At 25.4% G+C, this 72,089-nt stretch overlaps 1 protein-coding gene and 4 non-coding genes across 5 annotated transcripts; 3 read left to right on the forward strand and 2 right to left on the reverse strand.

Annotated features, from left to right (window-relative positions):
- The first annotated feature begins 9,538 nt into the window (after positions 1-9,538).
- LOC145829846 (uncharacterized) lies at positions 9,539-18,758 on the forward strand. The gene is made up of 10 exons (XM_082937717.1): positions 9,539-9,773; positions 10,222-10,411; positions 10,726-10,928; positions 11,200-11,476; positions 11,777-11,945; positions 12,867-12,981; positions 13,683-13,818; positions 14,095-14,219; positions 14,712-14,935; positions 18,304-18,758. The coding sequence occupies exons 1-10, from the start codon at positions 9,593-9,595 to the stop codon at positions 18,514-18,516; spliced, it is 1,833 nt and encodes a 610-aa protein (XP_082793843.1). The 5' UTR covers positions 9,539-9,592; the 3' UTR covers positions 18,517-18,758.
- Positions 18,759-29,976: 11,218 nt separating this feature from the next.
- Trnan-guu (transfer RNA asparagine (anticodon GUU)) lies at positions 29,977-30,050 on the forward strand. Its single transcript has one exon. It is a non-coding gene; the product is annotated as a tRNA-Asn (tRNA).
- Positions 30,051-32,099: 2,049 nt separating this feature from the next.
- Trnad-guc (transfer RNA aspartic acid (anticodon GUC)) lies at positions 32,100-32,171 on the reverse strand. The gene has a single exon. It is a non-coding gene; the product is annotated as a tRNA-Asp (tRNA).
- An 8-nt stretch (positions 32,172-32,179) lies between these two features.
- On the reverse strand, positions 32,180-32,253 carry Trnai-aau (transfer RNA isoleucine (anticodon AAU)). The gene has a single exon. It is a non-coding gene; the product is annotated as a tRNA-Ile (tRNA).
- Positions 32,254-46,854: 14,601 nt separating this feature from the next.
- Positions 46,855-46,926, forward strand: Trnae-cuc (transfer RNA glutamic acid (anticodon CUC)). The gene has a single exon. It is a non-coding gene; the product is annotated as a tRNA-Glu (tRNA).
- The last annotated feature ends 25,163 nt before the right edge of the window (positions 46,927-72,089 follow it).

Here is a 72,089-nt window from a genome sequence, read left to right on the forward strand (position 1 = left end):
TTTTCATTACTTCAAGTCTACTGTGTTTGAAAAATTAATGCCAACATAAAATATTCAAAGTGTATATAAAATATACAATATTCTAATGTAAAAAAGGTTTCAGTGGAGAATAACTTTAGAACTTTAGTGTTAAAATTACTAAATTTTTTATTTTTTGCTGTTTTATTTTATTGCGTCTAATTAGTTGATAAAAGTATATATTTCTAAAATAAAAATCCAACTAATTTTTTCAAGATAAAACTTTTTTCGAAAAATAAAAAGTTCAGCAGAATAAGTTTACTTCTACTTCCTAGTATATTATTTTTTCATATTTTGTATATTTAATCTTCAATTTTGCATTTAATGACAAGTTTTAATTTTTTGCTGTAAGTATAAAATAACATGTGAATTTTTTTTATTATTTTTTATTGAAATTGTTAATAATTAGTTTAATGTTTTGCAAATATAATTTGTTTAATGTATACTTTTGGATTCAAAACATTGTCATTCCTATTTTTATTTGCAATTAAACCAGGGGTCGGCTAAATGCTGGCAGCAGGCCAAATAAGCTCAAAGCTAAAATGTGCGGCCTATAAGTTAGTTTTTAGCTTTAAACTTATTGCTTAAAAAATAGTAATGAGATAACTTCTTGTGAAAATATTTTACAATTAGGCTCTTAATTTGACAGTTACTCATCATTAGTGCTCTACTATTGCTTACTCATTATATTTTTGGTTTTAAGTAGCACTTTTATGTTGATTGTTACAATTACGAGGACTTTATCTATTCATTGCAACTCACAAACATTTTTTTCTTGATAAATATTCATTCGACTTATATAAGGCCAACGAAACCTGATTTAAAAAGTCATTAACTTTCTGAATACTAAATTTTAAGTAAAAGTTTCTAGATAAAAAAAAACTTAAAAATATGTTATTTTCTAGACGATAATACTAGTCGTACGGCTAAGTGTTAGAAAGACGAGATTGTTGTTAAGTACGGTTTATTCGGAAACGGTGTGTTTCACATATGCAAGCCGGTTGTTTCAGGAACAGAAGTAAACGGTAAGTGACTGTAAACTTAAACCGCTCAGTTCCCACCCGCGCACAATTCCTTATAAAAACCGACTATAAAATACCGACTAAAGGAATGGGTTAGGGGTAACGATGATGGTAAAAAAAACATGCAATTAAAAAAAGAAAAAAAATGGGTAAAAAAGAATTGTGCGCCTATGGCAATTGTGAGTATACTGATGTTAGTTAGATAGTTTTTTAAATAAAAGGTTAAAATAACACTGTATACGTAAATTTATCACGACAAGCAAATAACATTTACGTTTGTACAATCCTTGACTTTATGAAAAAAGTATGTAGATATTATAACTAAGTTCTATTATTGGTGAAACCGATTTCAAATTAAAGGTATTGTTTTGAAAACGGATAAACTAAAGTTAAAAACTCAATAAAGTAGGCTTATCTAGCGTTTATGAATGATTTTTTAACAAATATTTAAAAAAAATATTACCGTCAAAATTTATTAACTAAAACGTTTAGAACTTTTTTTCGTGATATAGCCCTATGAAAATCACGTAATAGTTTAATTTTTCATGTAAAAATTTATCATTTATAATAACATACACTTTGTTGAACGGTTTACAAAATATTGTTATGTAGTTACTTTTAAAGAAAATAGTTTACTATATGACTATAACTATCTGTAAGTTTTGTAAAATCAGTTTGACTTGTTTACATTTATTCTATATAAGCAGGTATAGTTGTACAATTTGTTGTAAAGTACATATAAAAGTTGCCAAAGTATCTATAGAATTTTTTTAGCAACATAAATATAAAAGTAATTATTTTTTTTAGCAATATAAATTGTAAAACGAATTAAAAAGTAATTTTAATGATAATGTTACAATAAGATTTCTTAACAATACTTAGTTAAGTAGTTTAAACAAAATCTTCTTACAAACCTATTTAATTTAGTTTTAATATTTTGTTTAATATTAATATAAGACCTATTAACTTTATTCTGAAAAAAGTACTAAAATTTTATTTTTAAACTGTTTTGGTTATACTTTTTTTTATATGTACTGTAAAAGTTTTAATCAAATTAACAAGTACTTATAAAAAATTGTTGTTTATTTAATGATTTTTCCTATGCTCAAGAAATATTTTTAGTTTGTTTTAAACTCTGACTAAATGTTTTTTTTTTCGGATATTTAAGTAAAACAAATTCATTCATTAAAAAGTTCAAAACGTCACTGTAAGAAGAAAAAACGACCATGTCACATACGAAAATAAGTCTCGTTTTGTTCAGAACACAAAGTTTTGGGGTTGGAAATAGAACATGAATACGATGATGAGTATGTGCACATGTGCGTTCCAAAATGCTAACTTCAGAAGATGAAGAAAAGCAACAGTAACTTTTGTTTTAATTGCAAAAACAAGAGCAATTCTAGTCAACTATATTAATTTAGTAGGGAAATCGGTAAAATACACACCTCAAACTAAGACAAATATTCACATCACGTGAACAGTATTCATTGGTGAATATAGTTTAAAGAAATAGGAGCTCAGCAGCGGACTTGGTAAGAAGCACTGTTTTAAAAGTTAAAAATCCCTGGAAGAAGGTTTTAAATAAATAAAAGAAAGAGTTTAAATCTTACTGCCGGGGAATTTTTAAAGCTGAACACAGTAATTTTTGCCAAGTCATCTCAGCAGATATTGTCATATATTTAAGCAATTTGATTAGTTCAGCAGCGACATCGATAAGATAAGCATCTCAGACCTAGGCGTAACATAGGTGTAAATAGTGTACCTAACGTAAAATGAATGTCAAAACAAAAAAAAAGATAAAGACTTACTTTTTTCACACCAAATAGTAGCTAAAGTTAAATTATTTTAAAAATGAATTTACGGTGTGTTGTACTTTATTTAAAAGTTGAAAGATTCCAAAAAAATATATATAAAGTTTGTAGTCAATTTTAAATTATGCTTTCGTTTGTTATACTTAATTCCATGCTTAAAAAAAAATTTACCTAACCTTTTTTCAAGATTTAATGCGTACCTTCTACCGATGTCTCTGCTGTTCACGAGTTTTACGTTTTCTGAGTAAAAAATATTTTAATTTTTATGTAAATCTTCATTTATACTAAAAAACTTGTTAAACTTTTTGATGGTATTGTTATAATTGTAACTGTAGTTTTTTAACGAGCTGTGTCGGCTAATTGGTAAATGAATAACTTGGGCAGTACAACAAATTCAAGCAATTCTGTCAATCCAGAAAATAAATAAAATGACGGTATCCACCAAGCAAATCAAATATCGGATTGAAAATAAGTTAGGAAATTGTTAGAGATAAATCTAATGTTGAAGATAACGGAAATGGTGAAAATAAGAATAAGCAATACAAAACAAGATCCTACATTTGTTTCGAAATTTCTGTTATTTTCTTGACAATTTCGATTAGGTTGTTTGCCTACAACAAAACACTGTAGCTCCTCTTTAAAGAAATTTTTAAATTTCCTCAACAGAATAACTTAATATAAAGTTTAATAATATGTAATTTTATATACGCTTTTTAATCTATTTATCAAGAACTACTGAAAATGTTTTAGAATAGGGTTTGAGCAATTTCTTTAAGTATATACTTAGGTTTTTTTATTAATTGTTATAATAAAACGTTCTTCAAAATTTTTGCCTATTATTATTTTTAAGATACTATTAGGGGCTCGTCGTATTTATAACTAATATTTTTGATAACTATAAAAAAACTATAAGTTTATTCCTTATATAATGTTTCAATTAATGGCTAATGTTAAATTCTTTTAAATAAGTGTGCTTCAACAATTGTTTTTTTATCTGTCAAATCTTCGCAAACAATAATGTATTTATAATAACTTGTTTAGATATAGATTTTTTTTTTGCTTTTCGTTTTTGAGTATATAATTTACAATTAAGTCATCTGTTTAAATAATTGTGAATATGTTTGATTTAAATAAAATTACTACAGATATTAACAACTAGTATCAAAATAATTCAAGTCTAAGTTTATCTATTAGAACTGATAGTTTTTTATCCGAAGTTTATAACGATATAAAAAAAAAAACTACTTACACCAACAAATAATTAATTTGTTTCAAAAAAGTTAAATAAAGTTTCCAGATTAGAAGTTAAAAGTTTTTTCACTATTGAATTTAGCACTAAATTATAGAATAATGAAAAGTAATAAATTTGAAGTTATGTACAACTACGCCGTAAACCAGGTCAAATAAACATTTGCTTTCGCGTCGACAATCACTTTACATTGTGACGTAACAACGTGGAATGCAGCTCAACAGCATCGCAAGTGTTCAACTAATTTTCCCGCCACGCAAGAATTTTTTATGGAATGGTGTGTGATTTGTAACACGACCTTTCTTGTATCTTCAATGTCTCGTTTGGAAAGCGTGCTTTCAGCGACAATTGTTCTTTTTTCTGCTTATCTCTTGTTTTTATCCCGGAATTTACCAATTCGCTTATAAATTTAGTTTTCATGTTTGTTAATAAAAATTAAAAAGTAGATATTAATGTATTTTTTTTTAACTTTATGCAGTTTTTATATTTATTGTGTTAATTTTTAATGTTTTTTTGCTTTCTAATAAAGCTTGTAATAAAAAAATTAATTATACCGTTTTAAATTTATATTTGTTATTTAGATTCATTAATCTTCTTTTAAGTTTTACATATCAAAACTCTAAGCATAACATCACTAGAAATATATATATATATATATATATATATATAAAGATTACAAAGGGTGTGTACACAAACTTTAATCAATTTAAAAAAAATCAAACTGTTTAACTTTATATCAATGAATAATTTATACTTTTGTAGCCAAATCATATCAAACATTTAGTTGAATATCAAACAATTTGTAAAAATAATTTTAGTAAACTTATTAACTAATTTTGTTTAAGAGCAAACTACATATTTTCCTACTTTTTTAGTGATGAGTAAACAGCTCTGAAGCGTTTGAACTTTTTTGACTTTGTTGATAACTTTTTTTAAAATAAGTTTAACAGATTGTTTTTAAGTCAAGTATAATCTTAATTTGTTTGTCTTTGTTAAATATTTTTGCGCTTTTTTACTTTATAAGGTTAATCAGTTGTTTTGTTAAAAAATACTTCTTATATTATATAAAATAATTTCTTAAACTGTTTTAAACTTGCTTACTTTACATATTGTATAATAAAACAATTAATAGTCTTATTGTGACGTTGAATTATTCAAAGTAAGTACTTTTAGACATAATAAAGCTAGGTACACGACTATTTAAGTTCGGTCAATTCAAAATCGGACAGTTTAGATTTCTAAAAAAAAATTGAAACGGCGACAAATAGAATAGTAATGTAAATTTGTTAAATACAAAAAAAACATATATAGGTTGTATCAATATCTCGAGCCACTTTTTTCTTTTAAAAAATGTTTTTGAGATATGGCTTTAAGTAAAAAACATAGTTACTTTTAGTAATTTTATTTTATTTGAAAAATATTTAAGATTTTGCAAAAAAAAGTTAATTGTAGATAATAATAAAATCTACATATTTTTTTCTAATTAAAATTACTTATTGAGATAAAGTATTTTTAATTGTTTGCAAGAATTTGAATTGTTGGAACTCGAGTTGTTCGAATTTTAATTTTCATGTCACATATAAAGCTTGGGTTAAGTTTATTTCTTAAAAAATCTAAAAACTTTTTTGATAATTTATTTCACACAGAAGTTATCAAAGTAGTTAAGTATTTTATTATTCTTTTTTAAATATAAAGTTATATCATTGACAGAATAAAATTGTAACTAGACTTTTAAAACTATTTTTTTAACTACACGGTCTCAAAGTTGATAATAAAGTTTATTAAACCAAGTCTAAAGTTAGCCTAAAAAACAACCAGCTGTAAAAGACGTCAGTGCTTCAAACTTATTCTACTAAATAAAAGATCATGCTAGTCTAAAAAAAAGTAGTAAACAAATAAATAAATCATCAAACATTAACTTTAAGCTGACATCAACTTGAGAACCATTAATAAGCGTGTTACGCGCTTAAGAGAAACCAAAGTTAGCCTGACAAGCTAAAATTCAACTTCAGTTTGAGAAAAGCGAACTCAAGAACAAGAAACACACCGAAACAACCTGACTGATTTCGAAAACTCGCCGTACGGTACGTGACTTGATTGCTTATCTAAAGTCGGTTCGTAACCTGATTGTCTTTTTTATTTGGAAGAAAAAAATAGAAGCGAGAGAGTTCTTTAGTTTGCAAGTTTTCTCGCAAAACATGTTGCTCTGTTCTTAGTTTGAGCTTAGTTAAAATCTTTTTTTATTTTAGTTTAGTGCAGCTAAGTAACTCGAACAAAAAAAAACATTTTTGTATGAACATATAGTTTTTGTTAAAATTTGTCAGACTGTTTTATATTTAAAATTTATCTCGGAAAAATGCTTCACGAGATAACAGTTGTGCATTTAAGAATAAAACTGGTGGTAAACTAGATCAAGGTCCGTTTTTTTTTGCATATTTAGAAAGAAGTAGCTAAAATTAAAACAAATGATGACCTAGTTTTTATTTTGTATAGGTAAAATATCTACATTAAATAAAAAGAATAAAAGTTTACAAATTTATACATTGAATAGTCAATTTACAAAACTCTTATTGCATCTAAACATTTTATTACCATAAAGAAATTAAGTTTTAAATTAAGACAAAAACATCTAACTTAATAGAAATAATCCTTTAAACGTTCATACTTTAGTATCTTAAAGAAATTTTCACCTTAATTCTAAACCATTTTTAAGTAAATTTTTGTTTGTTTGAATTTTTTGAGCTTTACAGCTTACTAGTAACTTAGCAAGGTATTAAAATTTTTCATCAATTAATTATTTTTGTATATTCTTAAACTTGTAGTGATCTTTTAAAACAAAGTGGAACAGAATAGTAGCTAAAAACTGCAGTACTAGAAGTAAGTTAAAGTAATTGATGAGTTTGCTGAATCACCTTAGTTAAATAAACAGTATTAATGTTTAGGTATATAATAACTGCTTAAAGTGTATAATCTATTAATCTATAAACTAATTAAGTTTACGAGAACATAGTTATATTTAAATAAGAAGTAATTTTTTATCGCTTTTATTTAAGTATAGTAATAGTAAACATCAAATGTAACAACACAGTTTAAAATAAGTAATAAGTTTAGCTATAAAGCGTACGAAGCATTAAAAAGACGAAGTTTAGAAAGTTTACATTGAATTTGTCAAGTTACCAAAATAGTTTAAAAGAAAGCTTAATGTTTAGCTGTTTAAACTAAACGTTTTTAATTACTTATTTAAAACGTATCTAATCATTCAATTTTTAAATAAAAAAGAAGTTGATACGAGGAAGCAAAATTTTGGAAACTGTATTTTACAAACAGATAAAACATAATAAAATTAACTCAGGCAGCACAATAGGCTGAAGAAATTTACTAATCTGCTGAGACAGCATTAAGTTCCGGCAAAAAAATCGCCACTGAACGGAGCTGGAGAGCTCGTAATTACCCACTGAACGTCGGTATTGAGTCGCTTGCGCAAGTTGTTTTTGTCAAATTGTTTCAAATCGAAACACGTTCATTCGTCGGCGCGGCTCAATCGAAGAAGCTGCTTATTATTTTTCAGAAAGATTTTATACAATTTTTTTGGGTATTTGTTTCTAACTATCAGAATATTTTAATATATTACGTCAGTTTTTCAAGAACATTTTTTAAGTTTTATATTATTTTACAAAATGTTTGATTTTTATAAAGCTTTTCGAATAAGTTCGTAGCTGTTTTTTTTTGTTATCTACATAGATAAGTTGTTAAAATATAAAATGCTGTATAAAAAAATTACTAAATTTTTTTGAGTTTTTATTTTGTAGTTATTTTGTATATAAAAAATTAAAGATTTTCAAAAATATACTGAAAATAATTATGTTAATAGCGTTGAAGAAAAATCAAAATATTTTTATGAGTTTTTGATAATTTCACTAAAATAAAAACACATTTTGTTTTGAGTTATTGCTTTTTATCTTATCATACAAAAGTTGATTTACAAAAAATGAAAAAAAAATGGGTATAGTTAAAATCTTTATAACTTAATAGTGTTTAATGAAAAAACATACTCAATTTTGACACTACTTTTAGAAACTTTAAAAACGTCGTTTAGTCTAAAAGTAAGCTTAGTTATTGACATTCGTAGCATACTTACAGAAACTGTGAGAAAGAATTACGTTATTGATTTACCGTAATTATTGTAATTTGTGTTTAGCAGGACTATATATGAATATTATCGATTAATCGATAGTGTTGTAGCAAAGATGTAGAAATATTGCATGCTGAAAACAAAAAAATAATTACAATTTATAGCACTTAAAAATTTAGTATTTTAAATCATTGTGTAATAGATTATATCTAATATTTTACTGCATTATGTCAGCTATTTTTTTTCAATATTTAAAGCTGAGGTTTGAACAATTTTAAAGTACTTCTATGATTTATTAGATATTTTAAAAGTATTGAAAATCGTTTTAAAACTTTAACAAAACAACAAATTCGATTTATTAAACATTATTATGTAAACAAGACTCAAATCACGATTAAAATCTTCAATAATCTCTTAATAGTTACGTAAAATGTCGCTTGTTGCGCAACAAACGTCGTTTGTGATGTCATATGAGAGCTTCGTCATTTCAAATGTGACGTCACAAACAAATTCTTGAAATTCTTTTAAATTTCATTATGTGTTATCTATTCAAAACAAAATTTCAATTTGTTTAGTTGTCAAGTTACTAAAAAATAGAACTTATATTTAAGTTACTTTTTAGATACTTTTTTTTAGTCTAGTAGATTTTAATCTAGAACTTTTAAGTCTAAATAAAATTCACTAGAATTTGTAGAAAAATGGTAAGAATTTACTTATGATTAGATTTTAAATTCTAAAGTATTCTAAGAATCACTAGTAACTATGACTTTTTTCTGTCAAATTAAACTATTTTTATATGTAGAAAAACTTTATTGTATTGAAAAAATCAAACTGTTGAAAGAAATAAAATAAAGCAATTTTTTTAGAAGACGGACTTACAACTTAATTTTAGTTTTGTATTTTTTTCTTTAAGCAAGAGTGTAGCATTAAATAGAAAACACTTAAGTTTTGCTGGTTTGATGAAATGTTTAATACTATTCAAGTGCTTAATCTACACTTTGTTGTTTTGTTTGAAGCTAGTCATTAAGTTAAATAAAGTTTTGTTAGTTAGAGTCCTATTTGTTTTAAAACTAAGAACATTTCAAAGTAAAACTGCTCTGTGTTTTAAGCAGCTTTAAAGTTTCTTTTCTTTACTAAACATGTTTACAAAACTAGTCTATAATAATCTCAAGTTTTAGACGCAGTTAAATTAATTATTTCAAATTTAAACTTAAAGGTTAGTTAACTAATTTTATATTTATTCAACAGATCAGAAACTTTTTAAATGCCTGTAAAAAAGTATATGAAAAGAAAAATTTCAGAAAAGGAAGCTATCACGCAAAAGAAAATTAATAAACTTACATCAAAATCCAGTTTAGTTATGTCACAAAAAGTTGTTAAAGTTTCACGATTAAGATCTGAAGAAACAACGTTTAAATCATGTGAGATGATAATACAAAATACTTGTAAGCAGCCTTCAAACTGTCCGAAAAAGAGTTGCAAAAAGGAAAGTTCTAACGTGACCCTGAATAAAATTTTTTCTGATTATACTACATACAATAGTTAGTTTATTTTATAACTAAATTAAAGTTTTATTATTTTGCTGTAAATCTAAATTTAGAAACGATAGTACAATTAATTTTTTTAATATATTATTGTTAGTACCATTAGTTAAAATATGACTTCTACTATACAAATAAAATACTAACATATATTACAAAGCATTATAATCGTAATAGTTCAACTTATTCAACTCGGTTTTTATGAAAATTACAAAGTTCTTTGGTTTTAAAGTGCTGCAAATTTGTATATACCTGATTGTTTATTTAACAACAACCTAGTAAATAAACCCTAACAACTTAATTTATTATTATCTTTATTTGCTGTTTAACAACGTAGTTGTTTTATTATATTAATAATTGAATTATATTTACCCTTTAAAACTGTTTTAGCTTTTGTTAACTTGTTACGTGACATTTAACAACAACACAGTGCAATATTTCATTACAGAAATCCTCCAATCCGTCCCTGCTTCATGTGCAATGACGCCTGATGACGTATCGACTTGGGGGCTTCCCTGGAACGAAAACCACGTGCTAATGATGCACGACCGCCAGAAATTCCCCTACATCGAAACATGCTCGCAGCTTGAACTGAGGAAATTGAAGGTTCCATCAGACAACACTGCTTGTTTTATCAGGTGAAGTATATTATTTGTTTTGTGTCACTTTGTTTTTTGAAGTAAATTTGTAAATTTACAAAAACTTAGTACTGGTTAAACTAAGAAACAGTCAATGAGGTTTATTGTCAAATTATTCTTTAAACCTGTCATTAGTTTTTAAATTTTCGTTGATATGTTTCAAATGAATTCAACATTGCTCTTTAAAAAAACTAGCTGAATCAAATGTTCAATTAAGCTGTAGAAAATTCTTTCAATATCATTACTTAAACTTTTTTATTTTATCTTAGTATTTTTACTTATTTAGTTTTTTAAACTCCATATTTTTTCTTCAGGTTTTTCACCTTGACCGGGTCTCTTCGCAAAGACATTCCTTCAAAAGTGGAGTCCCGAGAAAAGGAGAACTTGCAAGTGTCCATCCTGAACCTCGACCACTTTTGCGAGGGCTTGAGGGCGATTGAAAAGCACGTGAACGACAACTTCTACCCTCACAACAAGCTGCAGCCCAGTATGAAAATGAATTACGAAAATATTAGAGGTTTGTCCAAAGCTAAAACAAGGCCAAGAGTTTTTTGAGCTTTTAGCAAAATTTGTTGTTAAAAAATTTTTCACAACAAAAAGTAATATAGGTACAAACTTAAATCGTATAAAAAATTTAAGCTTATATTTTCATGCAAAATTCTTAAGCATTTATAGAAGACTAAAATTTTAATTACTAAGCATTTATAAAAGCAATTAGACAATAACTAAAACTCAATTACATAATTTATTTCTATCACATTTTAGTTAAAACAATAAATGTGAAACAGAACTGAGCAAACGTCAGCTGAAAAAGATGCGGAGGCGGCAGAAGCAGTTCAACCGAGTTGTGACGTCACAAAACAAACAACTCCTCAACTCTCCCCACCGCCTCCATACTACTTCACGATTACCTACGTACCCTCAGTGGCGAAAAATCCCCCGCTTTGAGAGGATTGATGACGTCAACATGATGAGAGACGATCTGAGTTTTTACTTAAAGCCACTTGATATTTGTTTGTCGTTTCACAGAACCGACTCTCTACTGAAGCTTTGTGATAAGTTCAGGTGATTTGTTTTGACATTTTTTTTCTTTTAGTTTCTTTTTTTTCTAACAATCAGATCAATACTTTTATGTTTAACTTTTGTTTTTTAAACAAATTAGTATTATAAACGGTATAATCAAAAGGCAGAAAATTATTTTGTCTAAGTAACGAGTTTATAAAAACTGTCTAATCTATTCTAAAGATTATATGTTGTATCATGTCTAGTGGTAAATTGGTTCTTCAAGGTTACTTAATTACAAAAATAAGAGATGATCTATTCATAACAAAAAATAACTTGTATTAAAAAAAAAAACTTTTACAGGCTGATGCGAGCAAAGATTTGGGACAACTTGAAACACGAAAACGAACCAACCAACGACTCGCAAGTTCTGTCAGCAGTGCAAATGCTAGCTGATAATTTTGAACAGAACCATGAGATGAACCAGTTCGACTTAGATTCCATGCTGTCCGACACTTATAAAAAGGGAAGAGTAAGTTTGAATTTTCTATATTTTCATGTTTTGTACTGTATCTGTATGCATTTGAGATTAAAGTAAAAAAGAGTGAAAATTCATTAGCTCAGTTTAAGTTGTAGTACAATTTTAATAATGATGCTTGATAATCAATGGAGAAGTACAAGTTTATGTCATGTATTAAAATGTAAACAGAATGAGTAGTTACAAGTCCTTGAGAAAACTGTTATGCAACTTGTTTTCATACAGTCTGTCACCAACTTTAACTTAAAAGTCTTCTCTCATGACACCAATTTTAAAGTGGTTGTAGCTAATAAAGTTATAAACTTGAGAGTACTTGAGACTTCAGAAACAGTTTTTTAGGACAAGAAACAAAGATTAATTGCATTAAGTAGTAGAAAACTAATATGTAACTTTAAATTGTACTAAGCTATATGTTACTCGTACTACAATAGCTAGAATAAAATAAATGTGTTTTTAGTCAATATTTTTTTAGTTCTGTTAGTTAAAATTCAAAAGCAGCATTTTAGGAAAAAACAACCTTAAGATCATCAAACAAAAAAAAGTGTCATTTTAACTCAAAATTGTTCAATGTTAAACTTTACCAGTGTATTATTGACTTGACTTCAAAAATTTATCTCCATTAGTCAACAGTTTGGTAGTCTAGCGAGTTGTTGTGTATTAAAAAATGCTTCGGTGTACAATTTAAAATAACAACTGTAAGCATAAAATCATGTTTGATATTTTTAAAAACACTTTTATTTGAGTACAAAGGTTTAAAAGGAAGTACATACTTTGATCAAAACTCTACCGTTTCCAAATGATTTATTAACTTGCGATAAACATAACTCATCTAAGTTTGTAATGATATCACAACGTTAACGTTTTAATAACAAAGTTTAATTTAATAATAAATAACTAAAACTTTTCGATTTTTAGTACACATGGATGATATTCGGATGTGAAAAATTGCAAAACTCATTGAATGCATTAATTTACTACGGAAGAAACTGCTTTGAATTTTTTACTAAAACCCATAAGATTGTTTATACAGGTGAATATTTTATACTTTAAGTATTTGTATTTGTGTTTAATTTTTTTTTACATATAAAACATAACATCAACATTTTGATGTATTAAATAGCTTTATAAAAACTAAACGTTTTAACTGTTTTATCTAAGTTTTTGTATATTATGTTTAAAGAAAAAAATTTGATTTCTTTTACAATACCAACAAGGAATATGAAGTGTTTCTTTTGTTAATGTTACAATATTGGTGTGTAACTAAGTTGTTTTATGATAGTTTGCCAAAAAAACCTAACAATGCGTTTTATAATCAGATGTATCTCATGAACATGTTATACTGATAAAAACGCGCTACAAAAGCAGCTTTTTTATTTTCAAATTTTAAAACATACGATAAGTATTATATGTTTTGATTTTTAGAAAACAAATAAAGAAATTTCAACTACGAAAGCAGAAATAATGAATTTACTTTTTTAAGACGTCAAAGACCTCGTCAGTGCTTAAATAAGTCTTATTCAAATAGAATTTTTTTTCTGAATAAGATTTATATAAGCACTGACTAGTGCTTTGACCGAAGCTTAGTTTGTAAAATAAAGTCTTGAAAGAAAATATTTATAAGTTTAAGTATATTAAATTGTAGATCTTTTCAAATTGATTTTTTTTGATGCATGCAAACTAAAGGTAGAACTAGTTTGTAACTTTTTTATACCATATCATAAATTTTTGCAGATATCTACCTACTCATAAGAAGAAGCTGCATATCGATAGCGATATTTGAATTTATCACAAAAGATTACGCATCTTGTTATACGAACTTACTGTACATGAGTGGTAATTTTCCCATCTCTGAGAAAAATATTTGGAAGTTAGTTGTTGATAAAATTAAGTTTTTAAATATATAAAAATATTGATGTACTTTTAACTGATTATTTATTGCGATTTTAACAAAAATCTTAACAATTAAAAAAAATCAATGTATTAAAAATAATGAATATCAAAAGTTTAAGTTTCTTTACACCTATTTTTAAAGCGGTGTATGAATATTTGTCGTCAATGTGTATATTTTTTGATTAACGTGTACAAAAGTTAGAATCTTATGAAGTTTTATAACTTAGCTATGGTACAATGATTTTTTTTTCAGAAAACTCACACCAAAAGAGATAGAATGTATAGACTTGTTGGCATCAACAGTGAAGCTAGTGCACGATAAGGATATGGATATGTATCACTACACAGTGTTCAAACTGGTGCTGTTCTTTTCACACTGTTAGTAAACAACAATTTATGAGTAATTGATACATAAGCAATATTAAAATTAGATGTTTGTTACTTCTCTTTAATTTTAATCCGTAAACTAATTACATTTTGGTCAACTTTATTATACTAGTGTATAATTCGTATTTGTTTTAATTAGTCTTTAACTATTACTTGCAATAACAGCATTAAGTGTGTTGAACAAATATCAACGAATAAACTTACAAAGATATCAGGTTAATGTAGTTCTGCTTCATATTACAACATTAAAGTTAAATACAACGTACATTCAAAGCTTTTTTCTGCGTACAATTTTTTAAGTGCGAAACCAAATATGTTAATGTATATGTGACATAAAGTAGTTTCAAAAATTAAAGTCTTGCATAACTTAACATTTCAAACTATAAACGCAAAAAACAAAAACGCTAAAAACCAGTAAAACAGATGACCACCAATTAAAAGACGTCAAACCTGTCTTTCAACACCAGAACAATTCTCACACAGGTACGAGCGGAAACGAGAAGGAATTCTCCGAAATCAGCCGAGTGAAACGATGCCTCAGTGACGTCACAAAACTCGCTGAAGACGCTTTGAAATTGGAAGTCAAGTTGGGTGTGAAGAAAAAAGCAAATTTGTTCGAGCATTACATGGAGGTGCTTGATTGTTGCAGGAAGTTGAAGGATCTGTTTGAAGAGGTCGACCCCCTCAGGGTCTATGTCGTTCTCAAGGTATGTTTCTTCTTTGAAATTAATTTAAAATAAAATTAAACCTTTTAGGTTTTTTAAATTGTTGATTGTTTTGATTAACTAAAAAGTAATAGTAGCTTATGTTGAGGCGTTCTAAATCGTCTTAAAGTGTGTATATTTTTTAAATTAAAATTGATGAAAGCAAAGAAGTATGTGGTTAGACTAGTTAGTTTTTAATAAATGGACCTATCAAAAAACTATGAAAGACCGCATCTTAATTCAATTTAAAGTACAGGTTTACCAAATAGTAAAAATATCAATTTAGAATAGCTGCTTACATTTATATCGCGAAATCAATAAATTTATATTCTACATCCTTGTACTAGGAGATTATTTTGGATGTCTGTTTTTATATTAAATTGATTATCTAGTGAAACATATAAATTTAAATTGTATCCTCATATCATATATTCAAAAAAAAACTTTTAGAATCTTTATGACTTGAAGTTTTACTCTAAGTATAATAGTACTAAGTATTATAGTACAAGTAATAAAATGTATAATTAAGTAAGATAGTTTACTACTTAACTTTCTTATAACAACTTTAAAAAACTGCTTTTATCTCAATGCATTTTAGCTGTAAACTTATTTTACCATAAATAATTATTGAAAAGATTTTGCCCTATAGTAATCTTATTCAGAAAATTACCTTTTACTGCTAAAGTCTATTATTTTTAGCTTTGCTCAAAAACGTGCTTTTTTATAGCGAAAAAAAATCGAATTGTTTGAAATTGATCAAACTATAAGCCGCTATTATCAATTACTATTTTAAATGTCAGTCCGCTTCGATATTCTTGCTTTGATTTATTTCTTAAGCTTACAATTTAGATTTAGCGGTAGAAAAATAATAAGGTATTTGAAATACTTATAAATTCAAATTCTGAATTTAAAGCTAAAGAAAAACAAAGAAAAAAATTGTAAAAATTGCTCGAACAAGATGAAATAAAAGTGGGTAGTTAATTCTCGCTTGCGAATAAAATTGCTCTATGAATTATTAATAACAAATTATTTTTCTTGTAAATTTGCCTTCAAATTTTTTGAAATAAGAAGTGCAAATTTTAAAGCAATTTTGTTTAAGTGACGTATTTTAATTAGTATTCTTGTTTAAAAATGAAACTTTTTTTGTTATTTTTTCTGAAAAAAGTTTAATTTTTTTAACGTTGACTGTAAAGAAATATAGTATTCATGGCCTTAACAGTATTTACCAAAATCTAATTAAACTATAAACGTTGAAATTGAAAAGCTTAAATTCACTTGTTTTGTACAGTTTGTACGCATATGTTATACGATCGTAAAATGCTTGTTTAAATTAATAATCGAATGGTGAGAACTAGCAATGAAAATATCAAAATTAAAACTATATTGAAAAAAAAAATCTTAAAATTATGATTTTAGTCAATTGTGTACTTTTTCATGTTTCATGATCAACACGACGAACCTTAATCCTATTTACGTCAAATACTGATATATAACTTTCGCATGACTTATTGTCAATATTGTTTGTTTTGCATTATTTCGAACTAATCCGACCATTGATAATTTGTACACATAATTACTTGTTGGTGCATAAACTTTTCAACAAAAAACTGTTTGTGCTTCAATTTATTGTTTATATAAAGCTTTGTTGAATTGCTAACATGGTAAAATACAGAACGAGTTAAGACTTTTCTTTCTAACAAAAAAGAAAAGTATTTATTTAGGCTGATACAAAACTTGTAGCCCAAAACAATTAATTTTTCTTAAACTTTAATTTAGATGATTATGTTTACTCCCAGAGAATTTACAAGAGTTATGTTTTTAGCTAGTTTATATGTAACTAGTTTTTACTTAAAAAACTCTAATTAAAACTCTCATTGAATGTTAATTTTCGTAAAACTTCTAAGTTTAGAATTTTAACTTTTATTTAACTATTTACATTAACTGAAGTCAGAAAAATACATTCTGTATAAACAAAATATGGTTATGTGAAGAAGATTCAAGTCAGATACGGCGTACAAAAATATACCGTGACTAATGAATTCGAACCGCGCATCAGATATACAAATCTGCTTAAAACGTAAATAATTACTTTGTTTTCCTGCTAATATATAGCCCGAAGCAAAGTTTGCTACTGTGAAAATGTTGTATATAAACAAGGCACTACCTAGAACTAGTACAAGTTTTAAATGTTGTCGACTTTTTTGCTCGGTACTTGACACAAAATTAGTGAACTCCTACTGTCTATCGAATCAAAAACAATCAATAAAACTAAAATAAAGTGTTAAAACTTAAAATAATAAATTTTAAGAATTCAAATTTTTTTTGAGACTTTTCCACTTTATATTTACAACTTTGTATAAAGTATAATGTTTGAAAAAAATAAAGCATTTGTTTTATTAACGTTGATGTGATATAACACTTGATAGCTAACTTTGTCAAGTTTTACATCCTGTTGTTAACAAAGTTCATCAAGTTTAAAGTTTTTTTATTAGTATTTAAAGCTAAAATGTGTTTTTTATTGGTAGAAATGTATACTTTAGATGATTCAGCATTTATTTCAATTAAAAACAAATAATACTGTAATTCCTTTTTTAACCTTCCTGTCTTATAACTTTTGATGAGACAATTTAAAAAATTAAACATGAAGCTTTTGTTAACCAAACTTATTTAAAACTAAAAAAATTATAGCTAGTTTTAACTTTTTTTTTTATAAATTATTATTAAGTAAAACAAAATACTAACAAATAACTCCTTAAACTATATAAATAAACTGTACTTCTTAAAAAAAATTAAAAGCCCTATATAAGTTTAGTTTTTAATTTCAAGAGAAGTTTTTTAAAGACGTTTAAGTATTTACATTTTGAGAGCTAATCTAATTTTATGTTTAATGCTTAGATTGTATTTAACTTTCACTTTTTGTATTATCAAGATAAATTTTTCTAATAATTATCATAACTCAAAGTATTAACATTTAGTATTTTCAAAAATTATACATTTTAAAATTATAGCTTGTTAAACTTTTAAAATAAACCCTTATTATTTTACTTGAAAGTTTAGCAATATACACTAAACCAAGACTAGTTCGCAACAGCTATTTTCTAATCAAACTCCAAGATATTAGATATTTCTAAACTTATTTTAAACAGGTTTTACAAAAAAAATAACATTGTTTATTATTCACCTAAGTTACTGTACAACTATAGCCATATAAATTTCTTTTAAAAATTAGTTTTTAAAACAGCATTCCTCAAAAATATTCCTCAAAAAATTTTATACACATTTTAAAACAAGACTAAATATTTAAAACAGCTCATTTAATTTATTAGACAAAACAACAAAACAATAAATGTTTTAAAAACAAAAATAAACAGATCTTCGTCAGGCTGACCCACAACAACTTCAAGTTCGTGCCGTCCATACTCCCACTGGAGGTCGCCCACAAGCTCATGGCGAACAGGAACAAGGCGAGAACCGCGTCATCGTCCAGTTCAAGCCCCTCCTCCAACGATTCCTCGCAGAGGGAAAACCCCTCTCCCGCGACCGGCAGGCCTCCGAACAACAAGAGGCCCAGGTTCACCACTTGACTTGTCACGTGATCATGATGACTACTTAATTAACTTTTGACTTAAGTAGATGTTATCTTGTGTTGAGTTCTACTCTTAAGGAAAAAGTTTACTTTTCGATTTTTTTTTCTTATTACTTGTGTAAGGTTACAATGTGTTAATTTTTGTTGTTATCAATGAAAAGGTTCCTTTTACTGAGGTGTTTACACCGCTAATTTGTAAGATGATAACCAAAATCAATCTTTTTAACTTTACTAACCTATAAAACGAAAACATTCTTAATTTTACTAAAGGGTAAAATAGTAAAATTTGTATTTCACAGACATAACCATCTACTAGTGTTTAAAATTATAAAACCAAAATGTTTTTACTACTTTAAAAATTAGATTTTATTTTATTTTTAAATTAAAGATTCGTCAGCAAATATTGTTAAAAAAACAAACAAGATCTACTACTTCATTGAATCTGATCTTTAACAAAGTTGCTAAGCAACATTGCCTTAGCCTTTTGTGACGTCGTCAACCAACATAGTCAATTCACATACGTAATCGGTGACGTCACTACTTATTTATTTATTTATTCAAATTGTTGAGTCACATGGTTAGTGAAAAAAGATTCGCTCTCTATTTTTTCTGCTCAAAACATTCAGCTATTGTTTTTCTTTTGTAGATTGAACTACAAAGTTTAAGCTGCGGATTTTTAAAAGTAAAAGTTTTTTACTTTTATATAATCGTTTTTATAAGTTACCAAAGTTTGTTGCAGTCTTTATATGTGTACTTTTAGTGATCAAAACAATTATATAACAATCTGATGATGCTGATAACTTTTAGTATTTAATAAAATTTAAAAAATTTTGAGCTCAAATATATTTATATTTTAACATTTTTTACTATAAATGTATCAATATAATTTAAAACTTATCAATATTTTATACTTTTTATTACTATCAAGGTGCTATTTTTTCACTAATTTTGATCTGTTCGTTTTGTATCTAATTGTTTATTTATGCTTTTATATAATGGTACAGCCAACTAACAGAATAAAACAAAAGCAACTGAAAACTGACTATATGTTTTTGTCCTCAATGATAAAGATTTGAATATAATAGATAGCTGTGAGGTTACAAACTTGTTAATTACAAAAAAAATTTTATTAGTTATTTTTTTTTAGTAGAATATATTCAAACTTAGCAACTGATTATGATTTAATTGTATATAAACTTAATAAAACTTTATTTAAAAATACATGTTTAACTAGTACAAATGAAAATGTAACTAAAAGTATAAATTTAAAGTTCCTTAGTTTAAAATATATTAAATATTTTTTTTTTGTTTATATTTTTTCGTTTTCAATTTAATTTAAACTTAAACTATACTGATGCATATACTATATGAAAAATGCACAAATTGAGTATAAAAGGTTAAATGAGTTTGAAAGTGACGATTAGTTTTAAGATGAATGGAAAACAAGAAGGTAATATAAAATTACTTTTAAAAGTTATTTAACACTTTTTAGTCTTTGAAGTGTCTCAATTACTAAATAAATTAAACTTTTGCTGTGAGAAAACGCTACTACGTGACTCATCACAATAACTTAAACGTTTTTTTTTTATTTTGCTAAAAGCAGTAATGACGATGAAAATTTTATTTTTTTTCTTTTTCTGCCTACGTGATTGCAAACAAATGGTTTGATCTTAAATTTTTTTTTTGTTTTTTAAAATTTAAGCTTAATGTTTGTATTATACATAATGTCAAGTATCAAAAATTCCCCAAGTTTTTGAGTTTACATCAAAATCACAACAGCTTTAAACATTTAAGTTGTCTAAACAAATATATAAGTTATGCTGTAAAACTGATCATATGTGTGAAATACAAGATTATAAAAGCCCAAGGTATTTTTGTTTTACAGTTAGTTTAGTAAAATAAAGTAATAGTATAATAAGATTAAGTATATGTTTACTGTTGTATAAAAGTAAGTTACTTGAATTTTCTAAATTTCTGTTTGTTACTTTTTTTATTTCTTGTATTCATTATATTTTTCGGATAAAAACCTATAAAAATGCTGTCAAGTACTTGCTTAAAAAACACTTGAAAACTGTTTCAAAAATTTAAACATTGAGTAAATTTTTAACAAAACTAAATAATGAACATAAAAATTAAAAAAAACAAGCTTTGACATCTTGAAAATTTTAATTTTCTTAATAAAAGAAAGATATACTGTAGTTTTATTATTTTACTTTTAGTACCAATGAATTACATACTATGTTTTACTTCAAACTAAAGGACTTATCACACAACTATTTTTAGCACAAATTTCTTTGTTTTTTATGTAAACCAAGCTTTATACAAGTGTTTACTTTGTAGTAAAAATCAACAGCCTAAAACTTTTTCAGTTTTACGTATGTGCCTAAAGTTTGTTTAGTAGGTAAGTTTAAAATATAACATACTTTCTATAAAATTAGTTGTTAAAACTTTAAAAACAAAATATTACCTAAAAGTTTATTTTTATGTTTGTTTAATAAAAAATTACATAAAATAAATCAAAATATCGTACATAAACGTTTTATTTTTTATTTAGCAATGTTAAACAAAACACAACTAATTAAAAAAAAAAAAGATTTAAAATTAATTGTTTTTTTTATATAATTTAAACATAATGTTTGGATTTTCAAGAAGTTGAAAGTTAATAAAATTAATTAAAAGCTTTCTTTCTCTAGTTAAAATTTAAAGTTAAAGAATTAAAATTATCACGCAACAAGTTTTTACGCAACAACAGAAATTAGGTCAAAACAAAACAAAAAAGTATCACCACAGAGCAAATTAATATTTAATATAACTTTTACCGCAACAAAACGAAGCATTAGAACTTCTTGGCAGCTTGCAAGAAGTAGAGCAGAATGAAACCGGTCGATAAGTTCACATGAGTGCAGATTAGTGGGAAATAATGAAGGGAAAACAAAAAGAGTAAATTTGATAATGTATTAGTGGGAGTAGCATTACAGTTTAAATTCTTCTTTTTCGATGGCCATAACTTTCTGTTAGTGGTGTTTTTTGTGTTCATAAAAAAGCATACTTTTGGACATTAAGAATGTGACCTTAGTAGAAGTAAAATAATACATCAAATAAAGGTTTAGAACATACTTAAATGTTAGGAAAATAGATAGAGTTATTAAAGTACTACTTAGATCATAAATTTAAATTAGACTTACATAAATAGCCTCATATTAACTTTAGGTAATTATCTATGGAAAACAAGTAAATTACACAACAGTAAGCTAACTATTAACAAAAATTCTCTACAGTAAAGGATTTTCTAGAAAAATTCTAGAAATATTAAATTAAAAGTGAAAAACCATTAGATTAAAATAAACAGTTAATATTGTATTATAAACAAGTAAAAACATTTTTTAACATATTGACATATTGTAAAGTTGTAAGGGTAATTTAATAAAAACCCAACAATTAAATACTGTATAATTAAAAATAATCAAGTAAAAATAAGATAGTATTTATAAATAAAACAACTGGATAAAAAAAGTAATCGAAGTACACAAATACCTGTAGAATTTAAACATACGAATCTAAAAACAATACAGCAATTCAAAACTACGCCAGTGAGCATCAATATATGAAACGAGGTCAAACGAGTTTTAAATATACGGAAAATTGATAAAAAGTTGGAAAAAATTACACCAGTTAATATTGGTATGATGACAAAATTGTGCCAAAAAAAAATTGTAAAAATTACATTTATACTAAATAAAATACTAACATTAAATAAAATGTTATACAAAATTAACTGCAAAAGATAAAAAGCAATTCAAAACTGTGCCGGTTAGCATCAAGAAACAAAAACAGGTCAAACGAGTTGAAGAGATGAAAAATTGTAATTATTCGGGTCAAACCGGTTCGCAATTTCCACTGCTGCCTCTCATTGCGTCCTCCCCCGCTCATTGTACTTCTCCTCTTACAACGGCGCACTCGTTTGACCCACACACATGAGAAGTTTATCGCAAAATTCCGCCGCGCATGTTGATTGGAAGCTTCATGCAGAGTGTGGTGGGAATGCGGTCGAAAAGTGTGTTACAAACGGATTATTTCTGCGTGTGACTTGTTAAGCCGTTACGGTTTTTCGGAAAGAAATTTGTTCACAAGTTTGTTTCAAAACATTTGCAGCTTTGGTATGCTTGAACTGTACTTTAACAACTTACTTAGAAAAATGTACATACGTATATGAGTAAAACTACTTCTAATGTTATGTTGATTAGTAAGTTAAATGTATGTAAAAGTTTTTTCCAAAAATAGTTACTATTTGTTCAATAAAAGATCATTATATTTATTTACAATGTGAGTTTATATGCAAAATGTATATGAAGAAAACCAATGAAATGGTGTAAACTTACTTTAAAAAAAATTCTACTATAAATTTATATTCATATCAATACTAGGATACTAATTGTTTTAAACTTACTGTTTACTTTTAGATTTCTAGGACTATAATTAAAAGCAAAAACAGTCATAGTCACAGACTAATATAACATTGAAATTGATTTAACTGTTGAGGTGTGTTTACTTTCAAAACGCTAATTAAAATGGCTTGTTTCAAATAGTCAGTTTTATACGTTCCAACAATGCAAACTTCGTTACGTGATTGTCAATTCAAATGCCACTCAAGCAACAATATCTTTGTGACGTCACAATTATCGCGTTATACAACATTCTCTCTCAATACATTTCACACACATGTGGAATTAGGTCAACCCCGAATGAACTACTTTCCAACCGGTTTTCTTGAAAACTCGTATGAACTTTTGAAATTTTTTATTTTTTCGTATGTTAAAATATCGCGTTTTTAGTTTTTTAGTTATAAAGTTATAAACGAATGATTTTGTTCAGTTTCTGAACAAAATTTTTGGTGACTTTTACAAGAAATTATTTTAGTTTAAATGAAATTGGAAATAAATGTTATTGATTAAGTATTTAAATAAAAACTAATATGCTTTTATTTTTATGACTAAAGTTTATGTATACTTGCTGAACAAAAATATTTCTAGTACTCAAAAGGAAGACTTTTTATTTTACAAATGTACATAATACTTTTCCTTTTGTTGTATTTTTATAAAAAAAAAAAACAAATATAAGTAAAAGTTTTAAAAGAGCATTTAATTAACTTAATTAATTTTTCTACTTATTAGTCTTTGTGTTGCTAAAAAAATCGAATAAGCTTAAAAAATATAATTTGTTAAACTTTACTTAGGTTTTTTTTTTAATTCTTACAGTTATGTTTACAAAAGTACATATAGCTTAAAACAAAATTTCATACAAACTTGAAACAAAGTTATTTAAGTTGAAGCAAAATTTAAACAAGCAACTATCTTTTTTTTTTAATTTAAAAAGTAAAAAAAGACAATAAATACAATATATTTGTCTTGAACTGGTATGTTTTATTATCAAGTTCCATTTAGAGTAGAACTCCAGTAAAAAAAACTGTGATTATAGTTTAATGGTATCACTATTCAAAAGTACATAAAGAAATACAATGCAAGAAATCTATTGTTTAACAAACATAGGTAATGTTTTAATTTTAATAATTTTAATAGATATAGTTAAAGATTAAGATTGTTTTTTTTTTATAAGAGTTTATGTCTGTACAATTATTCTTTTTAATTTGAGTCTTTCATTAATACACCACACAAGATTATATTTTTTCTAATCGCAGTGAAATGTACTTTATTTTTATATATTTAATTTAAGAAATAAACTGTATCCTTTACTATACATTTCACTAAAAACTTGTAGTAAACTCACTTACAACAATACTATGAACCTTAATAAAAACTTAAGCATGAAAACAAAAGCATATGTGAAGACTCACAATTACGCATTGTTACATCACAACTTTTATTATGACTTTTTGATTACAGCACGACTATGAGGATGCTGTAGAGTTGTGACGCAGTTTCGTTGTCAGTGACGTAATTATGTTGCTTGTGACATCAACTGTACTATTAAGAAAACAACTTTACTTTTAATTATTTTAAACTAAATTAGGTTCTAATAATTAATAAAAATTGATTACTTATTTTTAATTTAAAAGAGTACCTAAAATTGTTACTTTCGTAAAATAAACTTCATAAATTAATAATAGACGACAAGTTAAATCTACTTGCTTTGTATTACTCAAAAAAAGTTGAAGTTTACTTTGATTTTAAAGACTTAAAATCAGACCTGAATTTATATTAAGAAGTTTAATTTTGTAAAATAGTAGTTAAAAACGTACTTTTAACACACACAAGTCGTATATAGGAAGTAGCAAAAACAGCACAACCATTTATATAAAAAAAAGCTAAAGAATGCTTATCTTGTAAAAGGCCAAATTTTAATTTAACGAAGAAAATACAACATACAATAAACAAAACTAATATATACCATGTAGTTATGAAAAAGTAAAAAAATAACTACACAAAATAACATAAGAAGACTTGTTTGCTTCTTGTAGTGTTTTATAAATAAAAAAAGAAACCGGTTGACTTCAATTAAGCCGTATACAAAATAATAAAATTATTAGTTTTGTTTGTATTAATATTAATAATAAACAAACTTAATAAATTATATATGTATGCAGTATAACTTTTCTATAAGAAGCAAGGAATTAAACTAACTTTATACTTAGGATACATGATATAGACAGTGTTTTGTTCACAAGCAAATTTCCGCAGGTACAAACTCTGTTTGGAATAGTTTTAATGACTCAAGTGTTTTACATAATAATACTTATAAGCTACAGTTGTAACCTGCCAAGTGCATAGCATTTAAACTCAGCAGGAAACACACCTTGAAATTTGAATGTAATTTAAATGCAAATAAGAGAATACCTCTTACAAAAAAATTTTGAGCGGACCACCCAGTTCAAATCACTTTTACGGAATCACCTGCAAATTTTAACGGAGTACTTGTGCAGTTACCACACTGTTAATGTAGCTTATCATTTGTAATATCTTCTTTAAATTTTCATTAATACACACAAATTATATTGTACAGCACATTTAATTTGCTTCGTATTCTAGTGATTTCCTTTTTTTATAACATTTGAATCGCTTTTCGGTGATAAAGGGTAAAAATCAAAAAAGTAGAAGTAAAATTTTAGCGAAAGAAAGTTTTTGAATACAACAAGTAAGTTAGTAGATAAACAGTGTGTTAATAATATTAGTTGTTCTATTTACAACAAGAAGGCTAAATAAAATGATAAGCAATTTAAAGTATGTTTTTGCAATATAGATCTTTTTTAAATATAAGACAGTATATTTAAGATTAAAATTATTTTGGTTTTCTTTACAGTGTCGTTACATTTAGTAGATAAATAATACGTCAAGCTCTCTATCAGATTCACATCAAGGTTTTTTTACTAACGCAACGCAAAGTAAAGTAGTTTAAGAAAGAACAAGAAAACCAGATTGTAAATGTATGAAGCATTTTGTTAGGAAAACAAGACATATCAGATCAATATCAACGGTAAATAATTTAAACAGCAGGCACATTAAACTTTATCACAGAGACACTAGCTTATACTAGCCAAAAGCAATATTGAGGTCTTAATATTAATCTTGCAAGTTTCCTTATCCTGCAATCATTAAACAGTCTGCTGCAATCCGTATAAGGCAATGTCACGCTCTGATAAGCACGCAGACTCCTTGTTGAGATTTAATCCTTGCACGATATGCGATGCTTGCATGTTTATGTTGAAAATGTTCGCCTCATATTTTTTTCTTGCTAATTTGAGTCATCTTGTTTTTCGTCTTTTTCATTTTTAGGTAAACCATTGGTTTAATATAAGTATTTCGTTTGAGCTATAAGTTAATTAATAATATGTACTAGAATTTTTAGTATATAAACTTAAATTGATGTAATAATAATGTTAAAAATATAGTGTTAGAGTGTGCTAATGCAGTTTAATTCAAAGCATTTAACTTAAAAAATACTAACAATTGTTTAATATACATTGCATATACTTAAAACTCTTAAAAGTTACAAAATTAAGTCTTAAAACAGTGCGTTGGTTTTTATTTGTTTGTATTAAAGCTAAACAAACATAACTAAATTTTATTATAATTTCTTAGATTATGAACCTGCTAATTTTTTACCGAGTTTTGTAAGCATTTAGCTTTAAATTTTAGGCTATATGAAAAAGAATGTAAATTTTTAAAGGTCGTCAAAAGTTTTTTTGTTTAAAAAAAAATAAATATAAAATAAATGTTTTTATTTTTACAGATCAAAACTATTGATTTCAAAATAATGGAAGTGTTCAACTATTATTGATTTTCTACAACAATATTGATTTTTAAATAGTTGAATATAAATCAGTTATCAAACGATAATTTATGTTATACATTTAGTCATATATACTCAGCTTTTTTTTATGTATAAACTAATGGTATTAAATTTTTATAAAACAGTTAATTTTTTTTTTTATAAATTTATACTCCTCTCAACATTGTAAATGTCAAAAAGTTGTAGTAATCAGGTACCTTTAACTTTTTAAAAGAATTAATATGCTTGTTTTGTTCAATTACGATGTGTCATGGTAACATTCAGATGTTTTTAAATATATCGGTAAAGTAACTAATGTTTTTAAAATTAAATTAAAAAGTTTATGCATGTAAACATATTTTGAAGCAATTTTGATAAAACATCGTCATGCTCCAATAAGTACACGATTCAAGATGTTTTTGTCTCAGAATATTTTTTTAACATCTCCTTTTGTGTTATTCTCGCTCAGGCACGTATTGATGCTTTATTGTGAAATTTTTTAAATTTTGTCGAAAAGTGTAAAAAATTATGTAATTTATTATACTTTGTGTTAACTATAGTTATAAAATTATTAATATATTTTATATGAATTTATGATTTCATATACTCATCAAAACCTTTAAATTTATTTAGTTGAAGTACAACTAAACGGTGAATTTAATTATAGTTTTGGTATTTCTTTATATTTTCATCGTGAATTTGGTTCTAATCCTTTAAAAAACTATAAGAAAAATGTGTTTGGATTTTACTTTACTAATTCAAATATTTTATTTTAAATCTAATAATATAAAGATTTCATTGCTTGTTTTTCACTTTTTTTAATAATTTATCTCAAAATGGTCTATAGTTTGATATATTCTAAAATTTCTTCTTATCAACTATAGACGAAAATTGAACTGACAGTATGGTTTATGTTTTCATTTCAATACATTGTTTATGCTGCAGTTTATTATCCTTGTTTTAATAAGACTAACAATATGACTTAAAATGACTAAATATATTTAACATCACTAAATACTTAAAAGGTTGCTTAAAATTAAACTTAATCTATTTTTTGTCTTCTTCCTTTGTGACAATCAGTCTTTACACACCCAAAACAAACTTAACAGTTTGTAACAATTTGTTCCCACTCATTCAGCAGAGAATTTAATGCATCATTGATCACGGTTTTGTAAACAAAATAATTGACCAACATAACCGATCATTTTGACATTTGCTGTAAACAGGGTTTGTTATGAACTAAAATATTGCTTAATTAAGTGTGAAGTAAAAATAAGGGTACTTGTCTTTAAAAACGTTTTGTAATTACTGAAGTTTATTTTATATCGTTATTTTGATTCTATTTTGTATTGATAATCTAACTTTCTTAAGATTTATTAAATGATGATCTATTATATTAAACAATTTAACACAGTTAAAATCGTAGGTTAGTTTTTTACAGAACAAATAGTTAAATAAGACATCATAGCTGAAGTTCACCTAATTATTTTTTGGATTATTCTATTTAAGAAAGTAAATAATTGTACTTACTTCAACTTTAAAATCGAACTTAATTGCTAGAATTCAAAATTTAAAAGACAATTTCATTAATTTGGTTCGTTAAAATGAATTTCATAAATTTTTACTAAAACACGTTTGGAATACAAAAGTTTGAGTTTTTTTTTTTTATGTATCTTCTTTTGTTCACTGTATTTTTAGTATTTAGTAGATCATTTATATTTAAAGCTTGTTACCAACAGTATACATTTTATAACCAATATTGTTATGATAAAAAAGTTTGTTAGTTTAAGTCTATTTTGTAAATAAGATGTATATCTATCAGGTTTCCTTTTAATACACAATAAACCAGACACACATATTGTCAAAAAACATTATCAGCCTTATTTGTGCATTAGTACAAGCATTTATTTGTTTAAAATTTGGTATTGAATAAAAAAATTATGGTAAAGAAAAAACTTCAAAAATCTACAAACACATTTTGTTTAAAAATAAACCTTATAAACTATTTTTAGAACTTAGTTGGATATGAATTTATATCTTTATTTTGAAACAGGCTCAAGTATGATAATCAAATACAATACTAAGGCTTAAGCAAGCCTATTTTATTTGTTCAGATAAGTACTTTAAACCTCGTTTGAGCGTTTTGCATAGGTTGTAAATAAAATTCTAACATCTAAAAAACAGTGTTTAATTTCTACAGTAAGAGTAATTGAGTTCATACAAAATGCATAAAATTGTATTATATTGCTGTACCTAGCTCAAAAAATAATTTGTAAGTTTTAAATTATATAAATAATTTCAATTTACTTTTGAAATTACAGTCTGTATATTGCTTAAACACTTCTGATTTTACATAATTCTTTAAAATAGAACTAGTAATTTTGTTGATAGAAAACTCAAAAATTAATACTTTTGAATAAATATCTAAAATCAATTTTGTTTAGTTTTTTATATTACATAATTTGACTTTACTAAAAAACTGAAAATTATCGTATTTTCATGGCAAACTTTTCTCGAAATTAAAGAGAATAATATTTTTGCAACGAGGTTTTTATTATTTTTAAGCTGTTCAAAATACTTTAAATGTAAGCATCAGTCGTTTAGAAGTTACATAGTATATTTTAATTTATAGGGTCTATATATATACATATATATGTATATAGAATAAGGTGATTATTTAAATTAAGTCACTTTCTACTGAGCCTACTTAAAAGGCTTTTAAATAATATATTAGAAAAATGTGGTTTTTTCTTTTCTTTAATATTCAGCTGGTTTAATTTAAAACAAATAGCACTTTGGTAAACAATTATTGTCTATGTTTACCAAAGTGCTTTTTATTTTATATTGAACTACCTGAAAACTAAAGACAACTTTTTTGTTATTATAAAACGTATGAACTAGAATTTTTAAAATTACATTTTCTTGTAAATTATATATATATATTAATGTATTTTTTATTACTTAAAACCATTTTAGTTTCATAGTATTAAGTTTTTAGTTTTTTGAAAGCATTTTTTAAATTACAATTTTTAATGTTAAATAGTAGTAGGTAAATAATTTTTGTCATATAGAAGAAAAGTGCAGAAAAATTTGACATACAATTAACCTAAGTACTTAAATTTTATTTTGTATCTAATATTGAAGTATATATTGTAGTTTAGCAGCCTTCCAACAAGTCTTCGTGGCGCAATCGGTTAGCGCGTTCGACTGTTAATCGAAAGGTTGGTGGTTCGAGCCCACCCGAGGACGGCTTTTATTTTACCCTAAAAAGCTTGTTAAGAATTAAGTAGATAAATTTAATTAAATAGGTCTACGCAAATTAAAAAGTAATTTTACTTCTTCTATTCTTAAAGTATATAGTTTTTTGAAAACTAATAACAAAACCACAATTAATATTTCTAAATTGTTGAATTTATCTTTGATGTTCATAATGTAAAATATAGTACTATTAACACCTAAAAATGTAGGGTAGCTGTCTAATTTGCACGACTGTACAAAATTGTACTAGGAGACAAAAATGCACGGGTGCACTAAATTGCATGAATATACTTTTGCACGAAGACTAATTGCACGCGGCTCAAAGTTGCACGAAGATACTTTTGCTCAAAGGGTCACTTTTGCACGAAGACACTTTTGCATGAGCAGACATTTTTGCACGGGTTAGTTTTTTTTTTAATTTATGCATTTTTTTTTCTTAATTTTTTTTTTCTATCATTATTTCTTATAACTCTGAAACTTGATTGGTTTTTTTTTTGTCTTTTTATTATTATAACTACTTTTTTTATTTTGTTCCCTCTTGCAGTTTTGTGCCCTTGTGCGAATTTGGCTTCGTGCAATTTAATAACCTCATACAATTTTGTCTTCGTGCAATTTAGACTCGTTCCCAACAATGTATTAAGCACGATAAAGAAACCTACGATTTAAAAAATCATTTTAAAATATGATGTATTCAAAGACCTTTCATTTAATAAAGTTCTTTTGAAAACTAGATAATAAAAAATTATGATACCCTTTTTTTAGTTATTTAATGTTATTATTATATTTTAGAAGATAATTCTTTTAACTTGAACATTTATCTTGTTAACTAGTATTATATTAAACAAAAAAATAATTACTATTGACAAAATATAACCTAAGATATCATATTAACTGAAACCAGTTATTTAATGTTAATAAAAGATTATCATTGTTACAAATCAATAAACATTAAAATAAATTTTTAAACTTAAGCAAAAACTGATATATTAGTTTTTTACTTTAAAAAACTATTATATTCTTCTACAATTATTTCAAATTTAAGAAAATTTAGATAGATAAATTAATCATTTATTGTTCAAGTAAGTTGGCTATAAAAAACTAAGTGAAATTTTTTCTTGGATAAGATTTAGTATTTTTTAAGCACCATTAAGAGAAAAAAAAATTTATTCTTCCAAAATTAGTTCAAATTAAAAATCAAATATTATGTTTTAATAGCTTTTTGTTTTGATTTTAGATGTACAACTTTTATAACTCTTTTAACTTATATTTTAAACTTGAACTTTAATAAAACTTTGATACCAAAAAGATTTAAACTGACTATAATAAAACTTTAAGTTTAATTAAAGGTAACAAAACTAGACAATTCAAGGTTTTAATAACAAATAAAACTAAAATAATAGATTTTTAACTATATATAAATAATTATAATTTAAGTTGACTTTAAGTCAGTCATGGTATTACCTTTTAAACATTATATTTAGTGATATATGCTTATAATATACTTATTTTACAAAATAGGAGTACATTTAAATTTTCTTGCAGTTGGTAACTGCTTTAAAGTTACTTTCAAATTAAAAATGAGTTGAGATAGAGACCTTTGACAACTTTTAAACAAAATAAAGATTCCAAAAAGTATTTATAAAACAAATATTTAATAAATGTTTAAACAAAATATAACTTGTTTATAACATTTTTATATAATGACTTTAATGAGCAGTATGTTAGTTAAAGTTTAGATAAGTTCACAGGTAAATAAAACTATTAAATATATGTTACAGAGTTTTAATAAACATTTACTACACAATTAACAAACAACTTAAAACATTTTCAAGTTTATTTAAATTGCTCCTTTATATTTTTGGATAAAATTTATAAGCTAGTAATACTGTATAAACAATAAGAAATATTAAAATGAGTTAAACATTTTCAATAAAACTTTTTGAATTTAAAAATATTACCACCTATATTATATAAATATCGGAAAGTATTTATGATTTTTATATAGTGTTAATAATTCGATTTACATAATAAAACAAAAGGCTCCCCGTCGGGGAATCGAACCCCGGTCGCCCGCGTGACAGGCGGGAATACTCACCACTATACTAACGAGGATAGAGATGTGGCCAGTACGGGGATCGAACCCGCGACATTCGCGTTATTAGCACGACGCTCTAACCAACTGAGCTAACCGGCCACACACGCAAACGGAATATAAACTGTATATAAATTAAACAGCTACAAGTGAGTAATGTTATTAAAGATTACAAGTGGTTATCAAAGCAACAAAATGCTCATTGCTTTACTACAAACATGCTATGATGGAATAATAACTCTTTAATTGTATCATTTTTGTGCAAATTAACTTACAGAAACTTAGTGTTTCTGATTAAAAAGAATGTTTTAATAAAATTAACTAGTTTTCATGCAACTTGTTTACTACTTTAATTTTTAAAAGAGGATTGTCAAACTCAAGCAGCTAAAGACTATAGCAATCAGCTTTATGAAAACAAATGTATTTTTTATTTATATTTTTGACTTCAAAATAGATTGCTTAAAATTCTTTTTTAAGTAAATAAAGTGAAAATTAGTTTAGTTAATTAAATCTAATACATTTATAGATATATATATATATATTTATCGAATTATATAAAAACTATAATTTATACAGCTGTTTCATACATTAAATATAAAATTTCATGTACTCCTCAGTAAGCTATAGTTTATTACAATAGTAAACAGAAATTTTGATTTTGAAAATTTTTCATAATAATTGTGACGTAGTAATGATACAGTTTACTGTACAGTTAGCTGATTTTGAGATAATACGCCGTAATGGTTAATTTATGCATTTTAGGAAAGTTTAGAAAGATTATTTAATATAAGGTTATATCATTACTACATCATAATTATTATAAAAAAAAATAAAATCTAAATTTCTGTTTACTATTATAATAAACTATAGCTTACAATAAATTAAATAAACAAAATAAAAAATTTCTTGGAACAGCTATTTCTGGGTTTAATACGCGTCTTTAGCCAAGTATTTATATATATATACTTTATATAGGTTTTCAGCTTGTAGTACTTTATATATCTGAGTAACTTTTGTTGAATTAACTTAAAAAAAAATAAAGAAAAAGTATTTATTAATAAAATTATTTATGTAGTGACTTACTTTTTATGATCTATTATGTTATACTACTGTTTGGAATTGATTAGCGTCTTTTTGGATCACATTTTTCGAGATCACATTTTTGTTGAAAACAATTTTCTAGACAACATTTTTGAAGTGTTCTGTGATTAGCTTACTAAAAGGTTACTGGAGGTTAAAATTAAATTTTTTTTATAATTACAAAAAAAATATATGATATGTAAGCAAGTTAAAATAAATATTACGATTTTCACGTTAATAAAAAATAAACAAAATAAAATTTAGATAACCAGCAAAAGATATTTTATTATAAAAAATTACAAAAAAAAAATTAAAAATGAGAAAAATAATTAAAAAAAAACAAATAAATAAATTAAAATACACCTTTAGAAAAGAAAAAAAATCAGTAGAAAATATTGAAACATAACTTTTATAAAAACCTAAAAAATATTTTAATAAAATAGTAACAAGTTTAAGAATAGTTATTAAAACTAAAACAAAAATTAAAACTAAAAAAACAATAGAAGTTATAAAAAATTATGTTAATGATATAAAAGTTTAAAACCATTCTTTTATAAGTTTAGGTAATAAACCAATTTATATCAATCTAAAAATTTATTAACAAATATTTTAATAAAATATTAACAAGTTTAAGAATAGTTATTAAAACTAAAACAAAAATTAAAACTAAAATAACAATAGAAGTTATAAAAAATTATGTTAATGATATAAAAGTTTAAAACCATTCTTTTATAAGTTTAGCTAATAAACCAATTTATATCAATCTAAAAATTTATTAACAAATAAAAAGAAAATTTAATCATATAAAAATTTTATGCCATATAATTATAAAACTATATATATCTACATAATAAAATTGTTCGTGTAATGTATAGAAGTTATGTTTAAAAACGTAACGTGTATCATTTACTAATCGACCGTTTGAAACTTATCATCAAAAAACATTCATTTTGTTGTAATAAACAGTCTAGTACCAGTACAAATCTCACTGACTCATTTCTCAATATAAATAACTGAAACTTTGCAAATATGTAATTAAGGGATAAATCTTGAGACCGCTTTAATTTTTTGCATCTAGTTTAAATATTTTCGAAGTTATGACTGCCTGAAATTTACCTTAAATAAACACAGTCGGTTGACTTTTAAAAAGACAACTTAGTACTGCTGGACCTCTAACTCATTTGATTGTCTATAAAAACAAATTAAACTTTGCCAATATGTTCTCTTATGTTTTCACTTGGTTGAAATTAATTATCTCATTTCTAACATGTTCAGTTTTGAAAATATGATTAGACCAAATAAATCAGCAAAATTGTTGTAAATACCGTATAAAAACACGTTCATTTTATTAAAAACAAAACAACGTAGTACCGGTACAAATCTGACTGACTCATTTCTCAATATAAATAACTGAAACTTTGCAAATATGTATTTAAGGGGTAAATCTTGATACCGCTTTAATTTTTCGCATATAGCTTAAATATTTTTAAAGTTATGACCGCCTGAAATTTACCTTAAATAAACACAGTCGATTGACTTTTAAAAAGACAACTTAGTACTGCTGGACCTCTAACTCATTTGATTGTCTATAAAAACATATTAAACTTTGCCAATATGTTCTCTTATGTTTTCACTTGGTTGAAATTAATTATCTCATTTCTAACATGTTCGGTTTTGAAAATATGATTAGACCAAATAAATCAGCAAAATTGTTGTAAATACCGTATAAAAACACGTTCATTTTATTAAAAACAAAACAACGTAGTACCAGTACAAATCTGACTGACTCATTTCTCAATATAAATAACTGAAACTTTGCAAATATGTAATTTAGGGGTATATCTTGAGACCGCTTTAATTTTTCGCATATAGCTTAAATATTTTTGAAGTTATGACCGCCTGAAATTTACCTTAAATAAACACAGTCGGTTGACTTTTAAATAGACAACTTAGTACTGCTGGACCTCTAACTCATTTGATTGCCTATAAAAACAAATTAAACTTTGCCAATATGTTCTCTTATGTTTTCACTTGGTTGAAATTAATTATCTTATTTCTAACATGTTCGGTTTTGAAAATATGATTTGACCAAATAAATCAGCAAAATTGTTGTAAATACCGTATAAAAACACGTTCATTATATTAAAAACAAAACAACGTAGTACCAGTACAAATCTGACTGACTCATTTCTCAATATAAATAACTGAAACTTTGCAAATATGTAATTAAGGGGTAAATCTTGAGACCGCTTTAATTTTTTGCATATAGCTTAAATATTTTTGAAGTTGTGACCGCCTAAAATTTACCTTAAATAAACACAGTCGATTGACTTTTAAAAAGACAACTTAGTACTGCTGGACCTCTAACTCATTTGATTGTCTATTAAAACATTTTAAACTTTGCCAATATGTTCTCTTATGTTTTCACTTGGTTGAAATTAATTATCTCATTTCTAACATGTTCGGTTTTGAAAATATGATTTGACCAAATAAATCAGCAAAATTGTTGTAAAATCCATATAAAAACACGTTCATTTTATTAAAAACAAAACAACGTAGTACCAGTACAAATCTGACTGACTCATTTCTCAATATAAATAACTGAAACTTTGCAAATATGTAATTAAGGGGTATATCTTGATACCGCTTTAATTTTATGCATCTAGCTTAAATGTTTTTGAAGTTATGACCGCCTGAAATTTACCTTAAATAAACACAGTCGGTTGACTTTTAAAAAGATTGACAACTATTTGAAAAATACAACTATTGTAATGTTGATTCACAACTATTTGAAAAATACATTTAACAAGTTTTTACCTGAATTGATCACGGGCAAGCCGAAGAAAGTTTCCAATTTCCCAAACTCCTGATCTTTTTCTGAAGTCATTTAATGCTTCTTCCTCTCTTTCAGGATGGGCTAGCTGGTGTTTTTTCAAGTTAGAAAAAAGCGCTTCAGCTGCCTGATTGTTTTGTAAAAACTCTTTTTCACCAATTATTTTTAACATGATTCCTGTCCATAACGGTATTATAGGAGCCCATTGTTTTTTAAAATATTCAATGAAAAGTTTACAATATAAATCATTCAGAGGCAATGTTTGTTGTTTAGAATCGTTATTCTTGATGGATTTTTCAACATCCTTTCGAATAATCTACAGAAGTATTGAATTAGTAAATTAAATGTCCAATCTAAACACTTAAGTTTCAGTAAAAAAAAGAAAGTGCATTGACAACTTTTAAAAGCTAAATAAAACTTTTTTCAAATAAAAACCATTAAATATTTTCTAAAGTGAGATGTGTAAATAATTTCCTCTTCCAAATCATCAATCTCTTCTAAATATTTTGTGATTTGATTTTGATCGAATGTTTTTTCTACAAGTTCGTTCACTGCTTCGCTAAACATTATTTAGAATATTTTAGATATACTACTACTAGATCATATTATATAAATTTACTTACTCGTTATCTAGTAGACTATTAGGGAGTTTTAAGTTTCCTCTAACTTCCTCTGTTACATCTATAAAAGGATAAATCATTAATTTAAAACCTTTGACTTTAACTAAATAATATTATTTGTTTATTACTTACATTTATCTAAGGTAATCGTACAAATAAGCTTGAAGATATATTGCACTTTTTCATAAGTTTCTGATGTTACCATCCTACAGCAAGATGTCATCAAAAGCTTTTAAATCTCCTTTGTATTTTTTTCCGATTTTTCTGTCGCACCAGCGTTTGAAACTATGCATCATATGAGATCCGCACAGATGGATTGTGCAATCTATGCAGCTGTCGAACAGGTCTTTTTGCAATTTTTCTGTTAATAGGTTTAACTATTTTTACTACAAATCATAAAAACCACTGTTATTAAAGCTTTAATTCTTAAAAAAAATTTAACTAACGCTCGCTGGTAACTACTGAATGTACGAAGAATAATTAATTTTTTAGACTTATTCCATTGAATTCTTCTGCCGCGGAGTGAATTATTGGCAGACTACAATTACACTCAACTCTTTTAAAATACTTACCTAAGTTTTAAACACTTGATAATAAATTAATCTTTATTTTATTCCAAACAGTGTAATGCGATAAAACCTACCTCCTGATATTTTTTTGAAGTCTCTTTTTAAAAGAGACATCCAGCACTTGTAGTTATGTTTGTCTGTGTGTACAGAAATCATATCACTTACTACAAGACATGGTGTGTTTTTTGATTTAACCGTCTTTTCTATGGATTTTTCGGAACCTGTAAAATATTTATTTATTTATTTTCATAAAAAATATAAAAGTATATAACAGCTTACCTCTTAAGCATGCGGCTGAGTAACATATATTGCTGTCATCCAGTTTATCAAAAAAACCGCTGGTTGAGTCAATATGAAGCGTCTCATACATACTTTTTTTAACTTTTCCTTGGCTACTCTCATTTGGCCTTCTTCATGTGTTATTATCCTTAGTGGTTTCGAACAAAATTCTTGTATTACTCCTTTAATTATCTGTAAAATTTTAAATGTAACAATGCTGCGTAACATTTTTAAATGATTAACATACCTTGTTGTTACGGTAGCGTTCGTTTGATTCTAGCGAGGTTATTGCCTTTTTTATTCTCTCATCAAAGCTTCCTTCGTGTTTTTTACGTTGTTCACTAGCTTGATATTTTATGTTACGTACACTCTTGGGTCTAACAAGGCGGTTAAGTTTCCTGTCGCAGTTTAAAGTTAGTTGTGTAACAATTTGTAATTAAAACAATATTTGTTTCTTAAGTTGAAATTATTCAACAAAAAAGTTAAAATTTGATATGTTTAAAATACTAAGGATCTATAACAAGAAAATAATATAGTTGAGTTATCAAAAATACAAAAGTAACTGTATGTTTACCGTGAAGAAAATCATCTCTTTCAAAACTTTGAGACATTTTCTTTGCAACAAAATTGATGTTACAATTCTTATCCAGCTCGTAAATAATACGCTCTGCAAAAGTATTACTATGGTTGAAAAATTACAAATTTAATTGAATTATAAAATAGACTAAAGTAAATAAATTGTACAATAACAACTTCTAAAACCAATGTACAGACCGGTTAAAGACAGTTCTTAAAAAAATGTATAATATAAACATTTTAGCCTAAAAGTGTAACAATTTTACCACTGTCACTGCGATCAATTCTTGTTCTCCTATTTGCATCGGCATTTTGATGATTTCGCTGTCACGTTCTTGATAACTCAATTTTATCTTTGTTGATGTAACCCTTCCATATAACGTTACATCCCTTAACCGAGCACACTAAGGTAAGTGCGAATGATTTGGTTTTAAGCTTATAGTACGTACCTTTAAATGCATAACAATGACAGTGCTTTATTTCAGGGTGCAACTTTTTGCGTAACATCTGTAATACAAAAAACATGATTTTTTTAAGGTTTATGTACATTGTATGATCATAATTAATTATAATTTAGAAGTTTTTTTTTCAAAATGAATAAAATTATTATGTTGAAACATTATAGTGTTTGAAGCTTAAATACATAATACCAATAAAAAGTAACTACTTACATCAGTCCAACCTAACTTAGTCATTTTTTATCTTTGATCATTTGGTTTTAAATATTCCTTGGTTTCATCATACACCTTTTCCCATTCATCTTTAGAAACTGTTAATGATATGCGTGTATTTTCTTCTTCTTCTAATTCTTCATTCCTCTCTTCATTTGAATAATGCGCTGGTTCTGGAGATTTTCTAAAAAAATCATTTGCTTTATCATTTTGAAATGGCGATTGAGAACTATCACTCAACACTGGTAGTAGTATCTCCTCATCATCATTTCTCAGTTCTTCATCTGAATTCTCTAAATATGCTCTGCATGCATTTTCTTCTTCTTTTTCTAATTCTTCCTCATCTTCATTTCTTTCTTCATCAAAATAATGCGCTGGTGGTGGAGTTTTTCTAAAAAAATCATTTGCTTCATCATTTTGAAATGGCGATTGAGAACTATCACTCAACACTGGTAGTAGTATCTCTTCATCAGCATTTCTTAGTTCTTCATCTGAATTCTCTAAATATTCTCTGCATGCATTTTCTTCATCAGAAATAGGAGGAGTTTCATCACCTAATTCTTGGTTTATGTTGTGCTCATTTTCTCCTGAAGTTTCAGGTCTTTCCTCTTCGCCCTATTCCTCTTGAGGAACTTCTTCAACTATTTCTTGGTTTATGTTGTGCTCATTTTCTCCTGAAGTTTCAGGTCTTTCCTCTTCGCCCTTTTCCTCTTGAGGAACTTCTTCAACTATTTCTTGGTTTATGTTGTGCTCATTTTCTTCTGAAGTTTCAGGTTTTTCCTCTTCGCCCTTTTCCTCTTGAGAAACTTCTTCAACTATTTCTTGGTTTATGTTGTGCTCATTTTCTTCTGAAGTTTCAGGTTTTTCCTCTTCGCCCTTTTCCTCTTGAGGAACTTCTCCAACTATTTCTTGGTTTATGTTGTGCTCATTTTCTTCTGAAGTTTCAGGTTTTTCCTCTTCGCCCTTTTCCTCTTGAGGAACTTCTTCAACTATTTCTTGGTTTATGTTGTGCTCATTTTCTCCTGAAGTTTCAGGTCTTTCCTCTTCGCCCTTTTCCTCTTGAGGAACTTCTTCAACTATTTCTTGGTTTATGTTGTGCTCATTTTCTCCTAAAGTTTCAGGTCTTTCCTCTTCGCCCTTTTCCTCTTGAGGAACTTCTTCAACTATTTCTTGGTTTATGTTGTGCTCATTTTCTTCTGAAGTTTTAAGTTTGTCCTCTTCGCCCTTTTCCACTTGAGGAGTTTCAACAACTATTTCTTGGTTTATGTTGTGCTCATTTTCTCCTGAAGTTTTAAGTTTGTCCTTGTGACCCTTTTCTTGAGTTTGAATAAACTCTATTGCTGCTCTTTTACTAAGTAACATACGTTTGTACTTGTAAACCTTTGAAACAATTATTTGTTTCATTCTTGAAGTTAAAGTAAAAGTGCGCTTTGTCTTAAAATACTTAAGGCAAATTTTTTTCATAAGAAAACTTCTGTTCTTTTTTTCTTCAAAAATTCTGAAAAATTTTTCAGGATCATTTTCAACCTTTCTAAACTCAGTTGGAGAACTGAAAAATTGTTCCATTTTTTCGGTGAATTCTTTTAAAGTAACACGCATTTTGACATTAAACACAATCTATAAATTATTAACTATGTTAATAGCATAAGAAATATGAAACTGCGACCTTACTTTAATGGCTTAATATCATAGATAAAATAACTAATGAAAGAAAACTTATTAAAATCATTATCTGAAAGAAAACTAACTTATGTTTAGTAGAGACTATCTAAGAAAAAAATACAATTTTAAAATGGTGTTTACAATAAAGAAGTTTGCTTAATATTTAACACCTAAAAAAACTAAAGGTAACCCAAATTCAATACTGACTGTGACTTGACTAAAAAATTAAAGTGAAAAAAAAAACAAATTTTCATTCAATAATATGTTTAAAACCTTAACATTATTTTTAGTTCAGGCAGTTTTTATACTATTAGATTAAAAAAAATTACACAAGTATTTTTTTAAAACTATTTAAGTGTAAAAATTTAAAATTTTCTCAAATTAAGAAAATTCTGTGACCTTACTTCACATTTTAAAATTAAAACTGAAATTTTAATAGTTGTACATAAAACCTTTATATCATTTTTAGTTCTAAACTGTTGTGTTATTTTTGAAAAGTTTATGCATTCTACTATGCTTGATATAAAATTATAAAAAACTAATTTCAATTAATTATATCTTTTTATCTTACTATAAACAAAAAAAACAAATTTTTATTACTCTGTAACAGGATATCAAATATCTTTTGATATATTTATAAATTCAGTGTAAATCTTCGAGCCTAAATCCATGTTTATCCGAGCGTTTAAGAGAAAGCTCGAAAGGTCATGTGTTATACTGTTGCAAGTTAACATAATGAGAAAAAAAAATGCAGACAAGATATTACTGATGTAATGTTTCAAAAGTTTAAAACGCTGCTTTACAAACCAGTTATAGAAAGTATTGGAAGAATCTAGCCACAGCCTGCTGCAGTAAACATGTTATTCATGTTAAATAGACACTTTTAATGTTAAATTGTGAAATTTAAAGTAAAGTTTTAACAATGTTACTTTTTATGTCCACTTTTAAATAAGTCCAAAGTACTTGAATGTTAATTTATTTTATACATACTTAAAGTATACTGCTGTTAGATTGATTACTGTGTAAAGTTTAATAAAATGAACGTGTTTTTATACGGTATTTACAACAATTTTGCTGATTTATTTGGTCAAACCATATTTTCAAAACCGAACATGTTAGAAATGAGATAATTAATTTCAACCAAGTGAAAACACAAGAGAACATATTGGCAAAGTTTAATTTGTTTTTATAGGCAATCAAATGAGTTAGAGGTCCAGCAGTACTAAGTTGTCTTTTTAAAAGTCAACCGACTGTGTTTATTTAAGGTAAATTTCAGGCGGTCATGACTTCAAAAATATTTAAGCTATATGCAAAAAATTAAAGCGGTCTCAAGATTTATCCCTTAATTACATATTTGCAAAGTTTCAGTTATTTATATTGAGAAAAGAGTCAGTCAGATTTGTACTGGTACTACGTTGTTTTGTTTTTAATAAAATGAACGTGTTTTTATATGGATTTTACAACAATTTTGCTGATTTATTTGGTCTAATCATATTTTCAAAACCGAACATGTTAGAAATGAGATAATTAATTTCAACCAAGTGAAAACATAAGAGAACATATTGGCAAAGTTTAATTTGTTTTTGTAGACAATCAAATGAGTTAGAGGTCCAGCAGTACTAAGTTGTCTTTTTTAAAAGTCAATCGACTGTGTTTATTTAAGGTAAATTTCAGGCGGTCATAACTTCAAAAATAATTAAGCTATATGCGAAAAATTAAAGCGGTCTCAAGATTTATCCCTTAATTACATATTTGCAAAGTTTCAGTTATTTATATTGAGAAATGAGTCAGTCAGATTTGTACTGGTACTACGTTGTTTTGTTTTTAATAAAATGAACGTGTTTTTATACGGTATTTACAACAATTTTGCTGATTTATTTGGTCTAATCATATTTTCAAAACCGAACATGTTAGAAATGAGATAATTAATTTCAACCAAGTGAAAACATAAGAGAACATATTGGCAAAGTTTAATATGTTTTAATAGACAATCAAATGAGTTAGAGGTCCAGCAGTACTAAGTTGTCTTTTTAAAAGTCAATCGACTGTGTTTATTTAAGGTAAATTTTAGGCGGTCACAACTTCAAAAATATTTAAGCTATATGCAAAAAATTAAAGCGTTCTCAACATTAACCCCTTAATTACATATCTGCAAAATTTCAGTTATTTATATTGAGAAATGAGTCAGTGAGATTTGTACTGGTACTACGTTGTTTTGTTTTTAATATAATGAACGTGTTTTTATACGGTATTTACAACAATTTTGCTGATTTATTTGGTCAAATCATATTTTCAAAACCGAACATGTTAGAAATAAGATAATTAATTTCAACCAAGTGAAAACATAAGAGAACATATTGGCAAAGTTTAATTTGTTTTTATAGGCAATCAAATGAGTTAGAGGTCCAGCAGTACTAAGTTGTCTATTTAAAAGTCAACCGACTGTGTTTATTTAAGGTAAATTTCAGGCGGTCATAACTTCAAAAATATTTAAGCTATATGCAAAAAATTAAAGCGTTCTCAACATTAACCCCTTAATTACATATTTGCAAAGTTTCAGTTATTTATATTGAGAAATGAGTCAGTCAGATTTGTACTGGTACTACGTTGTTTTGTTTTTAATAAAATGAACGTGTTTTTATACGGTATTTACAACAATTTTGCTGATTTATTTGGTCTAATCATATTTTCAAAACCGAACATGTTAGAAATGAGATAATTAATTTCAACCAAGTGAAAACATAAGAGAACATATTGGCAAAGTTTAATTTGTTTTTATAGACAATCAAATGAGTTAGAGGTCCAGCAGTACTAAGTTGTCTTTTCAAAAGTCAACCGACTGTGTTTATTTAAGGTAAATTTCAGGCGGTCATAACTTCAAAAATATTTAAGCTATATGCAAAAAATTAAAGCGGTCTCAAGATTTACCCCTTAATTACATATTTGCAAAGTTTCAGTTATTTATATTGAGAAATGAGTCAGTCAGATTTGTACTGGTACTACGTTGTTTTGTTTTTAATAAAATGAACGTGTTTTTATATGGATTTTACAACAATTTTGCTGATTTATTTGGTCAAATCATATTTTCAAAACCGAACATGTGAGAAATGAGATAATTAATTTCAACCAAGTGAAAACATAAGAGAACATATTGGCAAAGTTTAATTTGTTTTTATAGGCAATCAAGTGAGTTAGAGGTCCAGCAGTACTAAGTTGTCTTTTTAAAAGTCAACCGACTGTGTTTATTTAAGGTAAATTTCAGGCGGTCATAACTTCAAAAACATTTAAGCTAGATGCATAAAATTAAAGCGGTCTCAAGATATACCCCTTAATTACATATTTGCAAAGTTTCAGTTATTTATATTGAGAAATGAGTCAGTCAGATTTGTACTGGTACTACGTTGTTTTGTTTTTAATAAAATGAACGTGTTTTTATACGGTATTTACAACAATTTTGCTGATTTATTTGGTCTAATCATATTTTCAAAACCGAACATGTTAGAAATGAGATAATTAATTTCAACCAAGTGAAAACATAAGAGAACATATTGGCAAAGTTTAATTTGTTTTTATAGCAATCAAATGAGTTAGAGGTCCAGCAGTACTTAGTTGTCTTTTTAAAAGTCAACCGACTGTGTTTATTTAAGGTAAATTTCAGGCAGTCATAACTTCGAAAATATTTAAGCTAGATGCGAAAAACTAAAGCGGTCTCAAGATTTATCCCTTAATTACATATTTGCAAAGTTTCAGTTATTTATATTGAGAAATGAGTCAGTGAGATTTGTACTGGTACTAGACTGTTTATTACAACAAAATGAATGTTTTTTGATGATAAGTTTCAAACGGTCGATTAGTAAATGATACACGTTACGTTTTTAAACATAACTTCTATACATTACATGACCAATTTTAATATGTAGATATATATAGTTTAATAATTAAATGGCATAAAATTTTTATATGATTATATTTTCTTTTTATTTGTTAATAAATTTTTAGATTGATATAAATTGGTTTATTAGCTAAACTTATAAAAGAATGGTTTTAAACTTTTATATCATTAACATAATTTTTTATAACTTCTATTGTTATTTTAGTTTTAATTTTTGTTTTAGTTTTAATAACTATTCTTAAACTTGTTAATATTTTATTAAAATATTTGTTAATAAATTTTTAGATTGATATAAATTGGTTTATTACCTAAACTTATAAAAGAATGGTTTTAAACTTTTATATCATTAACATAATTTTTTATAACTTCTATTGTTTTTTTAGTTTTAATTTTTGTTTTAGTTTTAATAACTATTCTTAAACTTGTTACTATTTTATTAAAATATTTTTTAGGTTTTTATAAAAGTTATGTTTCAATATTTTCTACTGATTTTTTTTCTTTTCTAAAGGTGTATTTTAATTTATTTATTTGTTTTTTTTTAATTATTTTTCTCATTTTTATTTTTTTTTTTGTAATTTTTTATAATAAAATATCTTTTGCTGGTTATCTAAATTTTATTTTGTTTATTTTTTATTAACGTGAAAATCGTAATATTTATTTTAACTTGCTTACATATCATATATTTTTTTGTAAATATAAAATAAATTTAATTTTAACCTTTAGTAACCTTTTAGTAAGCCAATAACAGAACACTTCAAAAATGTTGTCTAGAAAATTGTTTTCAACAAAAATGTGATCTCGAAAAATGTGATCCAAAAAGACGCTAATTTTGGAATTGTACTTTTTTAAGAATTTGATACTTGTTTTAGTGCCATATAACTTAATTTTAAAAACTATATTTTATAAGTAGTACATAAATATTTTACTATTTCTTAATAATTAGTTTAATACCTCACAAATATCTCTACAACTAATTTTGAAATAGATATTTTTTGAATTACAGCTTCAGTAATGTACAGTATTAATTTAAAATTAGTATGTACTGCTACAAAATATAAATTCGTATAATAGTTTGTCAACAATAGTATTTTGAAACAAAATTTACTCCTAAAACTTAGAAATATATCGTTGATTATCTTATAACTAAAGAAAATCAATTTTTTAGTTATATCTAGCACTAGCTTCGTAAACAACTAGATATTACTTCAAAAAAGGTTATTATAGCTAGGCAGTTATTATTTATTTATTATGATTAACTAACTATCAATTTGTGTATAATTATTTTGTATTAAAATTTTTAATAAAATAATCTAAACTATTATATACAAAAGACAAACTACGCAGTCAAACAATAACAGTTTTTAATGTTTTAAGTAAATTAGATGAAAACGACCTATGTAAAAATATTTAATCTTTAAATGTATGTAATTTAGCTGCTTACTGTAGAAAATTAGTTAACTAAAATAACTATAATTTTGTTAGTTATTGCAATAAGTTATGTCTTTCTACAAAAAACTATAATTAGTTTTTATAAGATACGATATAAAGTGTAATTAATTTACTATAGTTGTTTTTTGTTTCAAACTCTTTATTTTTCAAAATACAGTTGTTTGTTATTTAGAAAAACTTATCATTATTATTCAAGTATTAAATATATATTTTTTTTTATATTAAAAATGCATTGTTTTATTTTGTGTTTATTCTAACAACTTTTTTCAAATATATACACTTTTGTTGAAACATCTTATAGTTTAGAGTTCAAAAAAACTTGAATATGCGAAAAAAAAAAAAACATTAAAATAAATAATTTATCTTTAATATAAAATTTTTAAGTTCTTACTAAGGCTTAAAAATATAAATTAAGCTTAAATCAAATTTCTTAGAAAGTCTACTTATAATTAGACCAAGTACAGTTTATTTCTAAACACTCTGCTTAAGAAAAAAAAAAAAAACTTAATTTTGAAAAATATGTATATACTAAAGAAATTTGCAAAAATTATAGTTTATAACTTTTAGAGGTTTAACGTTTTTATACATTAAGCATTATCAATGTAAAATTGTACTTTATTTATTTAACAATAACTATTTATAATGCTTTAGTAGTTTTTAAGTTTATTAAGTTAATAACTTTAAGATTTTTTAATGTAAAAAGATTATATTAAATTGCATTAGTGTTCAATTGAGTTATATAAATTATTACATACAAAACAAAAAAGTCTTGTTTAAAAAATAAAGTATTTCTTTTTGCAAAATGTCTAGTTAGAAAAAACAAATGATAAACAAAAAGAAAGTATGGTAGTATATTACTAGTAAAGCTTAACGATAATTTTGTTGTTTGTTAAAAATATACAATTTTCAGGTTTAAAATGTATTAATGTTAAATTTAGTTTTGTCATATGTTTACTACCAAAATGACGTAAACAAAGTATTAAGCAGTAGTAAAAATCCTAATAAAATTGTTAAAAAGCAGCAACGTTCAAATATGTAGTATATATTTAGTTGTTTTAGCATATAGACGTCCTCCCAGGTGGTCTAGTGGTTAGGATTCGTGGCTCTCACCCACGCGGCCCGGGTTCGATTCCCGGTCTGGGAACAATTTTTTTACATAACAGTTCTTTAAGAATTTCAAAAATCAGTTTTTTTTCAAATGATGAAAACTTTAAACTTTTCTAATCTGAATTTAAATATTTTATTTAAAAAGTAAACATTTAGAATTATTAAGCAACTACAAATTTCAAATAACATTCTTTAAATTTTTTTCAGTTATATATATATAATATTTTATTAATAGTATGAAAACTATATAAATATTTAGCATAAATAAAACAAGTAATAAACAGTAATAGCAATATTCTTGTAATAACTAACTAAAAAAACTCAAAATAACCAAAAAATTCAATGTGTATGATAAAAACAGTATTCTAATAATGGCCTTTAGTTTTAAAAAATCTTTTTTTGTTTTCGTTTTTGACTTATTATTCTGATAAGTTTTAAAACATACCATTTTTAGTTTATATAAAGCTCACTAAAAAGCGCACATCTATGTTTTTTTTTTTAATTTTATTCTTAATTTTCTTTTTTAAAATTGACCCTATTGAGCCTGTATGTCAACTATTTTAATTTTTTGTTTATTATTGCTAGTGTTTTTTTTTTAACTTTTTAAATAATTATTGAAAGCATACATCTGTTATAATTTTTTTTTTATTAAGACTATAACTTGATTGGAAAAAAAACTTTATACCTTATACAGTAGACTACCGCTTAAGTACGCACTTTTCTTGGTACGCACCCCGCCTTAAGTAGGCACTTATCCAGAAAGACAAAATCGAGAATCCATTCTCATTTCAGCATTGAAAATATTAAGAAATTCCCTCATATTATCACGGGAGACATATGTTGGCTTTGGTGGTGCAACTTTACCTTTATCCCTAGACTTGTTCCATAGAGTCATTTTCTGACGCTTACCTTCCATTTTTCTAAATTTCTCTAAATTATTCTAAAATTTTTAAACTTTTGTTTATCCAAAAACCTTCAGAATATCTGCAAAAGAAAGGTGAATTCAAATGTGACATAATATAATACTAGTTAACCACAAAAACTAGTTAAAAACTTATAAAGTTAAAATAAACATATGAAAAGAAACAACAACAACAACAAAAAACTTAAGTTAAAAATAATTATTGAGTATCTTATCATTGTGCACTTATACTATAAATGTGTCTCACAAAAACAGTCCTGAAACAATTTTCTTTTAAATAAAAAAGTAAATTACTTTTTAGCCAATGGAAAATTGTAATAAATGTATTACTTTCTAAATTAAATGTTTAATAAAAATCTTAGCTATAAAAAACAAAATTAGCTTTATAATAAACCGAAACAATTTAGCAAATAACAGAAAAATGGTTTTAAGTAATAAATAAAACCAAATTTAGCTTGACTAGCAATCAATTCAGAAAAAAAAACTTGGCTCTATTTCATCATGTCAAAAAGTGTGAGCTAGCTGCTAGGTTTTCTTTCTGTGCGAGCTCTACTCAGATAAGGCTGCTTTGTTAAGCTTTGTTTAACAAATTTTGATATTTTTCATGGGTGCTTTTTAGCTTGTTATAGAGCTCAGGAGCTATACCAAGTGCTGCTTCACTAGAGATAACTTCACTTGGCTACTTGTAAGAAAGAAAACAAACATCTAAATTTTGTATTATACTTAGTGTTCAAAAAATACGCACTACCCGTGCTAAGTACACACTTTCTGGTCGGGTTCAATTTGCGTACTTAAGCGGTAGTCTACTGTAACTATATTTTTTAACACCATTATGTTAAATGATAAAACTCAACTGTAAATTCTTTTTACAAAAAGTTTTTAGCCTCACACTCACTTTTTAGTAGTAGCTTATCAACATACTTTGATTTATGAATAACACGAAAACATCGATTTATATAAGCATATTCATTTTATCTTTGAGATTAAGTGAAACTATTAACTTCTTTTTAAAAAATAACTTTGGTACGTTTTAAAATTAATTTGTGTTTTTGAAAGAAGCAACCCAAACTCTGAATTAAAAATAACATAAAATAGTTTGTAAAATATCAACTACGACTTGGTTACATGTTAACCACACTGATCAAAAGTTGTGTTAATATGTAAAAAAAAACTTTAAGTACAAGCTGAGAGTTTTTTATATTGGTTAAAGCAAACTTTTATTACATAATATCGCAATAAAAAAAATACATCAAAATTCGACGGAAATGCGTCGACTGGGAGTCAAACCCGAAACTAGTATTTGGAAGACTCCAATGCTAACCGTTACACCATCGACGCACGTGAGTGCCCAACGCTTTTTGCATATATATACTTATGCGTAGCTAAATAGGCTTTTTCAAAAGCAAATATTTTATCTGATAATGTTTGCAAAAACTTCTTTGAAATTCTTAAACAATCTACTTATAATTTGTCAACTGTTACTTAACTGAGAAAAATATATCATAAATGACAGAAAGTATTTTAACATTTAATCGTAATATAAGTAAATGAAGCTTATTTTAAATATGCTTATTTTAAATATGAAAACATTAAACCTTAAAAAACATAATATATATAAAAGTAAATGAAATGTGTATGACACAATTATATTTACAATTGTTTTTTCTAAACTGTTTGTTTAAATTATTGTACAAAACTGTATTGTTTGAAAAATTTAAACTACTAATATCAATAAATAACATACCAAATAATATCTAATACTACAAAATACTTATTCTTACTTATAAATTTTAACAAATTAAAAATTACTTTATGGTCTATTATAAAAAGTTTTTTTTTTTTGATATTTTAGGTTACGAGTTTTAAGTTTTATTTTAGAACTATGTCACTTTTGTAAGTGTATAAGAATAAAATTAATACAAGTATCTCATGTTATACTACTGCAGAGTTTTACTAACTAAAACGCTTAAAAAAAACATGACTGCTGTTTCATTTAAATGTTTTGAAGATATTTTGAAAATCAAACAAACGCCGATTCACTTGAAAAACAAGTTTATAAATTATTTAAAGCATACATTGCAAGAGCAAAAAAATAAACATATTTGTCACAACAAAAAAATTACATGCAAATTAAAAGTTTGTTAGCAGGTAATTTTTGAAACAATTCTTTTAATTACATAACCTTCTCTATATTTTAAATATGTTACGTTGCGTTAATAATATATAAATAAGAAGTACAAAAATAATATCATAATTTATTTTTTTTTAATTTTTTAAAATTTTTTTATCATGTGTATTTTGTATATGTAGAAAAAGACCTTTAAATGTTCAGTATAATTAGAATTAAAGAAAGTATTTTTAATTAAACTTTAAAAAGTAGAAATTTCAAATATGAAACCAAGAAAATAAAACTATTTTTTTTTTATATAAATATAGTTAGTAACATAATATCCAACAGTTTTCTAAATTTTATCACAAATCTTTGTTTAGTAAGAAATTAAATCATGATCCGTATAACTAAAAGTATATTTACATTAAGTAGTTTTATCTACATTGGTTATTTTTCTTTGAAGTTTAGAGTAAAAAATTATAAAAAACAAGTATATTTCTCCTGTAGAATGGTGACTGTTATAGTGTAGTACAAAACAGTTTTCATTAACAATATATTTCACTAAATGATAAATACAAGTATTAGTTTAAAGTTATAAATTTTAAGCCTAAGGAGTATTTCACAATTTTAGAGTTGCAGTCCTTATTTTATGCTCATGTGGTTTTAATTTTTTTATATAGAGAGTTCATAAAAAATCTACTTAACAGTTAGTTGTTTTAAACACAACTGAATAACTTATTAGGAGGGCATAATAGATTATGATGTACTGTTTAATTTCAATGAAATTACTTTAACTATCCTTTTTTGAAGTTTTTTACATAGAATTCTAACACTTTAAATAAAAGAAGTAGTAAAGTTTTAAAATATTATACTTAAATATTTTAACTGTAAGTAATAAAAATTAATAAACTTTAAGTTTTGATCTTAGGTCTTGTTTTTCATAAAACTATACAAAAATAAGCAAATCTTTTTAAAACTATTTATAAAGTCAACTAAACATATATAGTTATTTTATGCTTTTATACTTCAGAGAGAGTTTATTAAGAGGGTATATCAAAATGTTTACTACATTAAAAGTTTTAAGTGAAAGTTGAATAAACAATTACATTTTTTAAATAAATTTAAAAAGCAAAAAAAAACTTTTTGAGACTTTATTTAATAAGAATACTTATTTTTTACAATTTGTTTATTAATAAGCTAAACCTTATAAAAATGTAATAATTTGATTTATAAACTAAAATTCACAACTAAAGTGTTTTATTAAGCATTAATAATGTAGACTAATATATGAATATTTCTAAGGATTTAAAACACTATACAATCTTATTGTACTAAAAACATTTAAATAACAAAAAACTTTATTTTTGTATGATACTTTGCTCTAGCACAATATAAAATATTAATTCCAAAAACCTACTGTGAGTTAGATTTAAATATACAATTCAAAAAACTTATGAAAAAAAAAAAGTTCATCGTAAAGCTTAACTACTAGGTAGAAATAGTTGTATTTAAATATAATAATTATATCACAAAGTACTAATAAATAATAATAATTTTCATAGCAAACATTTATAAAAATTCGAAATTTTAGTACATCTATTTATATATATGATATATACGTTTCACTATCAAAATAATTTTAGCTTAAAACTAAAAAAAGAATTAACTGAAGAGACTTAAGAAATTAGAGAAAAAAATAATTGAGAGAGTTAACGAGTTTGCACTGATAAAAATAAAACATTGTAAAACGTAGAGTAACTTAAACTAATCACGTATGAGTTTTCTCTGTTTGTATTTCTTATTTAATTTTGTTAATCTGATACTATTTTATAACATTATTGCCCAACATATCTACTATTCTAACAGTAAAATATTTTCCTTTCCATGTAAAATTTAGTTATAACTTCGTCAAAAATTTCTGTAATATAATATAATAATAACAAGCTTTCCAGTTTCCTTTCTTTATTACACGAACATATGTTTCTGTGTGTTAGCGGATTAACACACTTCAACAAAGCTATGAAGTCAAGGAAGTACTCATCATGCATAAGTGTTCTTATTTATCTATTAAATGTGTTTTATTGATAAAATAGAACTTTTTAAACAGTACCTCGTTGACATCCAACGTATTTTAAAGTTTAAGGCAGTATATAGATTACTGGTCACTTTGCTTTTTCAGAAAAAGTGACTGCGTTGTATAGAAAATAGTCCTCCGTGCGTCGTAATTATTTAAAAATAAATTTTTCTAATTAAATGTAGATGCAAATAGTTGTTTTAAAAGGTAACTATAACGGGTGGGTGTCACTTTTGCACGAGCGTCACTTTTGCACAAGGGTCACTTTTGCACGAGGGGACACTTTTGCACGGCGACTCTTTTGCACGAGCGTCACTTTAGCACGAGGTGACACTTTTGTACGGCGACACTTTTGCACGAAGGGTCACTTTTGCACAAGGGGACACTTTTGGACGGCGTCACTTTTGCACGGCGACACTTTTCCAATATGACAATTTTTTACGGCAGCATTGTTGCACAATGAAAATTTTGCATAACGTCATATTTTTACGTTGAAAATTTTTCACAGCCATATTTTTGCACGATGACTTTTTCACATGGATCATCAATTTTGCATTCATGCTGATTAAAAGTTTTTTAGCTAGTACCAAATCTGTAATATAAAATGGAACTGAAAACTAAAGTTTTATAATATAGTTATATTAGAGGAAAAAAATAGGTTTAAAATATTAAACAGTAAAAGTTAATGTTTAGAAAAAAAAGAACGAAAAGATAAAATAAAATTATTTATAAAAGACTCATACCAGAGACAAAAAACTTATTTTATTTAGAAACTTCGATAAACAAATACTTTAAGTGTAAATACATTGTCTAGTTTATATTGAATTTGAATATATTTATTAAAAACTATGCTTTTTTATATATTTAAATCATATTTATGTTATATTTTTTGTCATCTGCAAAAAGGCTAATGTTGCTGCTAACATCAAACTCTGAAGCTATATCATTTAGAAACTTTTTTAACTAACTAACCAGACTAATTTTAATTTAGTATTGCAATAATATTTTGTTTTTTTGTTCAAATGGAGAGACAGAGTCAAAAGCTTTTACTCTGTATAGATAATTTTCATCTATAGTAAATATGTTGAAAGATTCTCCCAAAGCTAATTGTCGAAAAATTGTTATTTGAAAGGTTGTATTTGCTACCTTTTTTATGTATTGGTATAACATATGAAATTTTCCATTGTTTTTGCTAGAGGACAATTAATAATTTGGTGATATTTCTGAAAAATTATAGAACAAGTGGTACGCTTAACAAAATACGAAGAAATATTATCTGGTGTTCGTACCATTTTATCTTTCAATTAATTGATAAATTTTTTCATTTCATCCTTGCTTACAAAAAAATTGCACTTCTAGACTGTTTTCATCAATAAGTTTAAAAAAATTGTTTTTATTAACTTGTTAAATTCTTAAAGGCCTTATTTAAAAATAAGGCCTTATGGTAATCAGATTATATTGTAAAATTGTTTTCTTTATGCACTACTGATAAAGCAAGTGCTATCTTAAGCTTAGATTTTTTTCTAAATTCTCACGCTAAATTAGATATAAATAAATAAAATAAACATAAAGTAAAATCTGAAATACCTTCACACTTCATAAACTAACTAAATCTTTTTTTTTTAAATTGAAATAATATTAAAATATTTATTTAACATATATAATGCTAATTTTAACATCAAAAGAATATAAGTAAAAGATAATACTTAAGGTTCGTGTTTTAAAGCTTTAATAAATTAAGTTTATCTTTCTGTATAAAATTAACAAAATTCAGATTATTTTTATTTAAAGTTTGTTTTTTTTTTATATTTGAGAATGTGTATTCATCTAGTTTGTTTAAATTAACGTTATAAATGCAAAAGTGACCCTTCGTGCAAAAGTAACCCGTTCCCAACTATAACAGTTTGTAAAATGAAATTTTGTAACCTAATAGTTTATATAAAGTAGACAGTAATAAAAAATTCAAAAAGTATAAATTAAATTTGTATTGGGTAATTGTCAACTGACCACCAAACTTCACGTCATCAAATATTTAAAAAAAATGTTTACGGTTCAAATTATACTTCTTAACTTTATTAATACATATGCGAAAAAAAACATATGCAAACTTAAACTATTTTAATTCTCAGCAGAAACACCATGTGGATAGAAAATTTACAAAAAAAGTACAAAACTAGCAATACTTAAAGTTTACATAAACTACTCGTTTATGCTAAAAATATCGAAAACTAAAAAAATAAGTTTGTCAGTTTTTTATGGATAGGAAGTCTACCGTATCTATGAACTAGGTTCGGATAGTTCTGACCTTTTAGCAAAAGTCCTTTAAAGTTCATATGCAATTAATTTAAATATGCAATATTTTTTTAAATCAAAAGAAAATGCTTCATTTCTCAAAAACCAATATACTTATTTTAAAAAAATATCTCTACAATCAGTCGAAAACAACCTGAAATCATAAAGTAATATACAAAGTTATTATAAAAAAAAGGTAATTAATATATAAATCTAAAAAGAAAATCGTTAAATTTTCTATAACTTTTTTAACCAAATTAAACTAAGCAAAATAAATGTTAGTCATCTGATTCACAATACTGGAAATAAAACGATTATGAACAAAAAGGTTCAATTGTACAATATTTATAATAATATATTATTAAATCGTTAGTTCGTCATGATACATGACTTTGTATAGTTAATAATTATCGCACACATTACTCTCATGAAAACATTATACACAAAGCATAAAGTTAAAAAAAGATTCAAGTAGCAAGTCATATATGTTTATAATAGTATCATAATGTCTAATTTATATATGTAATATAAACCTATTAATTGAAGTATAATTTGTTTAAAGATCAAAAGTGAGTTATAAACAAATAACTGTTTGTTAATGGCCTGTTTTCTCTAGTTGGTTACTAAAACTTTTTAAAACATTCATGCTGGTTCACTATGCTTGCTAAAAACTGTAGAGCGAGAAATACGTTTGTTTTTATTGTTATATATTTTATTTTTGACATTTTGAAACTGATTTTAAAACTACTTATTTTGGTTTACGTAACACTTTCGACAAATTAGTAGTACAACAACGATTTTAGCGTTATAATTTTGTTATTTCTGGTTAAGTACTTATAGACAAGTCTGTTGTCCTTATTTATATTCGAGTCATTTTAACAGCAAAAATGGTTTTTTTATGAAAACTAATTATTATTACTTTTTTTAATCATGTTAGTTTATCTAAGCTGAAATAGTAATATCAATAAAAATTTAGAATTAAATTTTGAGTTTAAGAAAAACGTAAGAACATTACGTTCACATTAAAACTAAGGCCATATTTAAAATTATAGAATTGTTTGAATTTTCTTTTGTAATGTATAAATTACATTAATTTTAATTGCTAAAACTAAATTTTCTTTTTAAATTTGTTATCAATTTATTATACATATTATAGGATGCGTTGTACAATGCAGAAAAATGAAACCGAATTCCTGATAGCCAAATTCACATCAATCTATAAGTTTTTTTATTTTGAATAATCTGTTTACTATTCTTTTTTTTTAATGGTCGTTAATAAATACTTTATCTTGAACATTGAAAACGGTCAATGGGTTTAGCTTAACCATAAGGCTAGTGCTGTCTGTATAAAGTTTTGGGTAGAATGATCAGCTCAGAACTTTAAAGAGCAATATATAATTTTCTTATGCATGGTTAAACGTGAAAAAGTTGCATCAACAGTTTAACTACATAGTTTTATTGCACAGTTGAATATTTATTTAGTAAAAATTAAGTTTTTGTTTAATATTGATCATTACTAAATTTTCTAACAATAAAAACAAATAATAAGTGCGAGTTAACAGAAGAAAGAGTTAATTTAAACTATTATAATAATTAACAACTAAGATATACATACAAAAAAAAACACATGTTTAAAGAAATGAAAACATCTTCGGGTAGCCTCAGTGGTTTTCTAATAAGTTTACCCAGCCTGTGTTTACAATAAGTTTCAAGCTACCCTGATTGCGTGACGGATCTAATCTAAATTGATAATTTTAGCTTAATATTGAATGGGTTGCAAATTAATGAATCAGGTACATAAAAAAGCTTGTTTGAATCCTTTTGAATTGTTAGAAAACAGTTGTACAAATGATAAAACACTAAAATAGAGTTCTTTGTAGTTAATCAAGGCTAAAATCCTTAAATTTACTGTATAACTAAAATGACTCAAAAGCTGGATTGAAAATGAGGTAGTTTTTGATTTTTTTTTCTAGGTTTATGAAATTTTTCAAGGTTTACTTTAAAACTAAGTTATCAGTTAAAAATTGTGATGAGTAGAATAACAACAGTGAAAAGATACTGTGAAACTACCCTGAATAAGTTTTAAAAAAAGGCGACAAAGTTTTCAAATCTATATAAAAAATTTTCTAATTATATCAAAATTTAATTACTTAAAATGTAAAATTTTCTTAGATATCAAAGTTTTTCCGAACTATTTAGTGATTTTTGTACTAAATTCTAGTTTTTATTTAATTTCTTAAGTTCCAAATACTTAGAGGTTTTTGTAGCCCAAATATTAAATTCAAAGTTTATCCTTATATTCTAGGTTTTGGCAAAGGTTTAAAAAAAAATAAGAAAACAGTTTTAAAAGCTATTTAAATAGTCTGAATTTCGACAATATTTAAAAAACATTTTAAGTTTTGAAAAATCTAATTATTTTGATAAAACTTAGCCAACCTATTTCATTTGAAAACTTCGATTAATAGTACAAACTAGCTTAGGCTTTTAGCAACTGTGTATTTATTAACCTTTTTTTTTTATTTAAAGTAATTCAATATAATACCAAAAAAATTCTTTCGTAGATATTTAAAACTTTGAACTTTATTTTTAAAAATTAGACTTGCACTTTTATTTTATAATATACTATGTGTGAAATATGACATGTATATGGTTAATACCTAACAAATATATTAAAGATACTTATTCATAAATATTTAATAAATACTTAGAAAGTATAACTAAATAAATTACGTACAATTGTTTTTTATTATTATTCAAAACTAAACGTTTTCAACGCTTTACATTAGAGCTTTCAAATATAAACATTTTAGACAAATCGTTTTAGACGTATAGATTAAAATTTATGAACTATTTCTATATAATTATACAAACATCTATAGCAAGCTTTCTACAGTACAATAAGTGCTAAAATTACCTCAAAAATTTAAAAAAAATCATCAATATTAACCAAAAAAAACTTAAATTACAATTTTTAACTAAATAATATACTAAAATAAAAGTTTTAACATAAAAAATACGTTTTAATTGCTAGCGAAAGAACAAAACTGCTTTTCAATTGTTATAATTAGAAATAAAATAGGTTTTCAATTTTGCACATTAAAATAAAACATGTATGTAATTTATATTTCTTGTTGCAAGTTAATTATCATGCAACTAAAATGGTAATATCTAATGTGCACAAATATTAACTGAATTTAGATAAGTTCTTAACGTACATATATAAACTTTAAAACTTAGTTAAGTTAATACAGTTTATTTTTGTTTAGTTGTTGTCATCTATAAACAAAAAAAAAAAAAACAAGTTCTATAGTTGTGCAAAAGATTATTAACAACTTAACAAAAAATATCTACTGTCTGCAGTTTGGACAAGTAGTTTTCTCTTTAAACGACTTGACAACGCAATCATAACAGAAGAAATGTTTGCAGTTGCAACTCAATCGAACCATCTTCATACCAACCTCCACATCATCGAAGCACAATCCGCATCTTTCATCTGTGAGCATCTCGTCAGCTACATACTCTTTGCCTTTCAAAGCTACTAGCTTTTTTGCATTTTCTTCTGTAGTTTCTGATGGATAAGTAGGACTAGGTAAATCATATATTGGACTTGTTTGTGAATAAGATGGACTATAGTATATTTGATAACTAGGGCTCGTTGCTCTATATTCAGAACTTCTTGGAGTGGTTGGTCTAAATTCAGAACTTCTTGAAAAATACGTAGAGCTAGATGGACTATATTCCGGACTTCCTAGTGAATAAATAGGGCTATTTGATCTATGTTCCGGACTTATTGGCGAAGAAGTACGTCTAGATGGTCTATATTCTGGACTTACTGGTGAGTAAGTAGGACTAGTTTGTCTATTTTCCGGACTTCCTAGTGAATAAATAGGGCTAGTTGGTCTATGTTCCGGACTTATTGGCGAAGAAGTACGTCTAGATGGTCTATATTCTGGACTTACTGGTGAATAAGTAGGGCTAGTTGGTCTATGTTCCGGACTTATTGGCGAAGAAGTACGTCTAGATGGTCTATATTCTGTACTTCCTGATGAACCAGTAGGACTAGTATCCAGTGGACTATATCCTTGTAAATTAGTAGGTCTAGTAAAGTCATATTCTGGACTAATTGGTGAAATAAGTGGATTATACTCTTGATATCTTGATGAATAATTAGGACTAGTTGTTCTATTTTCTCGAGTTCTTGGTGAACAGGTGGGACTAGATGGTCTTCTTGGCAAAAAAGTAAGGCTAGAAGTGCTAAGACTTGGTAGAGTATAATCTTGTCGACTTTGTCTATGAGATGGGTTAGGTGGACTGTAATTTTGGCGTGATGGAGAGTAATTAGGGTTGGAGGGAGCGCTAGTAGGGCTTGATGGCGAATAAATAGGGCTTAGTAGGGAGTAAATAGGGCTTGTGGGGTTATACAAATTTTTTAGGCTTCTTGAATCATCTTCCGAAAGGTAAAGAGAGCCATCAGAATTATATCTATATCTTGAAGGGATGGAATTTGGACTAGCTGATAAATCAGTAGGGTATGATATATTTACAAGTTCTTCTAAATCATAACTCGAATGGTTGGGACTCAAACGTTGAGGGATGGGACTATATTCGTAATTTGGGCTGTTAGGAGGACCATCAGGAACAGGTTCGTAAAATGGGCTTACATTATCATATACTGGGTGACTACTTCCACTAGTGTTAAAGAGTGGTTCGTTCGCATCACTAGCACAAATTGATTCATGGTTGTAGGAGTTTTGTGAACCATAAGGTGTCAATTCGTCATCTTGTGATTCACCAACTGCGCTTTCTGAAGTTGAGCTTTTTGGATTGGTTTTCGATTTTTTTTCTCCGCCGAACTAAACATGTGTAAATATTTAGTTTGAGTAGGAGTTCATACAATGTATATGTTGTAGTTTATTTCATTGCAGATTTATTAAAAAACTATTGGAGATAAATATGTATGAAGCGTAGGTAAAAAAGTGATTTAAAAAAATATTTTATTCTTTACGATTAATTTTGATATTGTACAACTAAAAGTTTTTTTTGTTAATTAAAAAACTTTTATAATGTTCTTATTGAAATGTTGTTAAAAACCTAGTTTTATTTAAAACATAAACTGTTATTTTGTTCATTAAATGCTCACCCCGTTAAGTAAAACTTCATTTGACATCTTTTCTTTGGTAGTTTGCGACAAAAATGTTTTCTTCACATCAGAACACTTGTCTTTCGTATTCATAGAAACTGCCTATATAATTACTTGTTTTCGTAATAAAATGAAGACAATTAAGATAAACTAAAGATTTTAAAACTCGTTTTTATACTAAATTATTTTTTTTTTAAATTAATAAGTTAGTTACAAAAGTAGTTTAATTTTGAAAATCTTATAAAGCCTTTTCAAATAGCATTTTAGTTAACCTTTATTACTAACAAACATAAATATACCTTTTGAGTTGAATAAGTGTTTGATGCTTTTTGCTTTTTGACTTGTGACAGCGGATTGTCCGAATCAAATTCCTCAGAATTCCTTTTTCTAAATTCATTCTAAATATTTTTTTTACATTGAAAAATACGACTTGGAAAACCTCTAAAGAGTAATTATTTCAAGTAAATTTATAAACGTTGCACTTTTCTATTATTTTCTAAACTTTTTGGAAACATGAACGAACAGATTCTGTATTTCAACAGATAATTAAAAAAATTACTTTTACATGTTAATAGTAGTTTTCTTTTGCTTATCTATGTTACTAAAATCTGTAATCAAAATATTTAATTTTTTTAACAAGTTTGTTTTATGTTAATAAAGAAATACACTTTTTCTTTAGAAATAAAAATACTTGCTAGTCTTTTAAAGTGACTTTATTACTTTTAACCTTATTGTTTTTCCTGTGTAATTTTTCATATTATAAAATGTCTAAAAGACTTTTTGCTCAGTCAAATATTTAGTGATAGAAAGACTTTTAAGATAATGGTTTTGATATAAGAAATTTACTTCATGTATAAATCACAATCAGTCTGCTGATAGACGTTAGTAAACTTATTAAGCATTTTCAAAGCTACTTCCTTTATTAGAATGTTTTAAAAAACTCAGCCAATCAGCTGCAATAGTAATATCTACGTCAGCGACTCAGAAACTTGTTTTTTTTTTTCGTGTGAAACAACCTTCAAATTGGCAATGGATATTTTCCCACTAATGATTCTCAGCTGCCTCAATAAAATTCTAAATTTGTTGTCAACTTAAATTAAAATATATAAGTATGCTGAACACACATGATACAACCTGTATATACCTAAAAAGGTGATAAGTTTAAGATAAACTAAGCAAGCTTTTATAAAAGCCGAAATTGGCAAATGTCAGTAAGTTGCGTGAGTGGCTTCTAAAAAAGTATGCAGATAATTTATTTAATATATGTCCGCATAAACTCATCAATCAAATAAATGAGCTTTTACTTAAAATCGTTTTTGAAGATTAAGATTAATACTCAAGGCACAGGTTATTTTCAAACTCCAGCACACGAACCAATTCATTGGCAACAGCAGGTTCAACCCGATCTCGTCAGGAATGAGGAGTTTAGTGTCTTGGAGTGTGTACGATTTAGTAAACCTGTATTCTAACGCAATCGTGTGATTTTCACCAGGAAACAATGTAGGTCACTTTGGAGGTTTGTAGATCTCCCACCTTTTAAAAAGTATTACAAGAGGATGACATGTGCTTAAAAAACTCTATTAGAATAAGCAATCATATTTTCAAAAAGAATGGTTAAGACTGCAACAGATGCTAAGTGAAGTCTTCTGAGAAAAAATGATAAATAACTTAAAACATATATCTTGGGATACTAACATATCTAAGAACTTTTTGGTAAAAGCAAGGCTTAGGCTACTACCTTCAACTGTAGGGTTATCAAACTGCAGCATCACTAGTTAAAAGGTTACACTTGTATGTTTAACATTTTTAAATAGGGAAGAAAGGAACTATGCTGCCGTAAAAGAAAGTCTCTTATAGAGCAGGGTTTCCCAAACTTTTTTTTCAAAAGGTCTTATAGAAATTTAAAAAGATATGGCCCTTGCCAGGCATATTTTTCACAAAACTTCCACTATAACAGCCTACGTTTTTTTTTTTTGCTTCTGGTTCCGCCTTTTACGGCTTAAGGCCCCTTAGATTTCCTATTTTTTTATATAAAGTCTAGTGTAAGTTTCAACAATACCATTTAAAAAGCCTAAAAACTTTTTTTTTTTTTGCTTTTTATCATCAAGTCTAGAATATCTAGTTTAAGTTTTAAATTATAGCCTTGTGGCTCTAAATTTTTTTTGGATTGTGTCTTACTAAGTTTTTTTCACATTAATTAGTATAAGTTCAAAAACTGTCATTTAAACGCCAAAACATATATGACATTATTTTTTGCTCTTTATCATTAACTTGGGAATATCTAGTGCAAGTTTCAATTTATGACCAAGCTGTTTGCTTTGCTTGTCATGGCCTCTAAATTTCTGTAATTTTTCCCAAAGGAAGCCACTTGGCTAAGTTTAGGGAACCAGAATTAAAATGGAAGCAACTAGAATCGGAATTGCCATATCATAATAAAATATAGAAAATCTAAACAATAATCAAATGCATTAAAATAAAAAAACAAAACTAAATTACCTTTTTAGGAGATAAAAGTTTAACTTGTACATTTTTGGTAGTCATTTGTGGTGAGTAAATCTTATTATTTTCTACTACTATTCTTTTTCTTGTATTAGTTTAAAAGCAGACAATAAAAAATATTAATCATCGTAAAAAAAATATTTCAAAAATAAGACAAAAATATTTGATATTAATTTAGCAAATTAATAAACTTGATTCTAACTTTTGTTGGAACAGCTTCAGTAACCTCTTTTTTCACAGCTTTTGATAATGGTTTGCTATTATCATTTGCTTTTTTAGCTACAGCCTTAAAAGAAAACATGTGTAAGTGATCACTAATTTGTATTTATAATAACTAGTTTTTTATACAATTTTATTTAACTTAATATAGTACTTTATCTTAAAAGCATATATTAAACAACAAAAATTTGCTAAAAACTATTAATAAAAAATTATTGTTTACTTCAGGCATATGATGTATATTCAAATAACAGAAGCAACTTTAAACACAAAAATCAAAAATAATTAAAAACCTTATTAGTTCCAACTTCCTCCTTTCCTGCTTTTTTCCAGCGACAGTCAGCAGAATAAGCACGAGCGCATCTTGTTGAACAAAAAAATTTATTTTGATGAAATATTTTAAAAATATTTCTTTTCCCACATTTTTTGAACTCACATGCAGCAAAATCCTTATCAAGGGTAGTTTCATCCTGTAGAATAAAAAAATTAATATCAATAAAAATTAATAAGCTTTTTGTTTAGGTACAATTTAATAAAAGAGTATTTCAGGATTTCGCTTGCTTAAAGAGAAATAAACATATAGTGTATGTTTTATAATTAAAGTAATAAGAAACTTATCGACGATAACTAAAAAAAATTTCTGAAATATTTGTCTCTGTGATAAACATTTTACGATTAAAAAAAAATGTTAATGAAATTATTCTTGATATTTTGAAAAATTAATAATTAAGTTTGTATTTTTCCTACAGTTTAAAAATTACAGTTCAAAGAAGTTAAATATTTTGCTCCAAAAGTTTAAGTTTCAATTGTTTATCATTAAAACCTGCGTAGAAGAGAAATAAATTTAATTTTTGAATTTTTTTACGTCCAGTAATACTGTTGTTATTTTAAATTTTCTTAACAATCGTCCTTAAAAAACATTTCCAAGATACATAGTTTAACTTTAAAATAAATTACAAACATAATACACTTCTAAGTAGTTTTTTAGTTCTAAACTAATTTATACTTCAAATGAACTGTAAGAAAATAAAACAGTTACTTTAATATTACACTTAAAAAGTTTAGATTCTAAATTTGGGTCATATTATAATTTTTTTTAGAAATTAATATTAGTTCTAAACTAATAGATTTTTTTAATGAATTGTTAGGAAAGTAAAACTTAGTTACTCAACTATTACATTTTACATGTTAAAATTTCCTACACATGCAAAATTTAACTTAAAAAAGTTTTAATACAAAACTGAAAAGTTTTTTTTTAATTTTAGTACGGTTCTGTATTTAAGTTTAAATAAACTACACCAGATTGTAAAATAAAACTCACTTCAGAATCTTCTGCTTTCAGAACATCGTTGTTGTCCATTTTAAAATTGTTACTCATAGATATAAGACTTCTGTAAAAAAGAATTTGCATCAGGTTATGTCTATAACAATAAAAAGTTTATAATAATAAAAATTACCAAAATATTTACTTATTTAAAGATTTAAGTTTGTACAAAACATTTTTTTTATTTAACTAGAATTAAATAACTATAAGAATTTATCTTATCTAATTAATAACTTTCAAAACAACTTTTATCAAAAAGATTAAGAAGTTTTTGTGTATATAGTTTAATCTTTTAACAAGTATGCATGTAAATATAAAACATTTCAACTTGTTTGATAAAAGAGACAAAAAACTGAAAAGTGTAATAATCTTGAACTAATATTAAATAAAACACTGTTTTTTAGTCAGTTTGACAAGTACTTTGTTAAAAACTTATACATTTTTTGTTATTTAACAACAGAAAAAAAAACGCTCATATTATCTATTCCTACGACCTGGTGCACTAAAAACCTTCTGTTAATGGTAGCACAGCACTTGGATACCTTTTAACGTCTTGTCCAGGACAATTTAAAAGTTTAATCAGTAGCCGTCAAGCTCGTGAAAATCTGTGCTCCCTAAATTGTAAAATATTGCGCCTCTAGTGACCAGGTAACGTAACTAATTTTTATTTTATAAGGACACTGCAGAAATTTCTGTGCTTTGATGATTAGACCGAACTTATATATAGATTAAAATTTACACAAGTTTTTACTATATTGATTTAACTTTTTTGTACTTCTGTATATTATTTTTGTTACCTCGGTGTTATCTAATTAATAATATGTTATAAAAGATCGGCAGAGCAAAATTTATCGGTTTGCCAACGTTTTCTTTAAATGAAAACAGGCCCGATAACACAATAATTTGGCCTGCTTAACAAAATTTTGTTATTTATACTGGATATTATGGAAATTATATAAAATCAAAAAAAAATCTTACATTAACTAGTTGTGATATAAAACTTCCGTAGTATTAAATATAAAAGATTACATTAAAATAGAATTTGATCAAAAAAAAAAAAAAACTTGAGTAACTTTTGTGTAACAAATTTTAAATGTTCTAGCCAACCTGTTTTTGTACAACTTTTTCCACATCTTGTAAAACGACTAAACACTTTGCCTACACCTATCTTCAAGAATTATTTAACAAACTATTAAGTAACTAGTATTTTTGTTGATTACTATTTGATTTGGACAAAAAGCAAAACAAAAATAAGACGCAATGTTAGCAACTTAACAAATTAAATTTGTCAAGCTGAACTTCCTTGTCATCTCTACTTAATAGTTTACTTGTTGCTGCGCTGGTATGATGCTTCTAATTCCGTATCCTAAATATAAGGTGTTAAAATTATTGCACTTTAAAAAATAACAAGTTTTAAAGTTTTAAAAGCTATATTTTTTATATTTATTAAATTTATAAAACATTAACAATTATTATAAAGGTAAGGTAAGCTGATATTTATTTAACGCTCTTTTTTCCTAGACAATACTATAGGTAAATACTACAAATAAAGTTGAAGAATAGTCATAAAAAAACTAATTTAATATTTCTATCAAAAACTATCGAATCTGATGTACTTTTTAGAAAAGAAATCAAACAAACCTGGTGTGTCTGCCTTGATTTTTCAAAAATATTTAAGTTAGCCCTTGTTATCCTAAATTTGTTACATACCTGTTTGATAATTAGAACTTATATAGTTTTTTAATTTTTAAAACTTAATTAAATTAGTTAATTTAACTTTTGAGGTCAAAACAGTGTTTTAAGGTACTTGTTCTACAGTCAAAATGAATACCTTACTTTATCTATAGCAAAGTTGTTTAGTTTTGAATGTCTTTAAAACCATAATAAGTTCGAAAATCTTTGTTAAATGAAAATGAAAAATTAAAAAAAATATTTCATTTGTTCAATCAATTTTCAATAACTTATACTTACATCAGATTTAAATTAAACAAAAATCATTATAAAAAAAGTATTAAAAGTCAAAAACTGAAACTTCTATCAATTAATTGAGATTTTTGACCTTAAATATTTCAGATAAAACTAATTAAATACAAAAAAGTAAAGTTTGAACTAAGTAGAAATAAAAATATAATACAGTTTTTAATTTCTTTTTCTAATGTTTAAAAGTAATCTAAACTAGAAAATATCTTTTAAAGTTTTTGTTAACAGCTAAAATTTTAAAAACTATTTAAAATAACTTTGAACTGCTCGGACCTGAATTAATTTAATTAAGGAACAAGTTTATTATAAATATAAAAAACACAAATAAATTATCATTTATATTTATTAAAAATTTTTGGTTTCAGTATAAAGCTAAAGAACTTTCTTTTTTATTGTAACTGAATAAAAATTTAAATTGATTTTTTTAAACAAAATCTAGTGATTTTCGAGACATTTGAAATATAATTTTAATTTTTGAATTTAAGTATAAAACTAGATTTTGAAATTATTGTTTTTTAATCTAAGTTCTATTGCTAGTTTTTTGTAAGTTTTTTAGCTTAAATTATATTAATCCAGGGTTTTTCCCGCATTCCAGGTTTTGTGGCAATGCTGTAAAAAAGCACAAGTTTAAGAAAAACAGATTTTAATACCATTAAAACTAGTCTGAAAACTATGATAAAACTCTAAAGTATACAAAATTTTCAAAAAAAATTATGAAAATCTTGCCAATCTAAACTTAAAAAAAAACATTTAAAAGTTCAAACTAGCCTAAGATTTTTGAAACTCAGAATGCATTTGTTCTAAGCCTATTTTCCAAGCTTTTTATCTTTACTTTTTTTAATTAGAATAAACACAATCATATAAATTTGAAAAAGTAATTACTATTTATAAAACTTTATAATAAAAATGAGCTAAAGTAAAAAATTAAAAACACAATAAATCAGGGTGGCCATTGTTTTTAAATTTCTTTTTCTAGTTTTCAAAATCTTTTCCAGGTTATCAAAAGTACACATTTTTGGGTCTATTTTTAGTGTATGTTAATTTCTATTTAAGAAACTGTGTTAAAAAGTATATAAACATTGAAAAGATACTGTAAAGTTAATTTAAATGTGTTTTTTAATAAATAAAATTTCTTATAATGACCAAAATCTTAATTATATGATAGATTTTTTGTGTCAAATCAAAATATTACACATGAAAATGTTAAAATTTTAAAAATTCTAGGTTTTTCTAGAGGTTTTGATTAAAACTCCAGGTTTTTTTTTCGAAATTTCTCAAATAACAGGTTTTTCCTAAACTATCAATTTTTAGGTTTTTCCAGGTTTTTGGCCAAAAATTGACCAGACCAGAATTAATTTAATGATGGAAAAAGTTTATTGTAAATATAAAAAATACATTAAATCATCATTTATATTCATTGAAAGTTTTTGGTTTCAGTATAAAGCTAAAGAAGATTTTTTCTGTAACTGAATATAAGTTTAAATTGAATTTTTAAGCAAAATTATGTGATTTTCGAGACATTTGAATAATAACTATAATTTTTAATTTTGGTATCAAACTAGATTTTGTAATTATTATTTTTTAATTAAAGTTCTATTGCGAGTTTTACTAAGTTTTTTAGCCTAAATCATAATAACCCATGGATTTTTCCTGCATTCCAGATTTTGTTGCAATTCTGTAAAAAAACACAAGTTTAAGAAAACAGAATTCAATATCATTTAAACTAGCCTGAAAACTATGATAAAATTCTAAATTATACTAAATGTTCAATCAATTAAGGAAAAAATTTCCAATCTAAACTTAAAAAAAAACAATTTCGAAGTTCAGAATAGCCTAAAATTTTTGCAACTGAGATTTTTTTAGCCTATTTTCTCAGCTTTATAACATTACTTTTAAAATTAGAATAAACGCAATTATATAAACTTAAAAAATAAATAACGATTTATAAATATATTTTTATAAAAACTAGCTAAAGTAAAACATCAAAAACACAATAAATCAGGGTGGCTTTTCGTTTTTTTAATTTTTTTTCTAGGTTCTAAAAATTTCTTCCAGGTTAATTAAAGTACAAATTTTTGGTCTATTTTTAGTTTTATGTTTATTTCTATTGAAAAAACTGTCTTAAAATGTATAAAAATATTAAAAGATACTGTAAATTAATTTAACAGTGTTTTTTAATAAAAAAATTAATGATGACAAAAAATTTTAATTATTTAATAGAATTTTTGTGTCAAATCAAAATTTTACAACTGGAAATGTTAAAATTATTCGAAATTCCAGGTTTTTCTAGGTTTTTTGATAAAAATTCAATTCCAGGTTTTTACAGTTTTTTTTACAAAATTTCTCAAATTCCAGGTTTTCCAGGTTATTTTAGCCTAAACTGTCAAAATCCAGGTTTTTCTAGGTTTTCAGGTAAAGTGTCAACCCTGATAATGTGAAAAACTTAAACATTGAAAATATATACTTAAACATATGTAGAAAGTAGTAGTACTATACTTTAAATAAAATTTTAAATTCACAAGAACCCATTAATTATAACTTTAAGTATAAGAATTTAAGTATGACTAAGATTGAAAGTTAATATTAATATCCTATTTACTTTTAACTATGATATCAAACTTAGCCTTTTAAAAATGTAAATATTTGTTTATTTAATTTTAGAAATTGGACTTGCCCTATCTAGCATAACATTTGTTTAATTAAAATGTTACAGAGTTGCCCATTTTGGGTGAGAAAAAAATTCTGAAGAACCTTAAAGTGTCTTAAGTTATCCAGAGTTAAACAATAACGTTTAAAAAAATCTGAAATTAATACTTTTTTAAATTATAAAATGTTTAGATTAAAAGTTTTGATAAATCAATTTTTTCTTTAAAATTTAATATAAAAATCAAAGTATTGAAACTGAAGCAATTAACTTGTGTTCAAGTTTTAGAAAAAAACTAGCATGTGATTAAAATTCATTTGATTTTTCTGTTTTAATTTAAGATAAACAAGCTGGCCTGAGTTATTTCTGATTTTTTTTTCTAGTTATAAACTAGCATAACTTATCCTAAGTCGTTCTGTGGTTTTTAAAGTCTTAAAACTGTCATGAGTAATCCTGAGTGTATGGCAACCTTAATGTTACTAGAAACTTAATATTTTTAACATTACAATTTTTTATTTATTGCATTTAAAACTAGTTTAAACGTTTCATTAGCAAAAAATTAACTTTTATCTAATTTTAACAAAAATAAATGATTATTAACTAACATTGTATAGATGCTTTTGGTTTTTATGCTTCCAGTTAATGTTTGCTGCTGAAAACAGAAATCTAACTCAATATCAATCCATTCAACTTACCTTGGAAACGAAAACTCATACAAAAGGTTTACTTTTTTGGGAAGAGTACTAAAGTGGTCAAATGAGTAGATTAGTTAATAAATTAAATGCTAAATAAAGCACCAGGGCTTGAACTATATCGTTTGAAATAAACACTAAACAATAAATAAATTAATCAATATGCTATGAGTATTGAAACATTGAAAAATAAAAGGTTTATAATGCTTATAGTTTATACTTTTTATTTATAAAAGCTTAGTATATAATAGATAAAGATAAAACTATAATGCTCTTTTGATAACTCAAAAAGACTTAAAAAAAATTATTTTTGATATTTATTTAACAGTATGTATTTTAAAGTAAATGTTTTATAAGTTATAAATTATTTAAAAAAATCTTCGATTTTTACGCTAATAACAATATTAAAGTATTAACCATATGGTCTTTAACAGTTTATATCTATACAAAAAACATTATAACTATAAAACTTCACATAACTTTTTTCCATACTACTATAAATTTTAATTTTTGTTTAAAAACAAATAAGAAAACTAATTTAAATAAAAATAACTTATTAACTTTGCCAGGAATAACTTCATAGTTGTGATGGTTTATTAAAACTTTCTTTTTTTGAATTACTAAATATAAAATTAACTATTAATTAAGGACAATAAAGATGTGGGGAAAAAGAAAAAAATGGCTGTTATATAAAACAATACATAACAAGTTAATAAGAGAAGGGGTCAAAAAAAAAAAAAATTTTTTTTTAGGTAATTTATTTAAGTTGTACAGAAGTTTTTATTTTAAACTAGTTGCCTTTTTTTGTATTTACAGTTTATCACAATATTTATTTAAATAAAACAAATTTTTGCTGTTTTTAGGTAAATAATTAAACAAAATTTCAAAATCTTTCGTCGAGCATTAGAATTCAAAACCACATAAAAAAATTAAAAATAATTTATTGGGAAAGTATACTTAAAGTACAGTCTGATTCTAGTATTTGATGAGTAAGCAGTTTTATTAAACATTTTTTTTTTTTTTTTATTACTCTCATCCCAAGCCAACCATATATAAACATAAAAAAAATTTATTCAAGGAATAAAGTTTTTACATTTAAATATAAAAAAAAAAGAGGGAAAAGCTTTTATTCTTTTTGCTAGTAAAAAATTATGCAAATTAGACTTTTACCTTAAGACCAGAAAACACCTGAAACTAACTTTTTATTTTTAAAAATTTTTCATAAGAGTAAATTTTAGCTATTACAGATAAAAAAAAGTGTATATAGATATAATCTTGTTTTTAGAGCATCCATATTATTTCAACAATACCTTTTTTTGTCTTTTTGAGTAAGTGGAAAAGTACTAAATTCACAAAAGGGTTATCATATTGTGTCTTTTAGTATTTTACAACTTTAAAACAAAATTTACTATTTGATCATTTTTTCTGTGACTTAGGAATTTTTGAAACCTATATTTTTTAATGAATCAACCTCAAATTTTAAGATATATTAGTTTCACGAGAATTGTAAATCCTATTGTGAAGATTTAAAAGATAAAAATTAACCAAAAAATACCTAAAAGATAAAAGTGCTATACAAGTTAAGAATTGCTTAACACTTAGTAGAACTATAAAATATATATTTGTTTTTCATTTGTCATTTTATAGTGAACCTACTTAACACAATACCATTGATTTTTGGCTAATTCTCTCAAGGTTTTCAAAATGTTTTAGTTTTTCAAAAGAACTAGTTTTTGGATCTATTTTTAGTGTTAAAATAAATTTAAGGTACAGAACTGAATTATTTAACATAACTACATCGAAATAAATTGTAAAGCTACTTAAATAAGTTTTTTCAGAAAAAAAATCGTCCAGGTTTTTCTAGGTTTCCTGTTTTTTAGTAACTCTGATAGAAGTGTTAGTCATTCTTAAATTGTTACTTTTAAATAATAAATTGAAAAGTGTATGGTTAAACAATAGATAACTAAAAATACTATTGCAAACGCAACACATTAAATGGATTTTTTTTTTTTTCAAAATTAAAATTTTCAAGTCAAATTACTAGCCCTACGTACTCTTCAACATTAAGTTTTAATAATTAAATTTAAAAAACCTGAGTATTTAAAAAATTACTCGAAGAGTTGCAACTTTGTATTAGATATATAACCTAAAGTTATCATAAAGCAAAAATTTAAAATCAAATAAATTCAAAAACTTTTAAACTCAAGTATTGCTTGTGAAATTTAAACACACTGAAAATTTTAAAAACTATTTTAAATTCTGCAACACTGTATTAATTAAAAAAGTTTAACTTGTCATATAACATGAATTTAAGTTTAATAAAAACTCATATATATATAAAAAGAAAAGTCGTTAAATGTTATCTTTTTAAGTCAAAACTAATTTTAAGTCGAACATTAAGTGAATATTTTAATTTAAAGATATTTTAAGTAAATTAGTATCAATATTTTTAAGAAAATATTTGAAGAAGCTGATCTAAGGTTTTTTAACTACAATAACTGCTTAATTTTACCTGTAAATATATATTTAAACTTTTTACAATAGCATGAATTAGGTAACACTACAGGTGTTGCAACTCTTTAAGAAAAATATCTAGTCTTGTTGACTACAGAATATCCGAGTTATTAATGGGCAGTATTAAACTGACTTTCAAACTATTTACAATAGGTTGTACTTAAATACATTATTAAATATATTTGTTAAGTCTCATTATTAATAAATATCTATATAGTGTTTGTAGTATGTATATTTAAAATACTTAGATAAGGACATTTTGTTATTGAATCATAAAACTTTTAGTTGAAAATCATTACTTTAAATTAGGTAAAACTACAGGAGTTGCAACTTTTTAAGAAAAATAATTAGCCTGGTATGACTACAAAATAACCGAGTTATTTAGGGCAGTATTGAAATGACTTTCAATTTATATAGATATTGAAAAATACAACTTACATTAGCTAAATAACATAGAGGTAATTACCTACGAATATAAATAATATCGTAATTACAAAAAAAATAAATGTAAAACAAAACAGATTTTAAAATTTCAAAAAGTATAACCAGAGATTGAAAAAGATAACTAAACAACCTTAAATTCCACAATAAAAATTTAGTATGAGACAAGCTGTACTTACGTAAAACATAAACTAGTCTTAATTGGCCTGAGTATTAAAAGTTTAATACTAGTCTAAGTTACCTTAAAAAAGCTTAATTTGTGTAAATTTGAAGTATAATTCCAGGTATTTTCAAATACCCTTAAACTCCAGGTTTTTTCTTAAATCTTTAAATTACAATTTTTTCCAGA

Source organism: Thalia democratica, chromosome 2 (assembly GCF_965202585.1).
Source record: "Thalia democratica chromosome 2, ktThaDemo2.hap1.1, whole genome shotgun sequence".
In the NCBI taxonomy this organism is placed as follows: Eukaryota; Metazoa; Chordata; class Thaliacea; order Salpida; family Salpidae; genus Thalia; species Thalia democratica.

Coding starts and splice junctions, on each gene's coding strand:
- LOC145829846 (XM_082937717.1), top strand. CDS start 9,593: ATGTCACAAAAAGTTGTTAAAGTTTCACGATTAAGATCTGAAGAAACA. Junction 12,982..13,682: donor CCATAAGATTGTTTATACAG/GTGAATATTTTA, acceptor AAATTTTTGCAG/ATATCTACCTACTCATAAGA. Junction 14,936..18,303: donor GGGTCTATGTCGTTCTCAAG/GTATGTTTCTTC, acceptor AAAAATAAACAG/ATCTTCGTCAGGCTGACCCA.